Source organism: Aotus nancymaae, unplaced genomic scaffold (assembly GCF_030222135.1).
Source record: "Aotus nancymaae isolate 86718 unplaced genomic scaffold, 86718_ANA_hifiasm-v0.15.2.pri h1tg000016l, whole genome shotgun sequence".
Lineage (NCBI taxonomy): Eukaryota > Metazoa > Chordata > Mammalia > Primates > Aotidae > Aotus > Aotus nancymaae.
The window spans coordinates 83,323,285-83,395,373 of record NW_026988428.1 but is presented as its reverse complement, the minus strand read 5'-3'; positions in this window follow the sequence as shown (position 1 = coordinate 83,395,373).

The window sequence follows — 72,089 nt, the reverse complement described above, 5'->3', positions numbered from 1 at the left end:
AGTCTCAGGATATAAAATCAATGTGCAAAAATCACAAGCATTCCTATGCACCAATAAGAGACAAACAGAGAGCTTAATCATGAATGAACTCCCATTCACAATTGCTACAAAGAGAATAAAATACCTAGGAATACAACTTACAAGGGATGTGAACAACCTCTTCAATAAGAATTACAAACCACTGCTCAAGAAAATATGAGAGGACACAAAAAATTGAAAAACATTCCATGCTCATGGATAGGAAGAATCAATATAGTGAAAATGGCCAAACTGCTGAAAGTAATTTATAGATTCAATGCTATCCCCATCAAGCTACCATTTACTTTCCTCACAGAATCGGAAAAACCACTTTAAATTTCATATAGAACCAAAAAAAGCCTCTATAGCCAAGACAATCTTAAGCCAAAGGAACAAAGCTGGAGGCATCATGCTACCTCACTTCAAACTATACTACAAGGCTACAGTAACAAAAACAGCATGGTACTGGTACCAAAACAGATATATAGACCAATGGAACAGAACAGAGGCCTCAGAAATAACACCACACATCTACAAACATCTGATCTTTGACAAACCTGACAAAAACAAGTAATGGGGAAAGGATTCCCTATTCAATGATTTGGGAAAACTGGTTAGCCATATGCAGAAAACTGAAACTGAACCCCTTCCTTACACCTTATACAAAAATTAATTTGAGATAGATTAAATACTTAAATGTAAGACCTAAAACCATAACAACCCTAAAAGAAAACCTAGGCAGTACCATTCAGGACATAGGCATAGGCAAAGACTTCATGACTAAAACAACAATAGCAATGGCAACAAAAGCCAAAACAGACAAATGGGATCTAATTAAACTAAAGAGTTTCTGCACAACAATAGAAACTATCATCAGGGTAAACAGACAATCTACAGAATGGGAAAAAAAATTTGTAATCTATCCATCTGACAAAGGGCTAATATCCAGAATATACAGAGAACTTAAACAAATTTACAAGAAAAAAACAACCCCATCAAAAAGTGGGTGAAGGATATGAACAGACACTTCTCAAAAGAAGACATTTATGCAGTCAACAAACCTACGAACAAAAGCTCATCATCATTGGTCATTAGAGAAATGCAAATCAAAACCACATTGAGATACCATCTCACACCAGTTAGAATGGTGATCATTAAATATGATGACCTTGATAGTTTTAATGAAATACTCAATTCCTGCAGCTGTGTTTCGGAAAGTGATTAAGCAATATTTCTCAAACCTGATGATTCTTGGATATTTAGCTATTGTCCTCCAAAGAGTCATCGTTTCATGTTTTCAAAGATGTGCTTTGTGCTGAAGATAATTGTCAGATATCCTGTGCTTCCAGAGTATTTTTATCTTCAATTTTATTTAATTTTGTTTCATTTTGTTTTCATAAGACAATGTTTCAGATATGTAATGGGGCAAACCACTATAGATTTCTGTTGGATAGAAAAATGAAATGTTACTAATAAGTTTAAATTGACCCTTCATTGACTATCAGTACTGTTGATATACTTAATAGAATGTATGTCTCAGAAGATGGTTTCTGTTTAAATTTATGGTCAATTTACAACAACTGAATTCTAATATGGATTAATAACTCCACGTAAATATTTTTTTAAAAAAAGTCAGGAAACAACAGATGCTGGAGAGGATGTGGAGAAATAGGAATGCTCTTACACTGTTGATGAGAGTGTAAATTAGTTCAACCATTGTGGAAGACAGTGTGGCAATTCCTCAAGGATCTAGAGCTAGAAATACCATTTACCCAGCAATCCCATTACTGGGTGTATAGTCAAAGGATTATAAATCATTCTACTATAAAGACACATGAACACGCATGTTTATTGTGGCACTGTTTACAATAACAAAGATTGGAACCAACCCAAATGCCCCAGTGATAGATTGGATAAAGAAAATGTGGAACATATACACCATGGAATACTATGCAGCCATAAAAAAGGATGAGTTCATGTCCTTTGGAGGGACATGGATGAAGCTGGAAACCATCATTCTCAGAAAACTAACACCAGAACAGAAAACTAACACCCAAACACTGCATGTTCTCACTCATAAGTGGGAGTCGAACAATGAGAACACGTGGACACAGGGATGGGGAATATCAGGCACCAGGACCTGTTGGAGGTGGGGGGCTTGGGGAGGGACAGCATTAGGAGAAATATCTAATGTAGATGACAGGTTGATGGGTGCAGTAAACCACCAGGGCACGTGTATACCTATGTAACAAACCTGCATTCTGCACATGTACCCCAGAACTTAAAGTATAATTTTTAAAAAATCTGAATATTACCAAAGTAAATCTAACTTGAAGGAGACTTTTGTTTAAACTTGCTTCTTTAACTTTTACCAAGAGGCCTTTTGTTTCTGTATGAACTAATGTTATTTTTAAAGTTTTGATCCTTTAAAAGGGCCAGCCTTTCATCCTACCTAGTCTATGTTTATTGAAAGGGTTTAGAACATATCCAGAGGTGTGAGGATCTAACATTATGTGTGACATGTACATGAAACTAACATGAAAAAGAAGAGACAGGAATATGTTGAAAGGTTATCGGAACAGAAACTATTCTAAAAATAAAGACCGTACCTCTTTTCAAAGCACCATACTGAATTTTGCAAATAGACAATTAGTAATGAAGTGGCTAGACACATCTGGCATTAATTACTGTGAGGCTGCTGCTAGTGTGTAACCCATAGCTGTTGAGTTTCACACACACCATCACATTTGAAAATAATTGCATTTAAAGCTGGATATCACTGGTTATATAGTTTGAGGCTAATTTATTTATTTTTAAATTGCTTCATAAAGTATAACTGATAAAAGAAAATAGACACATAATGCAATATACTCACATTTGAGTCATATCTAAATACTTGTATGTCATCAAATTAAATAAAATCTAACCATTGTTAATAAAATTTCCATTTGGACTTTTATAAATTTGTGGTCATATGAACCACTGTAGAATATCACTTGATTACTCCACAATGTATATATACTTCAAAACATCATGCTGTACATGATAAATGTATACAATTTTATCCACAATTTTAAAAATACAAAATTTAAAAAAACTTAAGAGGATTGAAAAATTATATATCAGGTCAAATGTAGTGGCTCACAACTATAATCCCAGCACTTGGAGGCACTGAGGCAGGAGAATTTCTTGAGCCCAGGAGTTTGAGAACAGTTTGGGCAAGACAGTTGGAGCCAGTCTCTTAAAAAAAAAAATCGAAAATTCCGAGGCGGGTGGATCACGAGGTCAAGAGATCGAGACCATCCTGGTCAACATGGTGAAACCCCGCCTCTACTAAAAATACAAAAAATTAGCTGGGCATGGTGGCGCGTGCCTGTAATCACAGCTACTCAGGAGGCTGAGGCAGGAGAATTGCCTGAACCCAGGAGGTGGAGGTTGCAGTGAGCCGAGATCGCGCCATTGCACTCCAGCCTGGGTAACAAGAGCGAAACTCCGTCGCAAAAAAAAAAAAAAAAAAAAAAAAAATTGAAAATTAGACAGGTCTGGTGGTGGTTGTGCAGGCCTGTGATCCCAACTACTCAAGCAGTTCAGGTGGGAGGATCTCTTGAGCCCAGGATTTCAAGGATTCAGTGACTTGTGATGATGCCACTGCACTCCAGTCTGGGCAGATAGCAACACTCAGTCTCCTAAAATTTTTTTTAAAAGATATGTCACACTAAATAATCAAAAATAAATAAAACGTTAAGTTTAAATGAGGGGAAAAGTATAATTCAAAATTATTAAAAGAGAAAAGACAAAATTTTATCTCTTTAGCCTTTAAAAAAAATTCCAAAGAAACTGCAGCCAATCCTTTCACAATATGAATGTAGAACTTTCCCTTGTCCTACTCTATCTTCAAAGAAATGACCACATACATTTGATGTATGTTCTGATTCAACATAGGGCTACAGCTATCAGTGCTTTAAATAATTTATTATTGGTTAACGATAAACTAACTGGTACAACAAATCCTTACTTATCAACAGATATTTGTCAGCAGGCCAGACTTCCAGTTATAATGATGAGTGTTTGTTTGTTCTATACTGCTAAGCTTGCAAACTCATTTTTCACATGCAGTATTTCATTTGAATCCCACAGCTCCCTGATAAAGTATTATCACCAGTCTCCTTTGCCAGAGAAATAAAGAGACAAAAGTCATCAGGTTAGTACAGAAAAGAATTTCAAATAGAACTCCGCTGCTATATCTCCAGTTACTCAGAATCTTTCCATAGGAAAAAGCTCAAAAGACAACTTAAAATGCAGAAACAAAAATAACCACAAAGGCTTTGAGAGTTTTAATTATTCACATGAAGTGAATATTCTAGTATTCAAGCACTTTTAAGTGACAGGTCATAGTTGACATTTTGAGACCTACCAAGAGATACGAGACAAAAATAAATAAATAAGAATAATAAATGCGTAACATTCTGTTGGCAAACTTTGTTCTCCCATAGAGCAACATGGGATTATCATTTATCAGTACTTTCTAGGGTTGTCATAACAAAGTACCACAGATTAGGTGATTGATTTAAACCACAGAAATTTTGTTCTCCTGGTTCTGGAGGCTAGAAGATGGAGATCAAAGAGCAATAATCACCTTTTCCCTGAGTCCTCAGATCATCTTTCTTTTGTAAATATCTGTGTCCAAATTTCCTCTTTTATGAGGGCACCAGTCATACTGGATTAGAGCCCACCCTAATGACCATTTTTTATCTTTGTCTCATTAAAGACCCCATTTCCAAATACAGGCACATTTTGTGGTACTGGGGGTTAAGATTTCAAAATATGAATTTTGGGAGGCACAATTTAGCCCATAACATATAACTCACAAACAGTTACCACCCACTAACTATATGGAGAGCCCCATGCGGAACTCAGAGAGTACTGATCCCTGCCCTCAATGGAATATCCACCTAAATATGTAGATATAACACAAAACTGCAGGTTAAGTAAAACTCCAAGAGTCCTATTACAACAAAACAGACCATTGCCACTTCATAATCTTTGTGGCCCATATAACAACATTTAAATTTTCTCAGTATATCCTTTGCAGTAGGAACTATGTACTAGATTTGAGAAAGAATATTCCTCAAATGGTTAAAACATTTATAACTTGCTGCTCTGACAACTGCCTGAATAATCAATTTGTATGACATATTCCAGTAAATGATAACAAAGATATCACTATCATGTTATCAGAAAAAATAGTTTTTAAATGACTAAGTTAGTACATAAAGTATACTGAAAAAACGAACAATATGAATTTGTAAGTTTGCAACTGAATTAAGGGAAAAATGTAAATAATGTAACCATCATCAATGAAAGGAATACATAGCTTTAAATACAGTGGCTGGCTTCTAGTTCTTTAAAAAATACATAGTTTCTAAAATATTCTCCTTTCCTACAGCAAACTTGATTTGCCTATTAACCTTAGAATCACTGTCTTACATGCCATAAACATTTATACTCATCTTCTTTCCTTAACAAAAGTTTCTGAAAATGTTCAGTTTAATAACATATATTCAAATTAAAAATATTATCTTGCCAATTATCCAGCAAGATTAACAGTAAAAAATAAGTAAATATATTCTTTAAAATTTTAGCAATGTCATACAATACTCAAGTTAGAAGTGACCATAAGAATTTTCTGTATAGTATCCTCATTACAAGTGTGTGTGTGCATGTTTTTAGTTTTATTCTAAATCCTGGTTGTACCTGGTATTATGCTGGCATTTTTGGCTGCAGTCAAACATGGATCAACGTCTTCAAAAACAGATTAACAATTTTTTTTTAAATTTGAAATAGTAGCTCAGAATTTATTATCCTCTAAGACCCAGTGTAGAGTATTTCTCTCTTTTCTCTCTCTTTTTTTTGAGATGGAGTCTCCCTCTGTTGCCCAGGCTGGAGTGCAGTAGTACAATCTTTGCTCACTGCAACCCCCACCTCCCAGATTCAAGCAATTCTCCTGCCTCAGCCTTCAGAGTAGTTGGGATTACAGGCCCCCAACATCACAATTGGCTAATTTTTGTATTTTTAGTAGGGTTTCACTATGTTGGTCAGGCTGATCTCGAACTCCTGACCTCAGGTGATCCTCCCACCTCAACCTCCCAAAGTGCTGGGATTACAGGCATGAGCCACTGTGCAGGCCCCAGTGTGGACTATTTCTCTCCACTTATCTAACTTTACACTGGTCATATCAGTAACTCAGGTAACGAGCAATGATGGCAATAAAACAACTTTTATTTGAGATGCATTGCTTAACTCATGCCTCCTATTATAAACAGACGTCATCTAAAGAACAATCACTCCTTTTGATGTTTATTTACAATCCTCAGCCTTCACATGACAAAATGGTTAACATTAATTAGCTTATTTAGTTATAAATTTTTTTCAACTACAAGTAACACCATCACAATGAAAGAATGGCATTACCTAAAAGGGGGGTGAAAAGCGGAAGCATGACCTGTTCAACTACTTTTATTGGGTTTGAGTTGATACAGTATCAAAGAAAACTGTCATTGGTTTTATGATACCTGTCAATTTTTAACCAGCAAAATATATTTATTTTCACTCTGTCATGACTTTGTGCTTGATTACTTGCTTGCTTTCTCTCTTTTTGCTTTCCTTTTTTCTTTCATTTTTTCTCTTTTTAAAAATCAGAGTATATTCTCTTCCTCTTATCAATACCCCCAACTTTTAACATCTAAATGTTTAATTATTTTAATTTGATATATTCTCTACTCCTAGTGATTATCAGGAGGAATATGCCTCTACAGTATTTAAGAATACTTGTGAAGCTAGGAAAACTAAAATAAAATCGACCTTTTATTATATCTTGTAGTAAATTACAATCAGCATTCTATGTTTACGGAGAGTAAAAGGATTGCTCAACTGTAGGGCGAGGTCAACTGCAGGGTGGCTTTATGGTGATGATGGGTCAGAACAGCACTCCTGGAGAACCAGAAGCAGAAATAAAGAATAACCTTAATTATCAAACTACTAAATGACCTTGAACAAATCAACAAGTTTTCTTTTTCTTTCTCCTTGACAAGTATTTGTTCTGCCTGTTGACTTAGACTACTGACCTGATGCAATGCCTCAATAATTTACCTCCACTAATTGAAACTTTATATGGTGTGAATGTATGCTTAACTGTACTCCATATAATGTTTGATTATACAAATTACAGTTTTGAACTAGACTGCAGAAATTTAGGGTGTTTCTTAAACTACTTAAATAGAGAAATTGAGATCAAATACTTTAAGAAGCATTGTTTGCATACAAGTATGATTCTCGCTATGGTTGATCATTTCTTTGTCTTTACTGCAGGGTTGTCAGGACTCCTAGTTATTAGGGGCCCTGCTATAGGAATGAATTATTCTGCATTTGGAAGACATAATATTGCCTTTTGTTAATAATTCCTCTATAATTTCAATATTTTACCCCAGCATAGTTAAGTTAGTAATAGTATGCAATGTGAATTAACAAGACTGGGATACTGAAATATTTTTAGAGAATCCAATGATATTATGTGGTTATGGCTATAAAGCATTAATTTTTGTTTATAAAATCAAATTACATTCTCATTGTTGTATTCATGAAGTATGCAGAATTCCTCTCCACTTAATTATTCCATGCTTGTTTCTGTCGTCAACAATTTCTTGCGTTATGACATCGTTAAATCAGTTTTTACTTCCTCAAAACATTCTATGTATTTATTCATAATAGTCTTTGTAATGGAAAAATTTCACTTTTTCCCCAAATTTCATTATGTTCTCTCTCTTTCCACGAAGGCAAAGAAATCAAAAGTATTAAAATATAATTTACAAAATTTGATTGTTGTCCTGAAAGTCCTACTAAAAATAATATCCCATTACCATGAGGCTTGCTAGAAAGAAACTGGCAAACAACTTCGACACGATGAGGCTGTTTTGTGGAGATAAAGGCACAGCGTATTATAACCCAAACCGCAAGAACAGACGAGTTGGCTATTTCAGTTGGATAATCCAAGTCCTGCTTTCTGCCTCAGTAAGTTTGGGGGCAAATGTCAAACAGCTGTTCTCTTTTACCCAGAATTAGCTGCATTTAGTGATAGGTTAAATGACCACCACATGCACAATTCATAATTCGTTTTACAGGGGAAAAATGAGTATCAACAGACACAGGATGAGCAAATGATCCCCCATTATATGGCCTTTATAGAGTATAGTTTTGATCAGAGATACTACATAATGAAAGCACTGTCTTACACTATTTATCATGGCAGCTAGTGTTTTTTTCTGTGAATTCCAAGAAGTGCCAAGATCTATTTTATCTGCAGGCTTCGGCCTTCTTCCAATGTCTACAATTTTATTATTAAAAGAGTCCTCCTGATTATTCCCAAAATCAAATTTTTAACCTTAAGAAATTTCCCACAGGGATAGAAGGTAGGTTCCATATGGTATTATACTACCAGATTTGACCAATTGCTTCATTAGTTAATAAAGGAAGAAAACAATAATAATCCCACAAGATATAATGTAATCCAGAAGAGAATTAACAAATCTAAAATTTCAGCTCTTATGGATGTAAAAGACATTCATTGTACTAATTTTTCTACTCAGCAAAATTATGAAGTTTGTCATGTGCCTTAGAAAGACTGCCACACAAGACCTATTCTAGGTACCTCTGGGAAAACAGCACCATTACCCTATTTTCTAGTTTCTTATCCAGTGGAAACCACATGCATCTAAAATGGCTAGAAATTATTCCTAACAGTCTTCCAAATTTCACATCGGGAAGAACCAGATGCCACTGGAAAGACATTCACTGAGTTTTCATCTCCTAGACAATGTAATCAGTTACATTCCTATTTATATTCAAGAAAGAGGAAAGAAAATGGTGCCTGCCTCCAGGATCTTCTTCCAACTGATCTAGAAAAATTGTGTGTGTGTGTGTGTGTGTGTGTGTGTGTGTGTGTGTGTGTGTGTGTGTGTGTGTGTCTGTCTCACTGGAAGGACAGTAGCTCAACAAAAGGCTTTTGTTGTTGTTCATGAAATAACCATATTAAATCTTCCCTGAAACAAGACAAATATCTTAAGTGTTTTTCAGTTGAAAGTAAGAGAAATCTACCATTCAAGTTCAAGTGGAAGGGGGAAGTTAGAAGAGAGATACAAGGTTATCTTAGAGTTATCAAATGCAGAAAGTATATTTAGGCCCTAAAAAAAAGAAAAACTCTTAAAGCAGTTTTGTCCTTCTCTTGGGCAACTGCTCTACTTTTCCAGACCATCTTCTGCAAAGCAGTTATTTTTGTTTCTCCAAAATGAGGGACTATGTTCACTTTTCCTCCCAGGTCCACAAGGGGCGCGTTTTCAAAGGCAAGAACTTCCCAGCACCATGCCTCCATTCACCTCCCCATCTGGGAACCTAGAGTTCTTTGTCTAATTTTCCCGTGCGCAGGCTAGGTAAAATTCCAAGTGAGCTTCCTTTGTTCAGAAAGCCTGCCAAAAGCCCTAGAAGGAGGGGCTCTATTGTGAGCCCAAACAACCAATCTGGGATCAGAGTCAAAGATCAATCACTCCAGAGGAAGTTTGAAAGAACTCCCCTCATTGGACAAGAACATAAATGGGGCAAGAATAACTTAAAAGTTAAAACTCCACTGCACCTTACCAGGGCAGAATTTCCCTCTCTGGGATCCCCTCCCACAATAGCATGGGACCACGCTCTACTTCTCTCTCTCTCTCTGCCTAAGAAATCCCTCTCTGCAAAACTCTTTGGGTCCATATTTATATGAAAGGTAAGCCCACCGAAACTCTAGGGCCTCTTTCCCCATTCCTGGGGCAAGGAAGGCCAAGAACCTGGAACACCCAGTTACATCCATGGCGAGTCAGCCAGTAGAAACGTCGTGAGAGACTGTTATTTCTGAGCCCTGAGTGCCTTGAACCCCTTGGGCTTGCTGGAGTCTGTCCTATTCGCTTCTCTTGAATCTGCTTGGAGGAGAGCACCAGACATGGCAGCCGCTGGGCCTGCGTGGGACCACACGCAGTCCCAGAGGTGGGACTGGGCAGACGTCATCTGCAGAAAGTGGGCAGCCCACACTGGGCCTGCACACAGCCAAGCCTGGCTGGGCTCACTTGCTAGCTGGCTGCACCTGATCACAGCTGGGCCAGGTTGGGATGGTCCCTGATTAAGACGGTCCCAATTAGGCTCTGCCCACCTCTAAATAGCTTGACCAGTGAAATTTTAAAGGCACAGTCCCAGCCTTCTACAAACCAGCTTCCTTTTCTGGATGTACTTTGTTTCTCTGGGCTCTATTGCCTGCAGTGTGGGAGGGTGCAGATAGGCCTCGCCAGGCCAGGCCTGGGGACTCCGCATGTCACAGTGCTCCCCACCACCTGAGCGGAGTGGGAGCACGCTCCCTCCAGCCGTCTAATTAGGGAACTCATCGCAGTCCTGGCCATAAACTAAGCCCGCGTGCTCTGAGGCCCACTCTTAAATAGTGCGGCTACTGGGATTTAAAAGGTACAGGTGCTGCGGCCGCTCCCTCGAGGAGCGGAGTGGACAAGCTAACTCAAGCTGGCCGAATCGAGGGGCCCACAAGGAGAGGCCTACGGGGAATGGGCCCCAGGGAGTGACCCACAGGGAGGAAGCCGCAGGGAGGGGCCCGAGGCAGCCATGTGACCATGGCAGACAGCAGCACAGTGGGGGTGCAGCTTTGGCACCCTGGCCCCAGCAGGCAGTGGCAGTCCAGGGACTCATGCCTGCAGTGCCCTCAAGCTTATGCCTATAAAGCCTCCTGCAGTATAAATGCACAGAGCCAGTTCCCTTAGTCTGCAGTGCTAGGTTAAGTCCTAACAGAGTTAGAGAGTCTTATCAGTGGATACTAAGGGGCTATAGAGCATTGTGTTTTTTTGTCACCCACAAATTTCCCAATCCAACTGAATGGTGCCAGAATCTAATGATGTACAGTTTGTCTTGCCTAGGAACAGCTCTTCATATGGCAGAACTTCTCCATCTAGAATACCATAGTCAAACCTGGTCCAAGGCTCAAATACTTAATTACAGGCCCCACAACCCTAGGGCATATTCCTATGATGGAGAGTGGGGTAGGGGAGGAGGCTCAGGTCCTGAGATCATTGTTTTGGCCTCAGCCATGTGGCTATCCTAAAGCCTTCTTTAGGATTGTAGTGCTTAGAGGTCCTTCCCTAGATTATAAAACTGCCCCATATATAGGTCCCTCCCTAGATTATAATAACTGCCCCCCCCCCCCATGTGGGGCAGTTTTATAATCAAGCCTATGTTAATTGAACTCTTGCTGGGGAATATTGGTACCCATCGCCCAAGCCGATGGTTTCACTGGCCTAGGTTTCAGGGATGTGCCGGTAGGGACCACTAATCCCAGCAGTCCCCATGTCCTTATGGTGGTCATTAGGGATATGTAGACAGTGAGCGTGTGCCTATGACACTAGTAAGCATGATTAAAACCAGCACGTGGAGGGCCCTGGAAGATAATTACGCATCTTGGGCCAAGGAAATTACAAGGTGCTATAACTGGGGGACTCTCCAGGCCTCGCACTATAACTGGGGGATGCCCCAGGCCTAGTGGTCGCAAGGAATAACCAGGGATGTGGCCATTCCTGTGTTTGATTTCAGATGGGTGCTACTCTTCCCAAGGCAAAATCTCCTTTAAAGTGTATCCTGGATAACTGGGACCAATTTCACACACGATCCTTGAAGAAGCAGCAGTTCAGTTTTCTCTGCCAAACAGCATGGCCGCGATACCCTCTGCTGAGTGGAGAAACCTGGCCTCCTAAGGGAAGTATAAATTACAACACTATTGTACAATTAGACCTGTTCTGTAAGAGTGAAGGTAAATGGTTTAAGGTCCCCTATGTGCAGGTTTTCTTCTAAGGAATAATCCTCAGCTATGTAAGGCCTGTACCCCATAACCTACTGCCCCTCTTCAGGACTACCCCACATTTCAGATTCCCTGTAGCTCCTCCATCCACCCAAGCTAACCAGGTCTCCTCAGCTCCTACCACCCAAGAGGAATCAGGGAAGGCCAAAGCGGCCCAGGCACCTCAAGCTACTGGGGTGCCCCAACTCTGCCCCCTACAGACGGTAGGAGGAAAATTTGGTCTTACTGAGATGCATACTCCCTTTTCACTCTCTGACTTAAAGCAAATCAAGGTGAACTTAGGAAAATTTTCAGATGACCTGAACAAGTATATAGATGTTCCACTGGGCCTGAGTCAGTCCTTCGAATTAGATTAGAAAGATACATCATGTTATTGCTTAGTCGAACCATGACCACAAATGAGAAAGAGGCTGCTCTAGCAGTGGCTCAAGAGTTTGGGGACACCTGGTACCTTAGTCAAGTACATGCCCAAATGACACCAGAGGAGAAGGATACATTTCCTACAGGTAGACAAGCAGTCCCTAGCACGGACCTTCACTGGGATCCTGACTCAGAACAGGGGGACTGGAGTCGTAGGCACCTATTAACCTGCATACTTGTGGGATTAAGGCAAACTAGGAAGAAGCCCATAAACTATGCAATGTTATCCACCATAACTCAGGGAAAGGAAGAAAACCCAACAGCCTTCCTTGAGCAGTTATGGAAGGCCTTAAGAAAGTATACTCCCCTGTCACCAGACTCCACTGAGGGTCAGTTAATATTAAAAGACAAATTTATTATGCAATTAGCAGCAGACATTAGGCGGAAACTCCAGAAGCTGGCCCTGGGGCCGGAACAGAACCTAGAATCATTACTAAATCTAGCAACCTTGGTGTTTATAACAGAGACCAAGAGGAACAGGCTGAAAGGAACAGGAGAGACCAGAGAAAAGCCACAGCCCTAGTCATGGCCTTCAGGCAAGCAGACCCAAGGCGCTCAGAGGAGACAAAGCCATGGGTTAGCCACCAGTCTGATGGAGCTTGTTACCAGTGTGGTCTAATGGGACATTTTATGAGAAATTGTCCCCAGAGAAATGAACCACCGCCTCGTCCTTGCCCGCTGTGCCAAGGGGAATCACTGGAAGGCACACTGTCCTGGCGACAAAGGTTCCCAGGACCTGAGGTGGCTAACCAGATGACCCTACAGGAGGACTGAGGGTGCCGGGGGCAAGTGCCAGCACAAGCCATCACCCTCACCAGCCTCTGGCAAAGCTAGCCATAGAGGGCCAGGAGGTTGATCTCCTGGACACTGCGTGACCGTCTCTGTTTTTATTTCCTATCCTGGACAGTTGTCCTCCAAGTCTGTAACTGTTCAAGGAGTCCTAGGATGAGCAGTCTCCTGATATTTCTCCCACCCCTAAGCTGTAACTGGGAACATATACTCTTCTCCCATGCCTTCCTCAATACGCTACAAAGTCCTACTCTCTTATTAGGGTGGGACCTGTTAGCCAGAGCAGGAGCCATTATATACATGATCATCATCAGGGAGGAAATCCCTCTCTGCTGCCCATTATTTCAAGAAGGGATTAATCCTGAAGTCTGGGCAACAGATGGACAATTTGGACGGGCAAAGAATGCACGCCCAATTTGAATAAGGCTAAAGAATCCCACCTCTTTTCCTTACCAAAGACAGTACCCCTAAGACCAGAAGCCAAAACAGGGCTACAGGATACTGTAAAGAACTTAAAAGCCCAGGGTCTAGTAAAGTCCTGTAGCAGCCCTTGTAACACTCCAATTTTAGGAGTACAAAAATCTAATGGACAATGGAGGCTGCTGCAGGATCTCAGGCTTATTAATGAAGCTGTGATCCCTTTATACCCAGCTGTACCCAACCCATACACCTTGCTCTCTCAAATACCAGGAGAGGCACAATAGTTTATAGTCCTGAACCTTAAGGATGCCTTTTTCTATATTCCATTACATGCTGACTCCCAGTTTCTGTTTGCCTTTGCAGACCCTTTAGACCAGAGTTCTCAGCTCACATGGACCGTGTTACCCCAGGGCTTTCGATATAGCCCCCACTTGTTTAGCCAGGCTGTACCTCAGGATCTAAGTCATTTTTCACATCCAGGTACACTGGTTCTTCAATATATGGATGACTTACTTTTAACTGCTAACTCAGAAACCCAGTGTCAGCAGGCCACCCAGGACCTCCTAAATTTTCTAGCCACCTGTGGATATAAAGTTTCCAAAACAAAAGCCCAACTTTGTAGGCAAGAGGTAAAATACCTAGGGCTTGTCTTGTCTAAGGGCACTCAGGCCCTTGATAAAGAATGTCTCCAACCCATATTGGCCTTCCCCGTCCAAAGACCTTAAAACCGTTGCAGCGATTCTTAGAAATAACTGGTTTCTGCTGTTGTGAATTCTCAAATATAGTGAAAAAGCAAAACCCCTATAGGCTCTGATTAAGGAAACCCAAAAAGCTAACACCCATCTAATACAATGGGACCCTATAGCTGAGGCGGCCTTTCAGACCCTAAAGCAGGCACTACTGCAGGCTCCAGCTCTAAGCCTTCCTACAGGGAATGACTTCTCCCTATATGTTACGGAAAAGTCAGGAGTGGCACCAGGGATTCTCACCCAGACTCGGGGGACCATGCCACAACTGGTGCATTCCTAAGTAAGGAAATTGATGCAGAAGCAGAAGGATGGCCACACTGCTTGCAGGTCATAGCCTCAGCAGCTATACTGGTCTCAGAAGCTGTTAAAATAGTGCAAGAGAAAGATCTAACTGCATGGACTTCACATGATATAGCTGGAATTCTGGCCTCTAAAGGAGGCTTATGACTGTCCGACAACCGCTTACTCAAATATCAGGCCTTAATGATCGAAGGGCCAGTACTTCAGCTGCGCACATGTGCAGCCCTCAATCCAGCTACTTTTCTTCATGAGGAAGGGGCAGACAGAGAACATGACTGTCAGCAGGTTATAGCCCAGAACTATGCGGTTTGAGAGGATCTTTTAGAAACTCTTCTAGCCAATCCTGACCTTAATCTATACACTAACAGAAGTTCATTTCTAGAGAATGGAGTTTGAAAGGCAGGATACGCAGTAGTCAGTAGTCAAACAGTGCTTGAAAGTCATTCTCTTCCTCCTGGAACTACTGCCCAGCTGGCAGAACTAGTAGCCCTCACTCGAGCTCTAATATTAGGAAACAGAAAGAGAATAAACATATACACAGACTCCAAATATGCTGACCTGGTTCTGAATGCCCATGCTGCCATAGGGAAAGAAAGAGAGTTCCTAACCTTGGCAGGAACTCCCATTAAATATACTAAGGAAATTTTAAACTTATTACAAGCTGTCCAAGAACACAAAGAGCTATCTTATACTGCCAAGGTCACCAGAAAGGAGATGAGAAGGAAGCAGAGGGCAATCACTGAGCTGACCCAGATGCAAAAAGGGCAGCTAGACAAGAATTTGTAGAAGGACCTTTAATAAGGAAAAACCTTCTCCAGGAACTAGACCTCAACACTCATCAGAGAAGGTAGAGTGGGCAATCTCCCAGGGACACAATCTTTTTCCTTCAGGATGGCTAGCTACTGATGGGGGGAAAGTACTCCTTGGTGGGAAAGTACTTAAAACTCTGCATCAAACCTTCCATATGGATATAAAGAATATGCATCGGATGGCCAAATCTATATTTACAGAAAAGAGTCTCTTCAAGGCTATTCAACAAATAGTCAAAGGATATGAAATATGCAAAAAAAAAAAAAAAAGAAAAAAGAAACAAAAATCCTTTGGCATATCACAAAGCTCCTGCTAGGGAACAGTGAGCTGGTCATTACCCAGGTGAGGACTGGCAAATGGACTTTACCCATATGCCTAAGTCTCAGGGATATCAGTATCTGTTAGTATGTGTAGATATCTACACAAACTAGGTTGAGGCTTTCCCCTGCAGAACAAAAAAAGCCCAAGACATAATAAAAGTCCTGACTAATAAAATAATCCCTAGATTCAGACTCCCTCACTGTCTTCAAAGCGATAATGGCCTGGCCTTCAAAGCTACAGTAACCCAAGGAATTTCCAGGGCTTTAGGAATACAATATCATCTCACTGTGCTTGGAGGCTTCAGCCCTCAGGGAAAGTGGAAAAGATGAAAGAAATTCTTAAAAGACAACTAAAAAAATTGCACAGGAAACCCACCTCCCATGGCCTTCTCTATTACCAATAGCACTCTTAAGGGCTTGAAACTCTCCTCAGACAATAGGACTCAGCCCCTATGAGATGCTTTATGGACAACCCTTTCTTACTAATGATCTTGTATTAGACAAGGAAACAGCAGATCTAATAAAAGATATAACCTCCTTGGCTAAGTACCAACAGGCTCTTAGGACCTTACCTGAAGGACACCCTAGGGAAAAACGGAAAGAGTTGTCCTGCCCTGGAGACTTGGTGCTTGTTAAGTCTCTCTCCTCAGACTCTCCCTCTCTAGGCCCATCTCGGGAAGGACCATTTTCAGTTCTTCTGCCTGCCCCAAAGGCAGTTAAGGTGGTGGATTCATCACACTCGGCTGAAGCCTTGGACACCTCCTGAAGAAAGTCATATACCCTCCGCTCCACAGCCTGAAGTGCCAGGAGACGACCCTTCTACAACTGCGAGCGGTTAGAGGATCTATGTTTGCTCTTCGGACAAGATCCCCAGGAAAGTAACTACTCATAAGTCTAATTTACATCCTGGCATTAACAGGACTATCACTCTTGACTTTGCTATCTGCAACCAGACTCTCAAACCCCAATTATTCCTTTCCTAGTTGTAGGGGGTGGTCTTTAAAAATAGGAGAACTTGGCACTGGCATTAGAAAAGTTACTACCCCTACTCAGTTACTATAAGCTATCTCAGGAGTTAAATAACAACATGGAAAAGGTTGCCAATTCCCTCTGCAAAGGCAGCCCACTCTGTGGAAACAGCTTAACTCTTTAGCTGCCAAAGCTCTTCAAAGTAGAAGGGCCCTAAATCTGCTAACTGCAGAGAGAGAAGGAACCTGTCTCTTTCTAGGAAAAGAATGCTGTTACTTTATAAACCAACCGAGTGTTGTCTTAAAGAACTGAGTGACTGAATCAAACACAGGGCTTAACATCTTCAAGAAACAGAATCATGGAGCTTGTTTAACAACTGGCTGTCCTAACTCTACCCTCTCCTAGACCTGTTTATAACCATTCTATTATTGCTGGCCTTTGGGCCTCTCATCTTTAACCTTCTTGTCAAGTTCATTTCTTCTAGAATTAAAGCCATAAGGCCACAAATAATCCTGCAAATGGAACCCCAAATGTCCTTGGTTCATGAGTTCTATAGTGGAGCTCTGGATCAACTTACACCCCTGGAAAACTCCCCTCTGGAGGAAACTTCAAGTGTAGGGCCCGTTCTATACCCCAATTCAGCAGGAAGTAGATAAAAAGCAATTGACATTCATGTCCCAATAGCAGTTGGACTTTCCTGTTCAGAGAGGGGACTGAGGGACTATGTTAACTTCTCTTTCCGGGGCCACGAGGGGTGTGGTTTCAAAGGCAAGAACTTCCCAGCACCATGCCTCCATCTATCTCCCCATCCGGGAACCTAGAGTTCTTTGTCTAATTTTCCCGTGCGCAGGCTAGGTAAAATTCCAAGTGAGCTTCCTTTGTTCAGAAAGCCTGCCAAAAGCCCTAGAAGGAGGGGCTCTATTGTGAGCCCAAACAACCAATCTGGGATCAGAGTCAAAGATCAATCACTCCAGAGGAAGTTTGAAAGAACTCCCCTCATTGGACAAGAACATAAATGGGGCAAGAATAACTTCAAAGTTAAAACTCCACTGCACCTTACCTGCGTGGATTTCCCTCTCTGGGATCCCCTCCCACAATAGCATGGGACCTCTCTCTATCCCCCCACACCCCACTCTCTCTCTCTCTCTCTCTCGCTCTGCCTAATGAATCACTCTCTGCAAAACTCTTTGCGTCCATGATATTTATATGAACTGTAAGCCCACTGCACCTCCAGGGCCTCTTCCCCCATTCCTGGGGCAGGGGAGGCCAAGAACCTGGGACACTCAGTTACTGTAACAGCAGCTTTCTAGTGAGTTGAGTTTCCTGTCTCCAACTCTCTCTAACTTATACCTAGAATGTCTGTTATTTTCTAATTCAGTCACTGGAGCTGTGAGTTTAAATTACGAACAGACTAAGTCTGATTGTCTCAGCTTGGGTCACATTCCATCCTGGACCCATCAAATGTGACCAGGGATTGGGGAGTTGCCTGATATGCAGATGTCACCAGGGCTGACCGGGGCTGGAATGTCTGAAGAAACTCTTTCCTTTTCTGCCAACCAAGTCATCTTTTATAGACAGTGTGTGTCGGTCATACAACTTGTTGCATTTAGAGAAAATTAATTTCTACAGATTTTATAAATGCCCTGCATGCTGAAGATGCTGAATAAATGGTAATCATAATATTGATTTGAAGGCATTCCTTCTAATAAAGTAAACATGACATTTAACTATTATTACATTATAACATTTTGAATTAGCTGGATAGTTTTAGAAAAACATTTGAAACTCAGGCATATATTTAATAATTACATTTTGAAATTCAGTTCTCACAATGGAAACAAAAATTTCATATTGCAAATATCTTTTATAAACTCCTATTAGTGTTTTTCATCAGATTTCCATCAGTAGTTGTATGCAAATAATAAACTCAAGTATATTTTTTAAAATTCTGTGTAAATTCAGAATAAAGAAAGAATATCAGCTTAAAATAAAACATCACAATGCTTTAAAAATATTTATAATAATCATCTACTTACAGCTGCTGTGATGGCTACATTCATATACTCACATAAACTCATATGCTACAACAATTCTTACATTTAGATATGTTTTAACCATTTTACAAACAAGGACTCTAAGATTCAGGAATATTATATTTTGTCCAAATTACACAAGACAAGTATGTATCAGTACTAGGATTGTCTAATAGTAATTGGGCAATCCTTCAACTTCCCAAAGGTATCTTTGCAAAAATTAGAGGAATCTAACAATTTCTCAAGACAATATACCTAGAAAATTGTTAGAAAATTGCCATTATAAATACAGAAACTGATAATGACTACAAATGTTAATGCCCAACTTCCCAAGAATTGTGCAATGCAAAACCTGCACAATAATATATGCCAGCCTGTTAATTAAAACAGTACAGATGTTACCAGTCAATTCTTCTTTTTACATGGAGTACTATTCATTAATGCCCTGGACCTCCCCTTCTCTCCACCCAGTTACCCTCACCCTGTTACCTAGGTAAATGAAGAAATTCTGAAAATCTTTTAGCTCATTTGTTCCATTGATATCCCAGTGATCAAAGACTTTAAAAGCATTTTTCAACCACATTTCCATTAAATTCCTGCATATAACTCAATCAGTAAAACACTTTTGGATCCTAGAAATGCACATCATTTATGGCCCACTATGACCTTCTTTATTTAAAAAAAATCTTAGTTCTATGGATAAGAAGGGAAATTTCTTAACAACCCTCAACTGTTCCTCCATTCTGTTGATTCCTAGTTTGAAAAAGGAAAATGTGACATCATTCAGGAGACATGTTTAGAAGATATAACTATATGCATTAACTGTGTTTACCATTGTTGGCTTATTTCTTCTATGCTGGCATGGCTAAACGTTTTCCAGAATGAGAGCTTTGCCACCAAATATTCCACTAGACCAAAAATGCTTAAGGAAGATTGAGGAGAGAAAGAATCACCAATCACAGTCTCCAGGGAGGTATGTGTAGTTAGGGAAAATGCAATTAATATTATTAGACAAGGTTATACTTGGGGTTTTACAGTATAAGCTACAGAAAGTCAAACCTTATGAAACACCGGGTGATGGGGATTGAGGCTGAAGAGGGAAAAGGAGGAAGGGAAATATAGTATATATGTAAGACCTTGAAAAACACTTGCCCAGACATTTCATGCCGAATTCACAGGCACCATTTTACTAAACAGCATCTTATATGACCACATCCTTCACTCAAGAAATGGGAAGAGAGAACCAGCAGGATTACTTGACCTTGGCTTTAATCTAAGGAGTCCAAAGTTTTGGATTTGTGCAATACCAAATGTGTACAACAGAATAACAAGAGACATAGAATTGTGGCCTCAAAATATACCTTTCATTGACTTTTTTCCAAAAGCCATATTCATGCTATATTTTTAATAACCACGTTAAGTACCCATTTTAGATATTGTTTCTTTGTTAGTGAGGAATCTGGTAACCTAAATGATGGTACAATAAATTTATTTACGTTTACAAACTTCAGGAAGCAAGGTCTCTTGAAATAGCTTTACGTATGCATATATGCATTAGTCCATTTTCATATTGCTATGAAAAAACATCCAACACTGGGTAATTTATAAAGAAAAAGAGGTTTAATCAACTCATGGTTCCATATGGCTAGAGAGGCCTCACAATCATGGCAGAAGGTGAAGGAGGAGCAAAGGCCCATCTTATGTGGTGGCAGTCAAGACAGCATGTGCAGAGGAACTACCCTTCATAAAACCATCAGATTTCATGAGACTCAGCCACTATCTTGAAAACAGCATGGGAAAAACCTGCCTCATTATTCAATTACATCCCATTGGGTCCCTCCCACGACACGTGTGGATTATGGGAGCTACAATTCACGATGAGAGTTGGGTGGGAACACAGCCAAACCATATCAATATATATCTTCCTTTAAAAATTTTTAAATGGCCTGCTTATGTGCAATACTTGCATACAGTAATAGATTTGAGATGAGATCTGTAGCATAAGTGTTTACTAGATGAAGAAGGTGGAGAAGATTCGTAGAGGTACAAATCTTATTCTTGCACAGAAAACTGAGTCACAGTACCAATTCCATCTGACCATGCTGGCAGTGAACTAAAGAAGACTTGAAATAAGCCTCCCTCAGTCTTCAGCAGGAGGGTCTGTACAGAGGTGGACAATAGTGGTTGTCAGCTTAGCCAAAGCGTTGTATTTTCCTTCTGGTAAATCCCATCTGCCAGCCTCTACCTTATTTATGAATCTTAAAGATATTTGGGGTTTTAAAAAATAAAATTTGATGTAAATCCACCAGGAGAAAACCTCATGAATATTCTAAGTAGATCACAAGTATTTTTTTCTATAGCCTACTAATGTCTCATTAACACTGTTTAGTGGAAAGGGTAATTCGGGGAGTAAATCAAGAGTCATCACACAGCAAAGTAACTACTCTATGGATTAAGGAGTTCCACTATGCTTTGCTACTTCAACGATCCAAAAATAAATCCCAGTACATATGCTTCTGTCCTAATCACTTTTTGAAATATCAAATCATGTAATTGAAGATTTTTATGTTAAAGAATTAGCAAAATAATTCACTTCAAACAAATAAAGAAAATAAAAATAGCTCCTCAGAGAACACACTTCATAATAAAAGTCTCCTTCAACATCTAATAGCACTAGAAATATTTTAGAAAACAACTAAATGAATCATTATTTTTTTGGAAATATTTTACCTAATAAGTTTTTGTTTGTTAAAATCTTCTGTGGTGTCTTCTTTAGTTCTTTTTGCCAAACTTTGTACTAAGGCATGAATGTTTCTATTTGGCTATAAAAAACAAAGGTTATATCTTACAATAAAATTATATTTCCTTGAATGATAAAGTCCACAATTCTTCCCAATGTTCAAGTAGTCCTCACTGAATCTTATATAACCATTTCTCTTGTATTACTTTCTGGGTAGTCTTAAAAGGATTATTTTGCACTTTCGGAATCTCATTCATTCTATCTTCATAAAAGCATCTTGGCAAGCCTTCAAAATTCTGTTGGCAGCCTGTCTTGGTAGGTCAACGGGTTCTCTCCCTGTTGTCCACATTTGTGTTTGTTTAGATCTTGACCTAGTAGAGAAAGTTTGCTCACTAGAAATGATGAGATAAAGATGTCCGCCTCAAAAATTTCTCCATCACACATTTTCTTTAAAAAGATTCTCTTAATGTAAGAAACTCCCCCCTTGATTTTTTTTAATGCACAGAAAAAGCTGTTTAACAGTTTTTTATGAAGCTTAAGGGTTTAGATCGTAATCTCAAAAGACACAATACTGAATGCCATAATCCTGAATGTTGAAATCCTAAAAGATCAAGATCTCTAAAATGTAAATCCCTATCATCTAAAATTCTAAACACTTAAAATCTGGAAAAATCACCATCATAGGAAAGTCACATCATGCTAGGCAGAACTATTACCTTGTTATTGTCTTTATAAAGAAGAAAATGAATTTCAGTTTAATCCCCAAACTATAATGACAGATTTGGAATTAGTCACAATCAAGATTTCCAAAGAGTGAATTTCAAGGTATGACCAATAAAGTTTGTTTTTCCCATTCAGCTCAATGCATTTGGAGAAAAATTCAAATGCGTAGATTGCCTGCACAACATGGCAAGAATGAAAACTTCAGTTTAAAAATGCCTCATTGGCCTGTGTTGGCATTCCTTCCAGCTGATGACATTCCAGGGCTTTTAACAAATTAAAGCTGTATTTGCCTGAAGAAGCCAGCTAAGTTACTGAATAGTTTGGAAATAATTATGTGCATAGTAGGATAAGAAGACACTTATGCAACGGTGTTGTTCTTTGATCACCAGTACTGCTTTTGCCAAATTTGTGTTCTGTATTGCATGCAGAATGGATTTCCACAAAGCCAAAACAACATAGAAGCATGGCACAAAAAATGGAAAACTGAATAGGGAATGTTCATATCAATGTATAGCAAATCAGAAGAGTGGCAAAAAGAGCAGCACCAAATAGAAAATGAATGTGAACATATTATCCAAGGAGAACCACGTCCTAAAAGAAAAAAGCAGATATTCATTGTGATAGAAGACTTCAAAATATAGTTAACTGTTAACTACATGAAAGTTGGCCAGCTCCTGTGGACTGTCTCTATGCAATCTGTCCCTGTAATACACTTTTAAATATGTAAATTTCTTAATAGTTTTGTTTTTTCCCACTATTTCAAATTGTCATATTTTTTTACAATTTACTATGCTATGTATTTCATCTTTGCATCATTTCCAATACTAGAGGTATAAATTATGTAGACTTTTCTAGAGTGCTGATTTATGTATTTTTTTGGAAATTTGCCTCCATAAAAGTGCATTATCACAATGTTGACTGTGTATAAGCATTGTGCATATGCATAAAACATTAAAATTTCCGTAATAAATGAAGAGATGTCCTTTGTGTACATCTGCATTTGTGAGAGAGAAAATTTCTCAATATCTTGGCTCTTTAAGCAACTGGTTTGGTGATGATGTAGTTGTAACCCACAGTGGTTTATGATCAATCTTGTCAAAAGTCTCAGGTGTCCATCGCAATATTTCAGATGACTTGCAGTTACAAAGCTGAGTGCACACAGTTACCAGCCATTGTGATATGCACTTATACATTTCAGTTTTTGACCTATGTATTTATAAATATGGTTTGTCTGCTCATAATTGTTATACGTGTGACTATCATTAGTACACCTGTTGATGCTTACAAAAATATGTATATTAGTGCCTATTTTAGTGTGTCGATTCACCTATTGAAGTGTTCTATTGTGTTTTTAATGTTTCTCATATAAATGTCCTTGTAAAAATGTAAGTAAACAGTTAGCCAATGTAGTGGCACACACCTGTAGTCCCAGCTAGTCAGGAGGCTGAGGAGGGGGACTCGAGTGAGCCCAGGAGTGTGAGGCTGCAGTGAGCTATGATCACACCAATGTACTCCAGCTTAGGCAACAGAACAAGACCCTGTCTTTAAGGGAAAAAAAAACTTAAGTAAATATCTTTTAAGAAATTTTTAAATTTTTTTTTACAGCATTATATTTTCAGCATCTTGATCCTCAGGATTTGAAAATTTGGAATTATAGCATTCAGTATTGTGTCTGTTAGTCAGCTCCCAAAAATAAATATTACTGATTTACAATTTTTCCAAGGCTCCTGAGTTTGACAAGCATCATCATTAAATTTAAAATCTTCTCACAAGCCATCTTTGACACAAATAAGGGTTGAAAATATGTTTCATTTGATCCCAATGAAACATAGTGAAATAGAATCTTCTATTGATGAAAGTTAATAGTTTTGCATTCAATCTGTAGGTAGTAACCAAAGCCCACATTTCCTTTTCTCTTGTTCCAGATCAAGGTACTTTTTCTTCTTTAGATTTGCCAAGGATTACAGATTTTATTATGATAATCTCATTAGGCATAGTTTCTTTAATTTTAAAATTCCTTCATATTTATTCTTAAATCAATGTTTTATAGATCATTCTGTATACAATTATTTTACAAAGAAAAATGCCTAATCTTGATTGCTTATAAATTCTTCTTCTCTTGCCATTTATTTTCTAATATAATAGTCCTGAAAAGGTAATTAAAATAAAATAAAGTAAGTCCATCGGATTAGTCTTGATTTTCCTGATTGCTACAAGAGATGATTTCCTTCATCTCATTTCTATGACTATTGTATGTACTGTACTGGACTGTATAGTACCTTTAAAGAAATATTTTTAAAAATTTTTTTCCAAATTAATACTAATATTTTGGTAGCAATAAAAACAAACTTATTTTACAACAATGTACATAGTTCTCTGCTAAGCAAAGAATACAAATTTCAGAAAAACATCGTTTTAATCAACCACTGAATGACAAAATATTTTCATTTGCATTCATTATTATTCAAAATAATCACAGGAGAGTGATTATTTTCACTCTCCCACCTCACATGTGATTTTTCTTGTAGTTGTTAAGCAGATCTTGGAAATTTTTTCCTAGTTTAAAAAAAAAAATTTTTAATTCATTTTATAGCCTCAGCATCTCTCTCCTCACCCCAATTGCATTAATTTTGTAAAACTAAATTGGAGTTGTGTGATCTAGCCTTTTCTGAAATGCAGTCTTTACAACAGTGAGACATGATAGAAACCATGCAACATAAAACCACAGGATTTTTTATAAGCCGCTCCGAGATGACTTATATGTTTCAAAAACCAGCTTAAAGTTGAGTTATGAAAATATTTTAATAAGTTCCTTTAGAAAGTCTCATGTTTGTCATTTATTTATTCCTTCATGCACTTATTCCTTTTTCTTTATCCCTTCTTACTTGTTCAGCAAGCATGTAAAGCAAGGGTTTAGGTTTGGTTTTGGTTTCTGCATAACGTTGCAAATAATGCTATTGGAGAAAAATCAAAGAAATAAAAAAATTAGTGACAAGGTCCATAGAAGACCAAGTTTCCAGGGCTGCAGGTGGAAGGAACAGATTGAGCTGAGGCATAACAGTGGTCTCCTGACACAGTTGTCTAGCACTTGACCAGACTTGAGCCGTAGGACACAGATGATGTTCACGAAGAGAGGTTTGTAAAATGCTTTCTACAATTTGCATCAGACCCTTTGCTAGGCATGAGAACACAAAGTTGAGTAAGATGCAGCCCTTGCACTAAGGAACTCTCAAATTTTTACTGAAGCCCCAAAGCATTTGTTGTTTCCACACAACTGATTCCTTTTTTCCTCTGAATTATTTCACAGCAATTTGATACCAATCATCTACTTTAAAAACACATGAGTAATTTTTCTTTAACAGAAGTATTACATTTTTCTTTTTGTTCTCAAACTAGTTCTTGATACTTCTGGTCAACTTCAACAAATTTTATTCTATTTAATATGTTTTAAGCTTAAAATTATTTTACTTATAACCCTATCATATGTGCATATGAAATTTAACAGTTTGTATCCTCTGGCCATGAGGCTGTAAGGGTAAAAGTATTTTTTCTGAATTGAGTTACTGCAGTTATTAACAGCATACAATCAAAATAACATATATTATAAATTAGACTGTTTTTATACCTATAAATAAAATTGTATTAATAAGCTTATCTTACTCAAATAGGTGGTCATTTAAAAAAAGATTAGCTCACATTTCTGAATCAAAATTTCTTACAGCTAGAATACAACAATGTTCAGAATCACTTTTATTCCTATTTTCCACATGTAAGGACTGAAAAACTTATTCACATAGAAGTTAGGAATAGAAGGCCTTTTGTGACAGCTATGTCAAGTCTTTCAGAGTTAGGTGACAAGACTTACACAGATCAATCAGTTAACACTTTAGTAGGATTTCCTTTTATTTATTTATTTACTTTTTGAAAGCAAAGAATTGGAAATTGCCACATCTTACAAAAGGATGTGTCTGTTACTGAGTCACCAGAGTCATCTACATTCTCAACATCAATCCCAGTAAGTGTAATATTCCTTTGTCCCTGAGTTGGATTTTACACCTGAGACAACACACCAATTCAGGATGCATGCCTTTGTAAGGAAGGGAAAAGGAGATTGTGAATGGCAAGGAGGTAAGGTGAGAAAGCTTGTTCTCTATTACAGAAGAGTCATAAACATTTTTATTAATTATCGCAAAGACTGCACTTGGAAGCTGAGAATCAACATACTGAGTGCCCTAAATTCTGTGTTAGTTTAGTCCTTGGAAAGTCTCTTCAAGCTTTCAGAACAGATATTTGGGTGGGAATTCCACTTCTACAGACGTTGTGGTACTTTGCAGAAGCTCATATAGTTAAAAGATGGGTACTTCCAAGACAATTATAAGTTTTGTGATTTGGGGAAATTACATTTCAGAGATAACAATTCACTCTTAAAAATATATGCTATATGTGTTTCTGTTTCTATCACAAGAAAGTTTGGCATTGACCAGGCTTTTTAAAAGAATTTTTATACTCATGTCTTTCTTAAGAAGAGGTAATCATGCTGTGCAAAGAGTAAATTCATATCTCCAATTTTCAGAATTTACTAGATATTTCCAAAATTATAAAAGTCTAACGTTTCAATAATAGTGAAATGAATTCTTAACACTAATATTTTAGGAGATGAGGAGCAAGATGAGAAGACAAAACACACTAACCAAGAACATGTATTTGGCGTGTTTTTTAAAAGCCTGATAGTCTAAAAAGTTTGCTTCTCCCTGATTAAAAAACAAGCTTTTTTGGGTTTTGTTGGTTTGCTTGCCTTTTTTTTTTTTTTTTTTTTTTGCATGTATATAAATATATGTATTTGGCCGAAATGTCTTTCATATTTTTAATATGGACATCCAAGTCTTTGGAAAATATTTTTGTCCTTTCAGTGAAGCTTTCCACTTTAATACTGAGTTTAGAGAGTTCAGTAATATTCAAGAAATATTTATTAATACCTACTCTGTATAAAGTACTACATCCAGTGACATAGGAGATACAAGGGGGAATCATTCAAGGAGTACAGAATCTGTGTGGCAGAGAAACAAATACTCAAAAAACTACCAAAAGCTGCAAGAGGAAATAAGAATATGCCTAAGGGTATGCCGAGGCTTTCTAGGAATAGGATAACACTATTAGCTCTAGAAGAATCAATGTCAAGAAAATGCATAAAATATTGGAACACTACCCATGTGGGAGTTATTTATATCCCACTGCTCAAGTGCATCGCCAAGATCTGATTTTCCACTCATGCAAAAATTCAAAAAATTGCAACCTCCAGCATAAATGGGTGAATAAGACCTTTAATTGCTATTTTATTATCTTTCATTACTACCAATTTACTTAGCAGAGATTCCTTGAGAGCCCACTATGTACCTAGTATAATACTACCACTACAAGAATAATGTGTGATGAGCTTGAATGAGGATGGCACGGCTACTGCCCTCAAACTGCTTATAGGCTTGTGGAAAATAGACATTTATATGATTAATTACAGTACAATATTGTAAGCATTATAAATATAATAAATATATTTATGTTTAAAGCTAAAAAGACTATTTCTGTGTCTATTTTATAAAAGTTTTTCATTTTTTTAAAAAAACATAACACTTAGGACAAACCAAGGTAGCAAAAAGAACGGTCAGGTTTGAGATATATTTTGAAGAAAGAGTTGAGAGTACTTGCTAATAAGTCAGATGTTGGATATGAAGAAAGGAGAATAGGTAAGGTAACTCTGAAGTCTGGGATATGAAGAACTGGAAAAATTAAGGTACCATTTAGTGAAATTATGTATCAGTTACCATGTTTGCTGAATAACAAATTACCCCAGAACTTAGTGGCTTAAAAGTGATTCATTTATTCACAATTTTGTGGGTTGATAACTTCACTGAGGTTCAGCTAGACATCTCTTCTGTTGCTCTCACTTAGATTCTCTTACTGGCTATAGTCAGTTGACAGCTTGGACAGGACTGGATGGTATAAGATGGCCTTATTGACATATCTGGTGGTTGGCAGAGTGTTGGCTGGAGCACTTTGGTCCTCCTAACATTATGTGGTCTTTCTAGCGGGGTAGCTCAGGCTTATTCACAGGGCAGCAGTTTTCTAAGACAGCAAGAGTGGAAGCTGCAGGGCCTCCTGGGGTCCATCTTCAGAAGTTGCACAAAGCCACTTCTACCACATTTTATTAATCAAAACAAGCCAAAAAGCCAGTCTATATTCAAGGAGTAAGAAAATAGACTCCATCTTTTTTTTTTTTTTTTTTTTTTTCCAGAAGGAGTCTTGCACTGTTGCCTGGTTGGAGTACAGTGGCACAATCTTGGCTCACCGCAACCTCCACCTCCTGAATTCAAGCAATTCTCCTGCCTCAGCCTCCCAAATAGCTGGGATTACAGATGTCTGCCACCACACCCAGCTAATTTTTTTTATTTTTAGTAGAGACAGGGTTTCACTATGTCGACAAGGCTGGTCTCAAACTCCTGACCTCGTGATCCAACTGCCTCAGCCTCCCAAAGTGCTGGGATTACAGGGGTGAGCCAGCGCTCCTGGCCAATGGACTCCATCTCTTGATGTAAGCAGCTGCAAATAACTCGTGACCCTTTTTATCCTTCCATAGATGGGAACAACAGAAAGTGTAGCCTACTTGTTCTAAGAGTTTAGTTTGTAGAGAAAAAATTGTGCTTTGCTCAAAAATGGTGCATTGCTTAGAGACACTCTTCCAGGTTCTCTAATTCTGATTCTATGGGGACTATTTTACAACTTCATCTCTTATATATAACTGATGGCAATGCAAAAAATTGTTCTTGACTGTGGATATGGAAACAAATTCTGTCCCTTAGAGGACCTATTAGCTTTCTTCTTCCACTGCAGAAGAAGCCATTTTTGCCTCTATTTGCACATTTATTAAACGTCTGTTAAAAGAAAACATACAAATGGCCAATCGGTATATGAAAAAATAATGTTCAACGTTACTAATCATCAGGGAAATCCAAACTAAACCACAATGAGATATCACCTCACCCCAGAATGACTATTATCAAAAAAACTAAAGATAACAACCGTTGGCAAGGATGTAGGTCAAAGAAAACCCTTGTACACTGCTGGATGGAATATAAATGAGTACAGCTATTATAAAAAACAGTATGGATATTTCTCAGAAATTAAAAATTAGAACTATTATATGATGTATAAATCCCACTACTGGGTATTTATGCAAAGGAAATGATATCGGTATGTCAAAAAGGCGCCGGCACCCCCACGTGTATTGCGGCACTATTCATAAGAGCCAGGATACAGAATCAACCTACCTGTCCATCAGCAAATGAAGACATAAAGAAAACGTGGTACATATACACGATGAAGTACTATTTAGTCATAAGAAAGAATGAAATCCTGGCATTTGCAACAATATGGATGGTAAGCATCCTTAACACAGACAGACAAATAGCTCGCTATCTCACTCATATATGGAATCTGAAAAAGTTGAACTCATAGAAGCAGAGAGTTGAACAGTAGCTAACAGGTGCTGCATGGCTATGGGGAGAAAGGGGAGTAAGGAGATGTTGATCAAAGGATACAGAATTACAGTTAGATAAGAGAAATAAATTTTAAGAGCTCTATTGCATAGCCAGGTGACTATAGTAAAGGATAATATGTTATATTCTTGAAAATGTAAAGAGAGCAGTTTTTACACGCTCTCACCACAAAAATGGTAGGCTGGATGGATGTGAGGTAACGCAATTGTTAACTGTGTAAGGTAATGCAGTTGTTAATTAGCTAGATTTAACCATCCCACAATATATGTATGCTTCAAAACATCATGTTGTACTTGTTTAAAAAATATAATTCATCTGTCAATTTTTTAAAAAATTAATTTTAAAATTTAAAAAAATTCCTAATCTCCCTCTATATATGTCTTTTTTCATATTATTTTCCCCCTTAACATCTTTTTTCCTTAACTTCTTTTTCTTTCCTCTTTTCTTTTTCTTTTCTTTTTAAATTTATTTTTGATTGTGGTAAAATATACATAAAATTTACCATCTTAATCATTTTTAAGTACATATATAGCTCAGTAGTGTCAAGTACATTCACACTATTATGCAACCATTCACCACCATCCCTTTCTAGAACTCTTTTCATCTTGCAAAACTGAAACCCTGTACTCATTAAACAGTGACCCCATTCCCCTCCCCTATAGCTCCTGGTAACCACCATTCTACTATCTCTATGAAGTTCTTTACCCTAAGTACCTCATAGAAATGAAATCATAAAGTATTTGGCTTTTCATGAATGGCTTATTTCACTGAGCAAAATGGCCTCAAGTTTCATCCATAGTGTAGCATATGTCAGAACTGCCTTCTTTTCAAGGCTGAATAATATTCCATTGTATGTATATACCATATTTTGTTTATGCATTCATTCATCAGTGGAAACTTCTACCTTTTGGCTATTACGAATAATGCTGCTATGAACATAGGTATACAAATATCTTTTAAAGACCCTGCTTTTAATTCTTTTGGGTATATGCCCTGAAGAAGAATTGCTGAATGATATAATAATTCTACTTTAATTTTTTGAGGAATCACCATACTGTTTTTCTTAACAGCTGCACCATTTGACATCCCCACCAACAGCACACAAGGATTCCAATTTATCCACATCCTCACCAGCACTTCTTATTTTCTGGTTGGTTTGTTTTGATAGTAGCCAAACTAATGAGTGTGATGAGGTTGGATTCTTCTATGACTTAATAGCTTCTTGATTCTCCCATCATAATATGTTAAATACAGTCTTTAACATTTGCTCTTTTATAGCTGTAGAAGAGCCATACCTTTGTCTTTTTTGAAAATTATCTTTTAACAAGCTATAAAGTATAACAAGTGGTGTAGAGTGGGTTTTCTAAACATAAAATATATTATGGCATGTTTACTAATAGATAGGATGCAAAAAGAAGAAATATTTACCATAGAAGGGGCAATAGCAGGAACCAAGTTCTTGAAAAAAAAAGGATTAGATCAAGATAGACTTAGAATTATATATGATTCATTCATTAGACAGCATTATATATAATTCATTCATTAGACAGCATTATATATAATTCATTCATTAGACAGCATTATATATAATTCATTCATTAGACAGCATTATATATAATTCATTCATTGTAACTGGAAGAAAATCAGAATATTCATGTAAAAATGCAGACAGATCCCTTGACTTGGTCACCAAAGCATGTGGAAGGTATCTTCTGAATTTCTTTATTCATTTTTTAATCCTTATGACTTAGCCCAAAACGAGTTCATAGTAGCTACTTAATGTTTCTTGAGTAACTATAGCAAAAATAATCCTAGTTTACAAAAAAGAGCATAGTAATAAAGACCCACCATATCTAACATATAAATACACTTACTATTCACCTAGTTCAACTGATAACCTTCATTAACAGACTCTTAATATGCTTTCAAACTACCTATGTACATAATTTTAAAAGCACACTCTGCTGAATTACCCTATTTTACCCCTCTTAGCAATCAAAGGTAAAAAGAACCTTGTAGCAATGTGGATCTATCTGCAACATGACACCTCTTTGACTGACAGAAAACAGACCAACTAATGAGAGGAAGCTAAATAGGGATACTGTTTACTGGGCTCCGATAACTTATTGTTGGCAAGCAAGTGAACTCTATCTAAGAGATAGGGAATAAAGAAAACACTGTGGGGAAATATGATTTAAAACAAAAAACCAATGTAACTGCCTCATAGTTCAATCTCATGAGTCCTTATAGAGGAGCTTAGGATATCTCTTTAGACTTTAAATACATTAAAAAACAGCTTTTGGATAAGCAGTATTTGACAGCTGAATGACAATCTTACCATAGAGGAGAAGATAGCTGTGTGTTCATTAGCATAAACAACACATTCCAGGCTTCCAAACTACGTAACTTCCCACGAGGAGCATCTGACCCAGTTGACCCTAACACTGAGTGAGCCAGTAGGCATCTGAGAATGAAATTAAAACCTATACAGATGCCAAAAAGGTAAAATGGCAAAGCTCAGAAATTTGTCCTTCAATTTAGTTCAATTCAACAAACAATATTTGAATACCTTCCTGCAACAGAAACCAGGTACAGAGAACAAGAAAATGGATACTTTACTGTCTCCCTATTTTTCATGTGATTATTCACTCATCTTTAAACTAAAATTTGAATAAAAGACTTTAATACTTAAGTATACATTATGGATTTTTTAAAAAAAGCAGTATGTGAATTTACTAGACATTTAATTTAAGCACTACAACTATTTCCAAGTGCCTTCTAGTGAACATGACCTAACCTATTACCACTGACCCATCCTTCCATAGCAGGCTGAGGATCAGTTTTCAATCCTAAATGGTTAAATGTGAATCTCGGTATCTTTCTAGCCCTCTCCATTTCCAGCAGTGCTGCTGCACTATTTTATTTTTAAGGTTATATTGCCAATTTGTGTGTCTTGCATTCCTGAGTCCTTTTCCTTCTGGACTTGTTAGCCTCTCTTCTGTGGGGGTGTGGGTGTGTGGGGGTGTGTGGGTGTGTGTGTCTATGTCTCCCTCCCGCCCTCTCTCTCTCTTTCTCTCTCCTTTCTCCTCTCTTCTATGCAATCTTCTCAGAGTTGCAGATAGTTATGAAGCATGGTAGGCTGGCACTGTGAGTTGTACTACACTGTGGATTTTCTCTTGCTTTTTCCTATCTACTCCAGAGTGTTTTTACACCACCCACCTTACTCTTACTACACTTGTTTCTCTGCTCCTCTACTTTAGGAAATCCCATGGTTTAGCCTGGAAAAGACTGACTTCCTGGGAAGGTGCCTCTCCCCAGTACACAGGCCACCCTCTGATTTATTTCTTCTCCTACTTCCAACGACCATACACCCTGTAAAATATCTCCTTTATGGCCAGAACTGGAAGCAGAATTTATCAGAAGAGTGAGAGCTTTTACATTTTCCTACAAAGCCCTTGTGGTGACTTACAGTGTAAGGCTGATGTATGAGACTGTCGGACTGATTTTAATTTTGATCTCTCATGTTTTATCCCCACCCTGTCATGTCACACTAATGACTGTTAAATGCTCCAAAAGACTGGCTAATGGGAAAACAAAGACAAGAGCCAGAGGATTCCAAGTTTCCAAATGAGCAAATATTATACATATTTGAGAAAAATTACATTGGGTTAGTTTATAAATGTTTGAGCATTATGATAATCTCCGGCAGGTCAGGGGAAGGAGAAGGAGAGATAACCTTTGACCATAAGAATGAGATACTCTGATCGTGATATCACCTGCCACTTATTTCAATTTTTAATGATTAACACATTTCTCACCAGGTTAATTTTACTTAGGACTGACAACAAATGTAGTAATTTGTGAATAAAACAGAGGTTTTAAACATTATATAACACAAGTTTAAAATCTAAACAGGTAAAACATTATCAAACTTCTTTTTAAAGAAGTCAGAGAGCAATTCTATTCTATGTGTGCTTGTTTTGAAAGCCGTCTTTGCCAACAAGACTGTATTTGTTGACTTACATGTATTTGGCATGAAAAAAATCTAACTACTATAAAAAATTGATAACATAGTTAACTGTCAATTACTGAAAACTTACCTATCTCCACTGCATCCGGTGAAGTTGTTCACATGGGTTCTAATAACTGGATAGCCTGGGTCAGGTGTCAACAGTCAGCTGCCTTCCTCCTACTAGGCGTTTTCCTCCTTAGTATCACAAAATAGCCATCATTCATTGATACCCACTGTGTGCTGGGTGCTTTTAAAAATCGGTCTCATTTATTTCTCATAACTTCATCAAGTGGGTATTATGGTCGCCTTTCCAAGGCAAATGGAGACTTAAAACAAGATCAAGAAATTTGCTCAGTCTTACATCTAATGAGTGGTAGAGCCAGGATTTGAAACAAGGCATGTCTGCTCGCAAATTTGAGACCCCTGTAGTGCTTCCAGATGGAATATAATGGCAAAACTCCTTAAACGGTTCAAATTTAACAGCACACAGGAAGTTGTTTTAAGTATGCAGGATGAAAAACTGTGACTTTTATCAAGAATGTGAAATTATTGTGTAAGTTCATCTTGATCATCAGTGAAGCACGAATAATATGCTTCTCTTAATTTGAAATTATGATACTAAAGCATTTTACAGTGTGCAAAGAACTTTTCCATGTGAGTCTAACTTAAGACAGCAGATCAAGCATTTGTCATTCAGATTTTACAGAAAAGGAAGTTGAATCTCTGATTGGAAGAGATATATAGCAATTCTCCTGCCTCAGCCTCCTGAGTAGCTGGGATTACAAGTGCCTGCCACCACGCCTGGTTAATTTTTGTATTTTCAGTAGAGAAGGGGTTTTGCCATGTTGGCCAGGCTGGCCTCTCAATCTCTTGACCTTAGTGGTATAGCCAATGCCACACAATTAGGAATAAGTGGAATAAATACATTCTGGGTCTGGGTCTTTTCTGTTCCAGTTATATGCACTACACGTTAAGCAAGCCATGTTTATGAGCAATTAGAGGAAGCTCCATGGACTTCGTTCCATGTTTGCTTAAAAGAAAAATCACTATAAATCAACTCAAAATAGCCACTGAGAGCCTTGTTCATTAATTAAGTCTAGCACAATGATACTAACAAGCATTGTAATAAAATCATTCCATTCCATGCTATGTGACTGCAAGAAGTATGAAACAAGAAAGAGGACAAAGAATTCGTAAGTCATTAAAAGACAAAAACCGGCCGGGCGCGGTGGCTCAAGCCTGTAATCCCAGCACTTTGGGAGGCCGAGGCAGGTGGATCACGAGGTCAAGAGATCGAGACCATCCTGGTCAACATGGTGAAACCCCGTCTCTACTAATACAAAAAATTAGCTGGGCATGGTGGCGCGCGCCTGTAATCCCAGCTACTCAGGAGGCTGAGGCAGGAGAATTGCCTGAACCCAGGAGGTGGAGGTTGTGGTGAGCCGAGATCGCGCCATTGCACTCCAGCCTGGGTAACGAGCGAAACTCCGTCTCAAAAAAAAAAAAAAAAAAAAAAAGACAAAAACCATTTATAACCAAAGGGTTTAACAAGGTTTGAACCTCATGCCTAAGCATTCTCAAAAGTCCCATTTCATATGCCAAGCTGTTTGCTACAAATTATCTTCCAGAATAATGTCGATATATCTCCCCATTTTTTTCTATTACATGTCATAAATCAAATTTGTTAAAACTATAATGTGTATTGTTAAAGTTTTAAAAATTCTGATTCTTTTTTTTTTTTTTTTTGAGATGGAGTCTCGCTCTTGTCATGCAGGCTGGAGTGCAGTGGTGCAATCTTGGCTCACTGCAACCTCTCCCTCCCAGGTTCAAGCAATTCTCCTGCCTCAGCCTCCTGAGTAGCTGGGATTACAAGCACCTGCCACCATACCTGGCTAATTTTTGTATTTTCAGTAGTGAAGGGGTTTTGCCATGTTGGCCCGACTGGTCACAGTCACTTGACCTCAGGTGATCCACCCGCCTCGGCCTCTCAAAATGCTGGGATTACAGACATGAGCCTCTGTACCTAGCCCCAATTCATTTTTTAAATTGGTAAAGTGAATTATATAATTTAGGGCATGATTTACATAATGCAAAATTTAATAGAAAATGAGGAAATAACTGAAATTCACACATGAAGAGACTATAACTAGTTTCACAAAAATGATTCCCACCCAAAATTATTGGCGTTTGTTTTGTTTTGTCTGAGTATTTATTTAAAACTTCCTAGTTAATTCTAGTCATTCATAGGCCAAGACAAGTATATGGCCAAGGAGCTCATGCTTATATATTCAGTCATACTCTTCATACTGGACTATTGGTTAAAACCAGGAAGTACAAGAAACATACAGAATAGAAAGCATAATTAAACATATTAAAATAATAAAGTTCTTCAAGAGGAGAGTAATAAATTAATTTGTCCTTGATACATAGGAAGCACTCTTGGGGTAGATGGGCATGAGAGACAATTTCTGATTGTTGAAATAAAAGAGAAAAATATTTTGGAAAAATTATGTTTGATAAGCATGCTTGAGTGACATCCTATCTGCTATATGATATAAACACTTTAAGTGACTCACAATATTTTCATTAAAACTAAAAATATCACAACAGGCTTAAGGTGATTCAATCTTTTGTGGATGCTTCACAGGAAGTACACCCAAAGCTGAAGCAAAATCAGCCCTGAAAGGCAAAGAAACAGCATCCATGAAGATCATGTTAAAAACATCTTAGCATCATGGTGAAATTCTGGGAGTCAGCGCTCTGCAATGTGAGAATCACTTCTCTATGTAGCACCTTCATGCAGAAACAAAAACATAAAATCAAGAGTAAAATATTCAAGCTGTAGCCCTGAATTAGTCAGACTGTGCCTTTAAGTACTTTTCACAGGTATCACCCAGGCCCTGTAGCCTCACCAACATTTTTCTGGAATGTTCTAGAAGTTGTATAGGCACCCTATTCAGATACAATCTGCACCAGTGTCAGTTGGAGACCAGCAATGAAAGTTGTTCATTGATAGCATTTGTTTTGCATTTGGGGAGGTGAAAAGGGTGGCAGAGCACTTACCAGAAAGAAGAAGGGAAGGCAGAAGAAAATTTATTTCAGACGTGAACTGAATGCTTAAATAGTTGTAACTGGTTTGACTATGTCTAGAGTTTCTTAAACGACTCATTTATATTTCTACTGCCATTTAATAAAACATTTATTGTTCATCTCAACTTTATATTTAAAAATTGTTCTATTAAAGAAGGAACCAAGAAAATGATTTAAAAAAAAAAAAACAATTCTTCAACTGGTCAAGAAACAAAAAATTATGAGCTACTGCATACCAGGAATGTACCTCTGGTATTTTCACTTCATTGAAAGTTTTATTTTCTTTTTCTCCAACTTCTGCATAATGGTGTCTTTTTCTATATGTCTAAATTCTGGCACTTTCACTTCAGTATTGATTTGTGTCAAGAACAATTACAATATTCATACAATATTTAAATTTTTATGAAAATAAAGAAATACTGCTATTAGCCAAAGGTCTACCATTTGATTTCATCTGATCATTGATTTCAAGGATAAAAGAATCCTGATTGAGGGTGTGACTATTTTCCACCCTCATGGATTTGTGAGGAGAAATCATGCCACTCACCAATGAGAACCACACAGCCGCGATACCTGTGATCTACACCTGAAGCAGAGCCTTCCACATTGTTTGTAACGTAAGATGGATGTGGTGAAACTGTTTAAGTTATCAACTAGTAAAGGAAACCTTTTCTAACCTCCCTATGAAATTATTTTAGACTCTCTCCTTTATCCACAAGTAAATCTGAAGTATTGCATTGTAACTTTATTACCATCAAATAAAGTGAGTTACATATAGCTCCCTAAATGAACTAAGTTCATATCACTTCCAAAGTCTTTCAAAGATCAAAACATATGCTTCTCCTAGGTTTTACCTATTAGGATGCTGTAAGAAATTATTAAAAATATGGAAGCGAAAATTGCAATGTAATAGTTAATATACTATCTCCCTCTACTGGATAGAATTAAAAATTAAAAATTACTCTATACATCTAAATTGTGTTTACATAGTGGTTTCATGGAGACATAAATCAATTAACCTTATACCTTATTCTCATTTCTAATTCTACCATGAAGGAAACATGTCACAAATTGTCTTCTTTCACTGACTTTGCTATATAAATGCTCTCTCCTTGCCCATGATGAGTGTGGAATGTAAGTTAACAATAAATACTTGTATTTTTTTTTAGTATTTTAACTTCTGGGGTACATGTGCAGATCGTGCAGGATTGTTACATAGGTATACACATGCCACGGTGGTTTGCTGCCTCCATCCCTCCATCACCTACGTTAGGTATTTCTCCTAATGTTATCCCTCCCCAATCTCCCCACCCCCTGCTATCCCTCCCCTAGTCCCCAACCCCCCAACAGACCCAGTGTGTGATGTTCCCCTCCCTGTGCCCATATGTTCTCATTGTTCAAAAACCACTTATGAATGAGAACATGTGGTGTTTGGTTTTCTGTTCTTGTGTCAGTTTTCTGAGAATGATGGTTTCCACATTCATCCATGTCCCTGCAAAGGACATGAACTCATCCTTTTTTATGGCTGCATAGTATTCCATTGTGTATATGTGCCATATTTTCTTTATCCAGTCTATCTTTGATGGGCATTTGACTTGGTTCCAAGTCTTTGCTATTGTAAACAGTGCCACAATAAACATAAGTGTGCATGTATCTTTATAACAGATAGATTTCTAATCCTTTGGGTATGTACCCAGTAATGGGATTGCTGAGTCAAATGGTATTTCTATTTCTAGATCCTTAAGGAATCACCATACTGTCTTCCACAGTGGTTGCACTAATTTACACTCCCACCAACAGTGTAAAAGCTTTTCTACTTCTCCACATCCTCTCCAGCATCTGTTTTGCATTTCTTTAATGACGAGTGATGATGATCATTTTTTCATATGTTTGTTGGCCACATAAACGTCTTCTCAAAAAGTGGGCAAAAGAGGCCAGGCGCGGTGGCTCACACCTGTAATTCCAACACTTTGGGAGGCTGAGATGGATGGATCACAAGGTCAAGAGATCGAGACCATCCTGGCCAACATGGTGAAACCTCATCTCTACTTACAAAAATTATCTGGGTGTGGTGGTGTGTGCCTGTAGTCCCAGCTACTTCGGGAGGCTGAGGCAGGAGAATTGCTTGAACCCAGGAGGTGGAGGTTGCAGTGAGCCAAGATGGCACCACTGCACTCCAGCCTGGTGCCTGGTGATGGAGAGAGACTCTGTCTCAAAAAAAAAAAAAAGTGGGCAAAAGATATGAACAGACACTTTTCAAAAGATGATGTTTATGTTGCCAACAAATTGTATCTTACATAATATATGACTATAATTATTCAGTCCATAATTAAGGTAAAATTTCTTTAAAAAACACATAACTTGGGAGACCCACACCTATTCTAAACAAAGGCTAGGTATCAATGTTACTTCAAAGTCAAGATTTCCAAATTCTTTCTTCAGTCATATCTTTAGGTGAGAAATATTTAGGTCTAGGTGTTTAAATATAGGCCTTCATATCTTAAGACAGAGTTATTCTTTGGTTAATATAAACCTTTGCATTTGATAATTCACAAAATACACTGAAATGGAATCTTTTACATGGAATAATGTAGAACAAAGGTCTAGATTCAAATACAACATGGGACTTAGCAACTGTGTTACACTGGCAATTTATATAGTCTCTGGTAGGTTCAATCTCCTCCTCTCTAAAATAGAGCTAATCATTACATTTACTGCTTAGGGTTATTTTTAGTATTAAATAATATAAAGTATAAAAAGTGTTTATTGAAGAGCCTTGTACAAAGGAAATGCTTAATAAATGTTAGCCATTTTTAAATTATACTAAACATGAGTTTAATGAAGATACTAATGACAAATTTAAAGTTTATGAATGAGTCTTAGGACTATGTGTTTAAATGCATGATTTTGAGTCAGTTCTTTCTGTATTTTTAACTAAAACACAGAGATAGTAATGCAATTGCGCTTTATCTTCTCCTTGATAGCCAAAACTGACATTAAAACCTAAAAACGAAAGGCAGCAGCAAAGACTGAATACCTGTGAAGAAAACTTTTTAGATTCTATTTCATACAATCCCCATGATTTTCACTTATAAAACCAGCACCTTGAGAGGTAAAATAGCCTCTAATGGCAATAGGACTACATTCACATAACAGAGCATGGTGCAAAAGCCAAGTCCCAAACCCTAATTCAGTATACCTCAAAACCTCAAACTTTCTCCTGACAACAAACGCTTTTCCTGTCACAGTTACTTGTTCTACATATATAGGAAATGCAAATATACAATGCACGATGCAAATAATTACAATATGACCAAAATGCATAAATAAAACTAGTATATTAGTCCCTAGGAAACAGATACCCTAAGGATAAATTTCAACAGTTTAAATTATATAGAGGAGGTTACATTATTTCTCTTCAAACTATATTTATGTTATCCAGTTTTCTTCTTAAAGTCAACCCTATAAAGTAGGAAGGATACATTTTATTAATTGCATTTTAAAGAAGAGGAAACTGAGACCCAGAGAATTACAATTTCATAGCTAGTGATGGGAGAAACACACATCAGGTCTTTGGACTTTCGGTCAAACTTTTTTTTTCATTGTTTCTTGCATTGTTTCTTGGTAGGTTTTAGGCTATGAAACTGATATCCTCTGTCTATTATTCATAAATGTTAAATGTATAAAAACAGAATCATCCAAATCAACATACCTTTTGATGTATGTAAGATCAAATATGCATTTTAGGACATAAGTTATCAAGAGTTTCATCTCAGAAAAAGTCACATTGTTAGTTTTAAATTAATTTAAAATATAAATTGACAGAATTTGTACTTCCTACAATAAATCCTTTGAAATAAATTTAAGATTACAATAAACTAGGAATAGAAAGATTTAAAATGTGTCATTAAAGTACCTAATATTAATCAGCTTTCTTAAGACTCAAAAAAAAAAAAGCCTTTCATATTTGAATGAAACCTAAAGAAGATCGCTTACAGGTGAATCATAGACTCGGAGTTGAATTTTTAAAATAACTTTTATTCTGAAGTGTCCCTTTAAAGATATCCCGAAATGATGCTAAGTGGAGTGAAACAAATTCTATGGATTGTACTTTAACACTATGATAGGGTCTGTTGATGTAAAAGCATTATCACTACCCACCCTGGTTAGATAATACCTTTCCCAAGGCAGTAAGGCAATAAAGATCTGTTAAGTCACGCTGTCAGGGTCATAAATTTTCTCTGAGAAGAGCAGTTTACCCCTTTGCCATGGGTACTGCCAGGATTAGGAGCATTAGGAAGGGAGTCCTAGGAGGAAGGGACCTCAGGGTGCGGTGTTGATAGTCATTGCTTTGAGCCCCTGGCAGTGGCAAAGTGACTCTCTCCACCTCTCCCAGGGAGCTGACCAGAGCTGTACCTGGAATTTGTTAAAAGGCAGATGACATGATTATGACAGGGAATGGGAAGAGCGGCAAGGTAATGAGATCAGTTAGATTAATGAGACTCCAGTTTAAGGTTCTAGGAGGCAACTGGCATGGTAAAAAGAGCATGGCATTTCAAAATTGAACACATCTGAGTTTGAATTCCTGTTTCTCAACATATTCACCCCCAGCATGACTATAAGTAAGTTAACTTCTCCATTTAAGCCGGTGAAACTTTGTATGCCTCAATTTCCTCATCTGTAAAATGAGATAATGCCTATTAGGGTGCTGTGGATTAAATGAGCTAGTAAAGCCCTTAGAACAGTGCCTGGTAATATGGTCAACTCTATTTAAGTGTTGGTTATTTTTGTGTATTATTGTCTCTCTGAGCTTCAACTTTCTCATCTAGGGAAATGAAGATAACAGAACATGGCTTGTGGAGTTCTTTTGAGGATTATGTGAAAATTGAATACTTGATAAATGGTGGATGTTGTTGCTGTTGTTTTATCTGTCACTTTTGTTGTTCTTCTCCATGCACATTAGTTATTTGTGTTGGACTGTGGTACCATACGCTATTTTGCTAACTGAAAAACAAAATAAAATGAACTGGATCTTTCACTAGTTATAGGATGATAGCCTACGAGACAAGCCTGGAATATAACCTCGGGGTTGCCTAACAGAAGATACTATGCCCAGACAAAGTAAGTAAATAATTGATATTGGATTCAGTTTAAAAGGTCCTCCCTGCAGGTGATAAAATGAGAGTATAAAATTCAATGTCAGAAATACACTAGAACGATTCAGTCTTAAGATCTCTAAGCTTAAAATGTATTCCACAAAACAATTCCTTCTTATCTGCTCTTTTTCACATTGCTGCTAATGTTCATTCATGATAAATAGTTTGCCAGAGTCAAAGCAAACCCTTCTTTGTAGTCTCAGTTAAGACTTGAACAATTCTTCAAGTTGAACGAGGAGCAGTGACAAGCGATATGATCTACAAATTTGTTGATCATGTTTCTACATGAAGCTGCACTAACATTACCGGTGCTGCCAGCCATGAAGTATCGTGGGGCAAAACCGAGCCCGCATTGCAAGACCAAAACTAGGGGGAGGCTCTCAGCTTGGCTGTAGAAAACTCATTAAGATAAATAATATTGTAGGGCAATGTTCTAAAAAAGTCAAAACAAATGCAAAATCCATGATGAGCACAGTATCAAAAATTTTAAATAAAGTTAGTGAATTCATTTTCTATGGTTGCCCTAACAAATTACCTTAAATTTATTTGTGCAAAACAACGCAGACTTATAATTTTACTGTTCTGCATATCAGATGGCTGACATGAATCTTACTAGACTAACAAGACATGGGCAGAGCTGCATTTCTCCTGGAGGCATGAGGGGAGGATCTGTCTTCCCGCCCTTTTCCAGCATCCAGAGGCTGCCTGCATTTCTTTTCTCATGGCCCTCTTCCTCTATCTTGAGAAAGAGGAGTTGCGTTGAGTCTTTCGCACATGAAATTACTCTGACTTCCTGCCTCCCTCTCCCTTTTAAGGATCCTTGTGATTATATTGGACCACACAGATAATCCGATATAATCTTCCCATCTAAAGGTCCATTATCCCATCTGCGGGTTCATTTCGCCAAGTAAGGTAATATGCTCACAGGCTCCAGGGACAGGATCTTAGACATCCTCGGAGGCCATCGTTTGGCCTGCTACAGACAGAGTCCGACACTGCATGTGCATGATGCTGCCTCACTCACCTCACCCTAATCCTGGCCCTGCTGCGTAGTGTGATTTAACAAATTGAGGTCTATTAGTCCTGAGTTTTCCAGAATGATAGCACTCTATTCAAGATACCATTACAAAATCTAGAGGAGTCACCAAGCAAATCTGTTCTAAAGGTGGCCCAGAAGTATACAAGTAATCAGAAAATAGCAAAATAAGCACAATCGATAATTTGTTCACATTGCAAAGCTAGAGGCATTTTGGTATTTGGAAAAGGTTGCAAAGCTAAAACTCATCTCTAAAGCATTACTGGCATATTCTATTATTCTAAAATACTTGTAACTTTTATTTTACTATTGACTTATTTTAAGCACTGCTAATGTTTCACTGGACAGTTCGGAATGTTTTTGCTCTTTATATGAGGGAGATTTTCAGCTGGGTTAAAGTGTTCTACCTTTCTTCAAAAAGGCCCTGGGTGTTCCAGAATTGCTTTCTGCTCATATCAGTAAGGTTTGGTTTATACTTCCCGGAAACTGAGCAAAGAGGTGCCTTCTCTAAACCTTATGTTGGATTCTTCCATCTTGATCTTCCCACATGTTTGTAAGTTCCTGAGTGCAACCATCATTTTTTTTTTTTTTTTTTGAGACAGAATCTGGGTCTGTCACCTAGGCTAGAGCCCAGTGGCCTGATCTTGGTTCACTGCAACCTCCCAGGTTCAAGCAATTCTCATGCCTCAGCCTCCCAAATAGCTGGGATTACAGGCACCCACCACCACCCCTGGCTAATTTTTGTATTTTTAGTAGAGACAGGGTTTCACCATGTTGGCCAGACTGGTCTCAAACCCCTGACCTCAAGTGATCCACCCACCTTAGTCTCCCAAAGTGCTGGGATTATAGGCATGAGCCACTGCTCCTGGCCAGGAACCATCTTATTTATCATTTGACACAAAGTGGATATTCAGACATTTTTTGCAAATGGTATAGAGTTAAATTTTCAAGATAACCCAAGGAGTTAAGTACTGTCTTCTCTATACCATAGAAGTGGAGTGCCTTGCCCAAGGTCACCTGAGGTATAAGCCCAACTCCATCATGATCTAAGGTCCCAGCCCTTTCAACCTACCCCATCCCAGTTCTTCTCTTACAAATGCACGTCCGGAACGTCACTACTGAGGGCATCACTGAGGCATACAGATATCCAAATACAAGCTTAAATCAGGAGATTATCGCCACAGCTTCCAAACCATTTACCTTTCCTCAGTAGTATTTAAACAGAATGAGAACTACACTGTTCAGGGCTCAACATATTGTGAGAAATCCCTTCTTCATGGAAAAAGTCTGCTAACAAAAAACTCATTAAAACGATATCAGAAAATTGAGCAGCAGCCCAGTTCCTGAAGATGTATTAACTACTTTATTTCTGATCAAAGAAAAGGAATTTTACTTGCTATAAATGCATTCAGGGAGACTAAGAGAACAACATCTGCTTCATTAATAGTATCCTTGCCAGCAGGGCCAATTAAATCAAGGAGGTATCCTTTCCCTGGCAGATTTTGTTGCAAGCACATTACACAAGTTATACTCAGAAAATTTACTGCAAGGAGATCATTTATATTCATTAATCCTAGGGCTTTCTTTTGTAATCTTTTTCTATAAAGTCCCACTGTTGTCCTAAATTAATGGACATATTTATTTGTACATAAAAGAGCAATTTCCTCCTATTGATGCCTTTAGTTAAGGCAGGGAGGGCCAGCAGCAGGATCCACAGGTGCGGCTTCCAGCACCCGCTCAGTGCTGACTGCAGGATCAAGAGAAAAGCCTGTGGTCTTCACCTTGAGAATAGCACTCCATGGGCTCTGCCTACAAAGCACTCGCCAGCAGTCTAACACTGCCAAGCAGAGGTCAGTGAGAAACCTAGGGCCATGCGCCTTTTCTGCCAAATCACAGTTCACTCAAGGCTGCACATTGCTCCAAAGGGCGCAGGTGATTCCAGAAACACAGTCCTCAGACATTTCACCCTATAGTTCACTCTCTTTTCTCCCAAGCCCCAACATTCCTTCTCTAATTGTTGCCTTCCCAGCTCAGACTCTGAAAACAAACTGGTCAAACACCATCATGGCAAAACACCATCTCATAAACCCCAGGAAGAGCGAACTAAAACAAAACAAAGAACATTTGTTTCAGGAAACTTCACAGTGAAGATGTTAACAAACTATAACATCCTGTTTACCTGTATATAACTTTCTAAAATACATTCTCTTCAATAAATAAACACATTAAGGATCTAGTCTCTCTCATAAATACTTCAAACAGTAATCAGGATATATAAATAATTTTTAATCAACTGAGCTAGTGTTTTTTCAATTTTATTAATCATCAAAATCATTTCAAACACTTCTAAAAGTATAGATTCCTGGGCCTCCACTTAAATCTAATGAGTCAGAATCACTCAGGGAAGTGCTGAGAATCTCACTTGTTACCAGGATAATGATAACTGGAGAAATTCAGGCAATACTGAATTACGCATTTTTGTATTCTCTCATATTTATAGCTTTGCACTGGATCCTGTACCTCATATAAAAATGAGAAGATGAGAAGATACATGGCTCATATTCTGGAAGGATTTGAAATTTAGTAGGAAAAATTAGACAAGAAAATAACTGCACAGTAAGTTAGAATATAAGAAATTTTGTAAGAGTGGTTCCACCAAAGTAGATCTAAAAGTTTGAAAGAGAGAGAAATCACATCAGGTCACAGAGGGAAGTAAGGAAATACTTTAAAAAATATTTTTTATTTAAGATGGACTTTACAAAAGCGTAATCGTTGCCTGTAATTGTAACACTTTGGGAGGCCGAGGCAGTCGGGTCACATGAGGTCAGGAATTCAAAACCAGCCTATCCAACACGGTGAAACCTTGTCTCTGTTAAAAATTAAAAAATTAGCTGGGGGTGGTAGCAGGCACCTGTAATCCCAGCTACTCAGGAGGCTGAGACACGAGAATCATTTGAACCTGGGAGGGGGAAGTTGCAGTGAGCAAAGATCGTGCCATTGCACTCTAGCCTGAGTGACAGAGCAAGACTGTCTAAAAATAAAAATGTAATCTTGATGGGAATCAGAAAAGACAAAGTCACAGAGAAATAAAAACCTACAACATGAATGAGAAACAGTGACCATGTTTAGCTACAGTGCAAGGAGTAACTACACCAGAGGCTGGAAATTTAAACCAGTGCTCAGTTGAGAGACCGCTGAATGTTTGGCAGTGGAGTGTGTATTTAATTTCATAAGAAATGGGATCAGTTAACTATGATATGGTGTTGGCTGATGATGATAAGCTCAGAAATGCATTTTAGAAACATTAATTACTTGGCAGTATTGTTTACAACTGACTGTAAAAAAGAAGGCAGTCAGAGGTGTTTGCAGTGCTCCATACAAAGAATAATGAACTCATTGTGCTTCATGGTGGAAAAGAAAGGGACCTTATAGATGAAACAGACATTATGGAGGTAACCTCCAGAAAACTTGTTCTCTGATTTCAAGCGACACACGTGAGACACTCAAGTGAAGCCAAAGGCAGAAGATGGGTTCTTTCATGACAGGATAAGGGAACTTCTAGATTCATCAGGTATCGTGCTTTAAATGGGGGAAGAGGCCGGGCACTGTAGCCCATGTCTGTAATCCCAACACTCTGGGAGGACAAGGTGGGCAGATCACTTGAGCCCAGGAATTCGAGACCAGCCTGGGCAACATGGCGAAACCCGATCTCTACAAAAATACATAAATTAGCCAGGCGTGGTACACGCCTGTAGTCCCAAGCTACTCAGGAAGCTGAGGTGGGACAACCACTTGAACCCGGGAAGGGGAAGTTGCAGTGAGCCAAGATCACACCACTGCACTCCAGCCTGGGTGACAGAGTGAGATTCTGTCTCAAAAATAAGAGAGCTGGATGCAGTGGTTCACACCTGAAATCCCACCACTTTGGGAGGCCGAGGCAGGTGGATCACTTGAGGTCAGGAGCTCGAGACTAGCCTGACCAACATGGAGAAACCTTGTCTCTAATAAAAAAAAAAAAAAATACAAAATTAGCGGGGTATGGTGGCACATGTCTATAATCCCAGCTACTCAGGAGGCTGAAGCACAAGAATTGCTCGAACCCGGGAGGCGGAGGCTGTGTTGAGCTGAGATCATGCCATTGCACTCCAGGATGGGCAATAAGAGTGAAACTCCTTCTCTAAATAAATAAATAAATAAATATAGGCCGTTTTTTCAAGCCCTGCATTATTTCGTGCAGAAAACATTGGGCAACATGGAGCTGTGAAGTCACGTCTTTTGATTGTAGAGCTTTTATTAACTTCTACTTGGTTCAAATTAAGGTAATATATTAATAGGTATATATAAGGAACACATTTTGCCTTTACCTGACTCCAGTACGGCTCCACACAGCACTGTAGCCAGAACCTTCTCAGAAAAACAGAAAGAGGGCTTAGACACTTAGCAAATCTCGTTCTGAGGTCTAAATCCCCGAAAAATATCAAATATCCTCTTAAAATCAAACCTAATCCCTTATTGTATTTATGTCTTAACTTTGGTACTGCTAATGTGTCATTTCTGCCTGAACAATGGGTCTGTATGCAATTTTTGGTCATCCAGAAAGCTCAAAATACCCAATCAATTATCTGGCAATTTGGTGTTATTGACAACAAACTCAGTCTAAATTAGGGCCTATTACAGGAATGCAGTATGCACCAACAGATGCACCTAAATCCACAGAAGTCAAACAAATAGATTTTTGCCATCTTTCTGCGAATAGTTAACATGCTCACATAGAACAAAATGACCTTTACCAGGCATATCTGCAGCACAGAAAAATGACTGATCTTTTTTCATGATATATTTATGTAAATACTAATCAACAGCTTTTGATAAGGAAGAATACAGCACATACTTAAACACACACATATGTTTTTCAAAAATATTTTAAATACAAGCAGCTTTGTGGAAACTTTCAAAAATTATTCCAAATGTTAGCAATTACATTCTCAAAGGGAACGTTGGTTTCTATAGATGAAATAAATGCAGAAGTGGTTTTTTGTTGTTTTGTTTTGTTTTGCTGTTTTCTTCTAGAACTTGTGATTGTGCAACATGAATGTCAAGATATGTTTATACTAAGAGTTGGGAAAATAAGCACAATGCTGGTGACCCAAGGTCCACTAGAAATCAAGAAAGGGCTGAACAACAGCAACAAAACAGGAGGAAAAAAAACTGTGCATTATTTTTTCTCCTCTTTTCTATTCCCTTTCAATGTGAGTTTATTGAAGCACTGCTTTCACGAGTACTTAATGCTTGGACAGCTCTCTACTGAAAAGTTGGGGAGGAATAGAGAATAACAATAATTACCATTTGTTAAGCATCTATTTTGTGCTAGAACATCTGTTAGATTCTTCACATTTACTTTTTTGCAATGTATGCAATTTTTATTATCCACAGAGAGATTAAAGAAATAATTCAAGGTTATAGAACCAGTAATAATAGTACCTACTCCACTGGGCTATTGTGAAGATTAAAATAGATTAAAACATGGAAAGTACTTAAAACAGCATCTGTCACATAGTAAGTAAATATGGGTCATTGTTACGATATCATAAGGAGAACAACAGGTATCACATTTTCTTTAAAATACAACTTAATATGGTAAAATGTATTCCATTTCTATATTTATTTCCCATGTCTAGGGCTATTAATTTACTGAAGCACTGTTTCTTTTTTCTTCTTCTTGAGGCAGGGTCTCACCCTAACACCCAGGCTGGAGTGCAGTGGTGCAATCTCAGCTCATTGAAACCTCCACCTCCTGGGCTCAAGTGATCCTCCCACCTCAGCCTCCTTAGCTGCTAGGGCTACAGGCATGCACCACTAGGCCCAGCTAATTTTTTTTTTTTTTTTTTTTGGTTGTATTTTTTGTAGAGACAGGGTTTAGCCATGTTGCCCAGGCTGGTCTTGAACTTCTGAACTCAAGCAATCCACCCACCTCAGCCTCTCAAAGTGCTGGGATTATAGCCCCGAGGCCGCTTTTTCTTATATTATTATTCCTTAGTAATTTAATCTTGATAATCCGCACTATAATCTAAAATTCAGTTAAATGTTTTAAAGAAAAGTATGTGTAAGAAAAGCTTCCTTGTGCTTTATTAACAGAGTAAATAAATCATGTAAGACCACTGACAAACTCAACCTGCTTTATTTGCATAGGCATGTAGTATGTGCCAATCACACAGATAAACCTGTGATACCTCTATCTTTGTATGTTTCAATGTGTCACAGGCCAAGGGAAGAACTCACCATCTCCTCCTGTATAAAGAGAGAGAACAGATTTCAAAAACCCTTAGCCAGATTTTCTCATTAAATTTTTTTGTTTCAGAAAATATGGTATTTAAAAAATATCGATTTTTTAAGAAACAGAAAATATAGTATTTTTTCAAAAAACTGTATTAACATGTAATTCATTTATTAGTGTTAATTTTAAATAAATCTAAATGCATATACAAACATTTTTAAAATTTTAATTTCTAATGTTTAATATCAGTAGCTATAACCCACAGAAGGAAGTGCTCTTTGGGGAAGCCCAGTAATTTTTCAAACTGTACAGAAAAGGCAAAAAGTTTGAAAACTGCAGCTGTAGGCAATACTTTGTACTTCTTGTGGATAAACTGAGGCTTGTCTTTACCCAGCGAGAGTGGAACCACAGCTAACTGAGCTGGGGTATGAGCAAGTATTCGTGCGTACTTTGCTTGTCCTATGCATGCCTGCGTGTGCACAAGTCTGAAGCAAATGTGAGAATTAATGAAAGTGTGCTAATGCACAGTGCTTCATATATTTTATTTTACATGTCCTCTGTTCGTCTTATGAGGTAAGTGCTCTTATTATTTGTATTTGGCAGATGAAAAGAGTAAGATGTAAAGAGAAAAGTATGAACAATGGGGTACAAGTAACAGACAGTCTATCTATAAGAGGAATCTTTCTGTCTGGGATGGAAAATGAAAAAAAGTGAAAGGTTGAAATAGAGTAAGTCTCAGAGTAAACAAGCAATTAGACAATCACAGCCACTCCCCTTGTTTGCTGTTGAGAAATCATTTATTACCCTCTGTACCCAGAGATATTAGTGCTTGATCTACCTCTCCCCATTTCTCTAAGGATCAAAACAAATGCAACAAATACAAGCTGTAAACACCTGAAATAACAAAAAGGTCATGCCGTATATATTAGAAAGCAATGTAACTGTGCACTTTTCATTGTCCTTAAGATTACTCAAAGTAGAAAATCTTTCTACTCAACAGTTTGATAATTTCCTAACATCAAGTGCATGACTTTTGAGCATCTTCGTTTTTTCTACCTTGAATTCTTAGTCCAGTGTCTTAGTCTGTTTGGGCTGCTGTAACAAAATACCTTATCTGCAGTAGCTTACAAACAACAGAGATTTATTGCTCACAATTCTGGAGAATGAGAGTCCAAGATGCCAACATATTCAGTGCCTGTGAGAGTTTTCTATTAGGTAGGTGCAAAAGTAATGGCAGTTTTTGCCATTATTACTGTCAATGGCAAAAACCGCCATTACTTTTGCATCAACTTAATACTTTATAAATGGCAACTTCAATGTGTCTGCAGGTGGTATAAGCAGCAAATAGGCTTCCTTTCATCTTTTTATAAGGGCACAAATCCCCTTCATAATAGGGGATCCCCAAAATCACCCCCTAAAGCCCCAAATAGTTAATACTATCATATTGGGTACTAAGTGTCACCATCTGTATTTTTGGGGGGACACCAACATTCAGATCATAGCATTTAATTAGTTTAAAATTATTGTGTGTGTCAGGGAGGTTTCTGCCAACATAGCCAAATACAAACAGCTCCAGTCCGCAGTTGCCAACGAGAGCAATCCAGAAGGTGAGTAATCTCCATATTTCCAACTGAGGTATCAGATTCATATCACTGGGACTGGTTAGATAGTGGGAGTAGCCCAAGGAGGACAAAGTGAAGTAGGGTAGGGCACTGCCTCACCCGGGAAGACAAGGGGCCAGAGAACTCCCTCTCCTAGCCAAGGGAAGCCATCATTGACTTTTCTGGACATTCCGGCACTCTGGCTCAGCGCTTTTCCCATGGTCTTCACAACCCACACACCAGGAGATTCCCTCTGGTGCCTACACCAGCACACCGGGTTTCCACTGGGTGGCCGTTGTAGCCACAGCAGCTTTTTTTTTTTTCTCATACCCCAGTGGCACCTGAGATGCCAACAAGACAGAGCCACTCATTCCCCTGAAAAAGAAAAAGCGGGCTGAAGCCAGGGAGCCAAGGGATCTGGCTCAGCGGGTCCCACTCCCACAAAAACCAGCAAGCTAAGATCCACTGGCTAGAAATTCTCACAACCAGCACAGCAGTCTGAGCTCAACCTGGGGCACTGGCGCTCAGTGGTGGGGAGGGGCATCCAAGATTACTGAGGCTTGGGTAGTCAGTTTTAACCTTGCCTATGTAAACAAAGTCACTAGGAAGTTTACACAGCAACTGGGAGGAGCCCACAGCAGCTCAGCAAAGCCTCTACAGGCAGACTGTGACAAGACTTCCCTCTTGCTGGGCAGGGCATCTCCGAAAAAAGGCAGCAGTCCATCAGAGACATAAATAAAGCCCCCACCTTCCTGGGACAGAGCACCTAGGAAAAGGGGGAGTTGTGGATTCCACTTCAGCAGACTTAAATGTCCCTGCCCAGCAGCTCTGAAGGGACCAACAGATCTCCCAGCATAGCACTTGAGCTCTGATAAGGGATAGACTGCCTACTCAAGTGGCTCCCTGACTCCTGTTTATCCTAAGAGACACCTCATACAGGAGAGCTCTGGCTGGCATCTGGCAGGTACCCTTCTGGGATGAACCAGAGGAAGGAACAGGCACAATCTTTGCTGTTCTACAACCCCTGAGGGTGATTCCCAGGCAAGCAGGGTCTGGAGTGGACCTCCAGCAGACCTGCAGCAGAGGGGCCTGTCAGAAGGAAAACTACGAAACACAAAGAAACAGCTTCAACATCAACAGAAAGGACGTCCACTCAGAGACCCCATCCAAAAGTCACCAACTTCAAAAATCAAAAGTAGAAATCCACAAAAACAGGAAGAAACCAGCGCAAAAAGGCTAAAATAGCCAAAAACCAAAATTTCTTCTCCTCCAAGGGATCACAACTCCTCACCAGCAAGGGAACAAAACTGGATGGAAACTGAGTTTGATGAACTGACAGAAGCAGGCTACAGAAGGTGGATAATAACAAACTTCTCTGAGCTAAAGGACCATGTTCTAACCCAATACAAGGAAACTAATAACTTTGAAAAAAGGTTGCACAAAATAACCAGTGTAGAGAAGAACATAAACAATTTGATGGAACTGAAAAACACAGCACGAGAATTTCATGAAGCATACACAAGTATCAATAGCTGAATCAATCAAGCAGAAGAAAGGATATCAGAGATTAAAGATCAACTCAGTGAAATAAAGCAAGAAGGCAAGATTACAGAAAAAAAGTAAAAAAAAAAGAACAAAGCCACCAATAAATACAGGATTATGTGAAAAGACCAAAGCTATGTTTGATTGGTGTGTACCTGGATGTGATGGGGAGAATGAAACCAAGCTGGAAAACACTCTTCATGATATTATCCAGGAGAACTTCCCTGGCCTAGCAAAGCAGGCAACATTCAAATTCAGGAAATACAGAGAACACCACAAAGATATTCCTCAAGAAGAGCAACCCCCAGACATATAATTGTCAAATTCACCAGGGCTGAAATAAAGGAAAAAATGCTAAAGGCAGCCAGAGAAAAAGGTCAGGTCACCCACAAAGGGAAGCCCATCAGATTCACAGTGGATCTCTTGGCAGAAACCCTACAAGCCAGAAGAGAGTGGAGCATAATATTCAACATTCTTAAAGAAAAGAATTTTCAACCCAGAATTTCATATCCAGCCATACTAAGCTTCCTAAGTGAAGGAGAAATAAAATCCTTTACAGACAAGCAAATGCTGAGAGATTTTGTCACCACCAGGCCTGCCTCACAAGAGCTCCTGAAGGAAGCACTAAACATGGAAAGGAACAACCAGTATCAGCCACTACAAAAGCATACCAAATTGTAAACCATTGACTATGAAGAAACTGCATCAACTAATGGGCAAAACAACAAGCTAGCATCAAAATGACAGGATCAAATTCACACATAACAATATTAACCTTAAATGTAAATGTGCTAAATGCCCCAATTAAAAGACACAGACTGGCAAATTTGATAGAGTCAAGACCCATTGGAAAGCTGTACTCAGAAAACCCATCTCACATGCAAAGAAACACATAGACTCAAAATTAAGGGATGGAGGAAGATTTACCAAGTAAATGGAGACTAAAAAAAAGCAGGGGTTGCAATCCCAGTCTCTGATAAAACAGACTTTAAACTAATATAGATCAGAAGAGACAAACAAGGGCATTATGTAATAGTAAAGGGATCAATGCAACAAGAACTAACTGTCCTAAATATATATGGACCCAATACAGTAGCACCCAGATTCGTAAAGCAAGTTCTTAATGACCTACAAAGAGACTTAGACTCCCACACAATAATAGTGGAAAACTTTAACACTCCATTGACAATATTACCCAGATCAATGATACAGAAAATTAACAAGGAAATCCAGGACTTGAACTCAGATCTGGACCAAATGGATCTAACAGATATCTACAGAACACTCCACCCTAAATCTACAGAATATACATTCTTCCCAGCACCACATTGCACTTACCCTAAAATTGACCACATGATTGGAAGCAAATCACTCCTCAGCAAATGCAAAAGCACAGAAATCATAACAAACAGTCTCTCAGACCACAATGCAATAAAATTAGAACTCAGGATTAAGAAACTCACTTAAGACTACACAATCACATGGAAAGTGAACAACCTGCTCCTTAAGGACTACTGGATAAATAATGAAATGAAGGCAGAAATAAAGATGTTCTTCAAAACCAATGAGAATGGAGACACAGCATACCAAAATCTCTGAGAAACATTTAAAGCAGTGTCTAGATGGAAATTTATAGTGCTAAATACCCACATGAGAAGTGAGGAAAGATCTAAAATCAACACCTTAACTTCACAATTAAAAGAACTAGAGGAGCAAGATCAAACAAACTCAAAAGCTAGCAGAAGACATGAAATAACTAAGATCAGAACAGAACTGAAAAAGATACACAAAAAACCCTTCAAAAAATCAATAAACCCAGGAGCTGGTTTTTTGAAAAGATCAAAAAAATAGACTGCTTGCCAGACTAATAAAAAAGAAGAGAGAAATAATTGAATAGATACAATAAAAAATGATAAAGGGGATATCACCACCAATTCCACAGAAATACAAACTACCATGAGAGATTACTACAAACACCTCTATGCACATAAACCAGTAAGTCAAAAAGAAATGGATAAATTCCTGGACACTTCCAACCTCCCAAGACTAAACCAGGAAAAAGCTGAATCCCTGAATAGACCACTAACAAGGTCTGAAGTTGAGGCAGCAATTAATAGCCTAACAACCAAAAAAAGTCCAGGACCAGATGAGTTCATAGCCAAATTCTACCAGAGGTACAAAGAGGAGCTGATACCATTCCTTCTGAAACTATTCTAAACAATATCAAAAGGGGGAATCCTCTCTAACTTATTTTATGAGGCTAACATCATCCTGATGCCAAAACCTGGCAGAGACACAACTAAATAAGAAAATTTCAGGCCAATATTCATATTGAACATCTATGCAAAAATCATGAATAAAATACTGGTAAACCAAATCCAACAGCACATCAAAAAGCTTATCTGTCATGATCAAGGCAGGTTCATCCCTGGGATGCAAGGCTGGTTCAACACATGCAAATCTATAAATGTAATCCATCACATAAACACAACCAAAGACAAAAACCACATGATTCTCTCAATAGATGCAGAGAAGGCCTTCAACAAAATTCAACAGCCCTTTATGCTAAAAACTCTCAATAAACTAGGTATTGATGAAATGTATCTCAAAATAGTAAGAGCTATTTATGACAAACCCACAGCCAATATCATGCTGAATGGGCAATAACTGGAAGCATTCCCTTTGAAAACTGGCACAAGACAAGGATGCCCTCTCTCACCACTCCTATACAACACAGTATTGGAAGTTCTGGCCAAAGCAATCAGGCAAGAGAAAGAAATAAATGGTATTCAATTAGGAAAAGAGGAAGTCAAATTTTTTCTATTTGCAGGTGACATGATTGTATATTTACAAGACCCCATTGTCTCAGTCCAAAATATCCTTAAGCTGATAAGCAACTTCAGCAAAGTCTCAGGATACAAAATCAATGTGCAAAAATCACATATTCCTATACACCAATAATAGATAAACAGAGAGCCAAATCATGAGTGAACTCCCATTCACAATTGCTGCAAAGAGAATTAAATACCTAGGAATACAACTAACAAGGGATGTGAAGGACCTCGTTAAGGAGAACTACAAACCACTGCTCAAGAAAATCAAAGAGGTCACAAACAGATGGAAAAACATTCCATGTTCATGGTTAGGAAGAATCAATATCATGAAATGGCCATACTTCTGAAAGTAATATATAGATTCAATGCTATCTCCATCAAGCTACATCAGTTTCTTCACAGAATTGGAAACAAGCCACCTTAAACTTCATATGGAACCAAAAGAAAGTCCATATAGCCAAGACTATGCTAAGCAAAAAAAAAAAAAAAAAGCTGGAGCCATCATGCTACCTGACTTCAAAATATACTACAAGGCTACAGTAATCAAAACAGCATGGTACTGATACCAAAACAGAGATATAAACCAATGGAACTTAACAGAGGCCTCAGAAGTAATGCCACACATCTATGATCACTTGATCTTTGACAAACCCAACAAAAACAAGCAATGGAGAAAGGATTCCCTATTTAATAAGTGATGTCGGGAAAACTAACTAGCCATATGCAGAAAGCTGAAACTGGATTCCTTCCTTACACCTTATACAAAAATTAATTCCAGATGGATTAAAGATTTAAATATAAGACCTAACACCATAAAAACCATAGAAGAAAACCTTGGCAATACCATTCAGGACATAGGCATAGGCAAGGACTTCCTGACTAAAACACCAAAAGCAATGGCAACAAAAGCCAAAATAGACAAATGGGATCTAATTAAACTGAAGAGCTTCTGCACAGCAAAAGAAACAGTTACATTAGAGTGAACCAGCAACCAACAGAATGGGAAGAATTTTTTGCAGTCTACCCATCTGACAAAGGGCTAATATCCAGAATCTACAAAGAAATTAAACAAATTTACAAGAAAAAACCAAACAACCCCATCAAAAAGTGGGTGAAAGATATGAACAGACAATTCTCAAAAGAAGACATTTATGCAGCCAAGAAACATATGAACAAAAGCTCAACATCACTGGTCATTAGAGAAATGCAAATCAAAACCACATTGAGATAGCATCTCATGCCAGTTAGAATGGTGATCATTAAAAAATCAGGAGATAACAGTTGCTGGAGAGGATGTGGAGAAATAGGAACACTTTTACACTGTTGGTGAGAGTGTGAATTAGTTCAACCATTGTGGAAGACAGTGTGGTGATTCCTCAAGGAACTAAAACTATAAATACCATTTGACCCGGCAATCCCATTGCTAGGTATATACCCAAAGGATTATAAAACATTCAATTATAGGCCGGGCGCGGTGGCTCACACCTGTAATCCCAGCACTTTGGGAGGCTGAGGCAGGTGGATCACAAGGTCAAGAGATCGAGACCATCCTGGTCAACATGGTGAAACCCTGTCTCTACTAAAAATACAAAAAATTAACTGGGCACGGTGGCGCGTGCCTGTAATCCCAGCTACTCAGGAGGCTGAGGCAGGAGAATTGCCTGAACCCAGGAGGCAGAGGTTGCGGTGAGCCGAGATCGCGCCATTGCACTCCAGCCTGGGTAACAAGAGCGAAATTCCGTCTCAAAAACAACAACAACAACAACAAAAAAAAACATTCAATTATAAAGACATATGCACACATATGCTTGTTGCAGCACTGTTTACAATATCAAAGATTTGGAACCAACCCAAATGCCCATCAGTGATAGACTGGATTAAAAAAATGTGGTATATATACACCATGGAATTCTATGCAGCCCTTAAAAAAATGATGAGTTCATGTCCTTTGCAGGGACATGAAGCTGGAAACCATCATTTTCAGCAAACTGACACAAGATCAGAAAACCAAACACCACATGTTCTCACTCATAAGTGGGTGTTGAACAATGAGAACACATGGACACAGGAAGGGGAACAACACACCAGGGCCTGTCAGGAGTTGGGGGGCTAGGGGAGGGATAGCAGGGGAGGCGGAATTGGGGAGGATAACATTAGATTTGAAATACTTAATGTAGATGATAGGGGATGGATGCAGCAAACCACCATGGCACATGTATACCTATGTAACAAACCTGCACAACCTGCACATGTACCCCAGAACTTAAAGTATAATAAAAAATAAAAATAAAAATAAAAAATTACTATGTGTGTCAAGCTAATTGTTGGCAACACATTTGAATAGCATTGCTAATTGCTGCCACTTTCATGAATTGAGAAAAGTTCAAATTTCTGTCCCAATATCTGGGAAATAGCAAAGATTTTTAGACATACGCTAAAACATATGGTTTGTAAAAATCCTCAATCATAGAACTTTTCAAAAAGCCGCTGATTAAGGTAAAACACTCTTCTGGGGTATCGCAAAAAGATAGCCAAAAATATTGCTTTCCAAATTTTCCTGGTAGTTTGTTGACTTGAGGATTATGTTATGAAATAGAATTGGCCATAGCTTACTTTTCTTCGTAAGAGAGTGTATGTGTGTATTTATCAAGCCAAGCACCAGCAATCTGTTTGCAAACGGAATGTCACCAAGATCCCCTCAAGCTTTGACCAGGAGCATTCATTTTACCATGTTTGACAGTAACCACAGTGGGGGTGTCTATGTTTACCAATCTTGGCAATGAGCTGGCATCAGAGTTAGTCTGAGACCTGCTCAAGGGAACTCACACAACTCTCAAGGTTGATGTTAGTTTGGTTTTGCTTAGAAAGTCAAGAAAATTGACCCATCTTGCATTTCTACCACTAGCTGAATAATGAAAAGCAAATACCTCCAATCTATGTATCTCTGTAAAATATAAATCATAAAGCTTAATTTCAAAATCAACCTTTATTTTTGGAAAAAAAGAAACATTTTGAAATACTGAACGTGATCACTACAAAAATGTTATTCGTTAAAACTGTTATGTAACTTCTCTCTCATTCCCATGAATGGATATTTTTCAGAAAAGAGGCTTACTATGAAACCAGCCTTGTTCGTCTTTGACATTTCATAGCATCAAAAAGTCGAGATATGAAACAATTGGAAAACAATGTAAAGCAATCCATATAAAGGTTTAAATTAACGATATAGGCCACGAAGTTTGGAGGAGGAAAACAAATTCAGACTACTGCGACGTGAATTAAAGAAACAAAAAGGAAAGCTCTGAAACCTGGTAAAGCCCTATTACTGTAACATAAAACATTTTATCTAATTATGTCTTTCCAGACTTCATATGCTCCAAGTCAAGTATGAAAAAGGGGAGAGGTTTGTCGTTTACTGCATGTTCTCTTCTGAAGTCAAGTTTATGCTCAGGGCCAGACAGAGAAGTATCATCCAACCCACAGATACTTGAACACTGAATATAACACGTCACAACAAAACTTTACTCTTATGAAAATATCTCACAGTCCATGTGACCCATAGACATCCAGTGTCACTAGAAACTGGAGAATTCGAATACAGGACACTTTCTTAGGTAAAGAGTTATCTTCCCCTGCAACTAGTCTTTGCTGTTTTCATCCTCTGAAGGTTTTCACAAACACAGGCTCCTTTTGTAAAACCTGGAACTTTGAACTCATTATTATCATTGTCTCGTCTGAATTTATGCAGAAGAGATACTTCCCTAAATGAAAACACAGAAACAACTCCTTGAACTAAACTAACACAAACAATGACATGCAGAGATAAGTATTTTAAAAGAAATTTTTTAAATAAACCTTAAAATGAAAGAAAAATAAGGAAACTAAATGAGGAAAGCAAAAAATTTCAAAGTAATAACTGACATGGAAGACTTCATTAATTCTGAATATAGTTCCTTAAAACCCTATATCAAAAAAATTACATAAAAACAAAAAATAAAAATATATAAAAACGTACATAACTACCTAATGAAAAACTAATAAACATTTAACTTTCTTGAAATAAAGAAGTGAATTGTGCAGTTTCTATCCAACCACTGCTACTTCACTTCAGAATCTCTAGAAGAAAGTGTTTATGCAGTTCTTGAGCCTAGTGATATGTGGCATCACGGATTTCTGCAGACGTTAGTGACATAGGCTTTGGATGGCTTTCTCCACGTTTTGCATGACCGTTGTAGGTTCTAAATATTGTATCTAACATCTTTAAACATGTACTTTAGAACATATTAATGAATCACTCTTGTAAGTATTACTTGCTGTTTACAAAAGATGTTGTTTATGCTAAGTATATAGAGCAATAGTTATGCTAAGTATATCATAACTACATAGAAACTAACACATTTATGAAGAGTATTATGCAGATTTACTCTGATCTTATCATAGAATAGTGTGAGGTTTTTAATGGAAGCAGAGATCTTTAACGCAACAATGTGCACTGCTAATTAGTTCATTCATTCATGCATCCAAGCAACATTTATCAAGGGCTTACCTAATGCCGTGTACTGTATTAATCATGTGGAAAAAGACATGGGTAAATAAAACATGACCCCTTTTGAAACTCAAAGTATGATGGGGATGACAGACAGACAACTTCAAAAGAGTAAGAGAAAGCAATAGATCCATGACCAAAGCACTATATGGTAGCAAGAGTAGCCGTAGCCAACTGGACCCCAGTGTTGTGGGCAATGACAATGCAGAGCCCTGCAAAAAAAAAAAAAAAAAACATAGTATTCATTTCACAAGACTCATGAGGGGCAAACAACGTAAGCAAATGAAGTAGCACATGCAAATACATGGAGTCATTAAAGAGTACTTGGAATTTTCAGTAGTACGTGTGGTTCAGAAGGCCTGGCACATACAGCATGTGCCAGCAAGAAACAAAGGGCTCAGAAGGGAAACAGAGTCAGAGCGTGTGTGTTACAGGCTGCTTCCTGAAGAAACTGGGAGTGACTCTGATCTGTGATTTAAAAAGAAAACTTGTGGAAGCATGAAGAATGATTTGGTTGGGCTAAGAGTTATGTGTGCCATATTCCTGATGGAAAAAGAAGCAAGAATATTCTGAAGCTGACTTAAGTGTGGCAGATAATACTAGTTACCTATCCCATACCTATTTGCTGTTCCATCACTACCTACAGAATTATGATTTTGCTCGTGGTGGGAATGTGCCAAGTTAAAAATGTTCATCTCCCACAGAGATTCATTTGAAGCCAAATCCATGTGAGCATAGTTCTGCCCAATATGATGTAAAGGGAAGTCTACTGGGAAGAGTTTCTGTAAGATCGTTTTCTTGATAAAAAGGATAGATACAGAGTTAACATGCTCCTTTCTAGTCAAACTTACCATTTTCCTTCTGCCTGAAATATGAGCATGATGCCTAGAGATGAAACAATCATTTCACTAACTTCAGGACAACGCTGATGTGTGAAAAATAAATTCCATGTGGTAACTGCAGTCAGACTTCTGTTACAAATGGCCAAAGGTAATACTAGCAGACTCAGCACCAAAGGAAATTTTGTAAATAAGGAAAAAACTAAAAAAAAAAAAAAAAACTACAACTAAGCAGTGAACAAGCAGATAAAAGAATCTGGTTTCAGACAGACTGAAATGGAAAAACTTTTTATATCTTCAAAAGCCTCAACTTTTTTCCTTATCAAGCTCATCACATACTGACCTTTTAAAAGTTTAAACCCATAACCTAATTCCTCCATTTTCCTATTCTACCTCATCATCTTTTTTTTCATTTCCTTGGATCTATGCAGGATTAAGAGTATGTCAGGGGCCGGGCATGGTGGCTCACGCCTGTAATCCCAGCACTTTGGGAGGCTGAGGTGGATGGATCACCAGAGGTCGGGAGTTTGAGAACAGTCTGACCAACATGGAGAAACCCCATCTCTAATAAAAATAAGAAAAAATTAGCTGGTTGTGGTGGTACATGCCTGTAATCCCAGCTACTTGGGAGGCTGAGGCCCCAGAATCTCTTGAACCCGGGAGGTGGAGGTTGCAGTGAGCCAAGATTGTGCCATTGCACTCCAGCTTAGGCAACAAGAGTGAAATTTCATCCAGTAGAGCTCATCCGTAACTCCCAATCCTGAGTATGTCAGGACTGAGTATGTCAGGACTGGGAGTTAAGGATGAGCTCCACTGCAACTGGAAAACAATAGCAAATAAATATCCAGGTGTTTACAGGGTTCCCATGACATCCTAAACAAGTGTTTTCTTCTTCAACTCCTTCCCAAATGAATACCTATCAAAGCAAGTATCATTAAAATATTTTACTACGGTAAATTAGTTTTGATAAAAGGGTGATTTAGATCCATATCTGAGAGTTTGTTTCAGTGAAAGCAAGAACTGTTTAAATGTCAGCATCATACTAGTATTAAAGAAAAACTTTCAATACTCAAATTTTACTTTAAAGGGTGCCAGACCTACCAAGTGAGGCTTGGGAACTCAAATACAGTAGATGGGACACATCTTCTCTTCCAGTCAACATGTGCAGTTCCCATTGGTATTTCTGGGATCCTCGCCATAAAGGGGGATTAACATGTGGTTCTCAGTCATTCGGTTTCCCTGCACATAACAGGAACTGTTCTGATTATATGTGGGCTAATGCTGACACATTGTGTTGTTCCAACTAAGTAATTCTAAACATTCACATCTGAAGCTGACCTACATTACCACTCTGGCTGCCAGATGTCTTTGTGAGGAACTGTCTCCTCTGTAGCATCACGAGCCTTGATTAAAGTAGACGAAGGGCATTATATTTACTCCATCACCCTTATGCAGAACAGTGTCTGGCTATTGATTACAACTAGCCTCCAGTTGGAAAGAACAACCATTACTATAGGAAAAGTTCTAAAAGCTCAATTGAGCAATTATGTAATACAACTTAACTGACTGATTTTAAGTAATGGTCAGTTAACCTGACATAAATGGCAAATCCTTTATGACATTACCTGCTTTTATTATGGTCCAAGAGTCAGTGATATCACATCTGAGATGTTGACTTTCTCTTAGATCAGGATGACAAATATGAAAGAGTCATTTCTACATAATATTGCAAAAGATGAGGCTTTATGCATAACGTATTTTACCTCTATCCAGCTGCATGCTGCTTTGATTGATCCCAGATGCTAGAGAAAGGAAAGGCAAAAAGCAAAACCACATAGTATGCTTAAACATGTTTTTATTTATACCTGCACGATCAACTCAACGGTCAGAATACACACTTAAAAATAAGACTACGAATACTGTTAGTCAAGACCTATCACAGCTCAACATCTGGAATGTGTGAATCTGAAAAGCTTTATGGTGAATTAGGATGATAGAGTTTTCACAGATGGTATTACAGGAAAAGAATGGGAAAAGATTTTTTAAAAGAATAATAATTTTTACACCCAAAGCTGTGCAATCTAGGACTTTCTAAAGCTGGAGTTTTCAGACATCAGAAAGTTGACATTAATGTGGTCTTAACTATATAGGAAAAATAAGATATTCCTGTGGTAGAAACGGGGTTTTTAGTATATTCATTCTAGATCTAGTGGGGAAGAAACGGGAAACTTGTGGGACAGAATCAGCTCCTTGCTCCAAATTCTCATGGTGGGCATGTGAAAAACCCTCAGTTCAAGAATCAGCTGTGACTGATTGGTTATCTAGAACACGAATTGAAAAAACGTTGGCAGGAGAGTCCAAAGTCAGAAGGAAATAATGCCCTCACTGATTAGTAGTGTCTTCCAAGGATAGGAGTGGGTGGAATGTGTGTGAAATACACCATCTTACGTATAGTGTGAGTTTCTGCAATCTATTGTAATTTAAAATCATAGTTTTTTTCCTTTTACCTAAAGCCAGACAAATAAAATTTTAAGAGATTTTAAAAGAATTCTAGATTTTATATCTTATCATCTGCTCTACCGTGGGTGCTGGGGCTCCTCTCCACAGCTCTACTTTCCAGACCAGCAGATTTCTCCCACTTTGACCATTATCCACAGTGTCTTTCCTCAATCCATTGCTCTACTTGAGGTAAGAAAGAGAGGTGCATTCATCAATTAGGACAAAAATGTCTAAAATTTATGAAAACAAAGTACAGAATGGGTACTAAAGGTATATTTCAGTTGGATAATCAGTCAATCGACTTAAGTTATGTTAACATTACCTGAGTTCTCATAGTGAGATAGATGAAAATCAGCAATACTCTAGAGCACATAATAGATATATATATTTCAGTAAATACGTATTGGGTATCTATTCTGTGTTAAGCACTACTCTAAATATTATACAAAGGTAAGACATGGCTTAGAAAAAGTCAATCATTCAACAGATTGATTATACAAGACAGTTTAACAGGTATAAAGAAATAATGTATATAATTTGTGGCTATGGCAGAAATTACTAAATTTCAGAAAACTATTGCTTTTTAAGTTAAGAACTTAGCAGAAACACCCCAGATCCTTCACTGAAATAAACAAAATCAGTGAATCAAAAATGGGATTACCCTAAACCTAAGCCTGGTATCTCCTTAAGAGTCATTTATTTCTCATTGGAGGAGACACAAAAGGACTCTGATCTGAACATACCTCTCATAAGAAAAAAATGAATGGAACTCGGAATTCAAAGGATGCATTCACTCATCCATTCTACCATGATCATCTCTGCAGCAGCTCCAGGCAGCTGAACAGCAAGTCGTCTCATCAACTCAGCATTTAAAAGCAGTCATTGGCAAGATCTTGCAAATGACTATCACTTTGGACATTTGACTATCACTTTGGAACCAAGAGTATAAAGCCAGAGGAAAGACCAATTCATTAATTCATTAATAATTTACAGAGGCCTACTACATGCAAATGGGTTTATAAAGGACAGTGAATATAAAATTGATATAATGCTAATTTCTGTCCTCAACATCAAGAATCTCAAGTTTGGAGAGGGAAAAAAACAACTTGGAGGGAATGATTAAAATGAATTTGAGACTTTTCCTTGCCACTTTTCCTTCTTCTCTCTTTCCTTCCTTTCCCCACCACAGAGGAGAGTATTGCATGTTAGTACTGAGGGTATTGCATGTTAGTACTGCGGGTAGAGGGAGCACAGAAAGATTTGTGGCAGGGTCTCCACAGGCTTCTGAGGAAGTGAGAAATGGGAGAAGAGATAGATCCAAGCAGATGATGGATCCATCTGCCTCAATCAGAGGTGTTGTGCCTGCTGATATCTCAGAAGGTACAGCACATGGAGTGGACACACTGAGGTGGAAATGGTAGGAGTGGTTAGGAAATCAATTATACCTCAACAAGGTAAATTATTGAGCATAACAAGAGCCAGGTTTCTGGAAGTTGGATTTATCTGTTTATTCAAATAAACATACAAATTGTGTTTTTATACACACACACACACACACAATTTTCTTTTCCTAGCTTTATATGCTGAGAGGGCTCAGAAGCAATGGTGTCCCACTAACAATGAACACACTGAGTGCCCAGAGCTTGGAACCAGGACTTCTTCCTGATTCCAGGATCAGGGCAGGGAAACTACATGTTAAGGCGAAATATCTTTAGAGGATAGAAAGTAAGAAAGTGCTCAAAGAATAATGAGGAGATGTGAGAAAGACACAGGAGTCACTTGAATGGATCTTCTGTTGGTTATAGCTGGACATATTCAATATCAAAATTGATCCTAATAGTAACAGATTAAAAACCAAGAATAAAATAGAAATCCATGACGCCATGCTGATTACATTTAAAAGAAGAAAATGGGAAGAGAAATTTCTTCATACGCTAGAATTCCAAGAAGTGAATATAGCAGGTAAGAAAAAAATGCCTATTTATTAACCACGAGAATGATGGTTAATGCAGGTGGCAGTTGTCAACAGAGGCCTAAAGGTGGTCTGTGAATGTTTGGTAACAACAGGATATGGGCATAATCTTTGGATATCTCCCACAGACAGTATTATGATTAGAATTCATATACAAGATGAACCAGTGACTTTACAGTGAAGGAAACGGGTAGGCACCAACAGTGACAAGGTGAAAGGTTAACATCACCCAGGTGTGCCCGGAATGAGACGCAGTAAGAGAAACACAGTATCGTTTCTGTGGTATTCCTACCAAGACAGGCTGCCCTGGGACTAGTCATCAGGAAACACTGGACAGGCCCAGTCTAAGTGTCATCCTATATACAGAACATAGATCCTAGGTTATTTAAAACTATGAATGGCATGAAAGACGTGGGAGGAAGAAACACCTGTATTCTAAATTGGAGGCAACTGGAGAGACACAACTGAATCCAACATGGATTCCCAGATGATATTCTGGGCTCGACAGCAAATATACTTTGTTGGAAATGCTGGAGAGATGTGAATGAGATGATAGTATCGTACCAATAATATCCTGATTTTGAAGGTTTCCTGGGGTCAGATAAAAGAGAGTCCTTGTTTAGGGAAATCACACACCATAGTATTCAGCAGCAATAGGGCATCACGTCTACAACTTGCTTTCAAGTAGTTCAGGAAAAGACTAACAATCATGGAGAAATATTTACAAAAGGGTGTGATCGAGCAAATGTATGGAACTGTTAGCAGGAATTTCAGTGAGGGAGTACATAGCAGGCCTCTATAATGTGCTTTGAACTTTTCTGTGTTTGAAATTCTTTCAAAATAAATACTTGAATTTCTTTAAAAAGCGAATGTGGTAAGGACTGTTGGAGAGGGGTACAGCAGGAGCAACCTCAAGCCACATACCCAGGTAATGTAAGTTGCTTCACTTTCTTCTTCTTTAACTAAATTTCTCATTCAAGCTTGAGAGTGTGCCGAGAGTCACAGAAACTTAATGTACATCCACCTAAGTGACTCCTCACACACCTATTTTTGGAGGTTTGCATCTAAGTTCTGAACTCTAATAACTTCCAAGATATTGGAGAGAAGAGTGAGAAAATACAGCACTCAGTTTCACCAGCCTTGCAGAGATTCACCCATGCACTCATGTTTCAACCTGCTCCACATCAGCATTCATGCAGTTCCTGAGGAAATTCACTGCTTATTCTCCTCCCGGGCAGCTCCTTCGGGTGTGCCGCCCTCTCTACCCCTGAGACCCCCTGGTATTACTTAGCTCTCCCCGACCGCACCAGGAAAAAAAAAACTGCCCATATATATCTCAGCATAAAGTATGAGGGGATTCCTGCACTGACTACCTGAGATGAACTTTCTCACACTTTAGCAGAATGGCAGCACACATTAAAAATTTAACTGAAATACAGATTTAAAAAAAAATAATAACTAATTTTCCTGCACATTTGAGTTTTTGATGTGACAATAGAAAGTAAAGGGTTTAGGGGGGAGGGTCCTGCCTGGCTTTTGGGTTTCAAAATCCTAGGTCCTTGGGAGAACAGAGAGGAAGTTCTTATAGTTTACAGTGAAACATTTTGGAGGTGGGCAGATTGCCTGAGCTCAGTAGTTCAAGACCAGCCTGGGCAACACGGTGAAAACACGTCTCTACTAAAGTACAAAAACTAAGCTGGGTGTGGTGGTGCACACCTGTAGTCCCAGCTACTCCGGAGGCTGAGACAGGAGAATTGCAAGAACCCAGGAGGCGGAGGTTGCAGTGAGCTGAGATCATGACACTCCACTTAACAGAGCAAAACTCCGTCTCAAAAACAAAAAAAAAAATTTTGGAGGAAAGCATCATGAACTGGAGTAATTCTCTTCTCACCCATACTCCCCACACTCTCCAAGTGAAGAAAAGATTCTGTAAGCTGAGGACAGGGAGAGTCAGAAGAAAAATGGTGGGACGTGGCTAGGACATACAGACAGGGATGTTGTGCCCTGTTCCCAGAGCTAATCCAGAGGGGTAAGAAGCACCCAGATACATAACACATGTGTGGGTTCTAAATCAGATAGAACTGACATTTCATTTCCCCCAGAAGAGTCTTTGAGAGGTGGTAAAATCCCCCAAAATAGTGGTTTCCTGTATGTCTAACACAGCGGTTCTCATTTCCGGTCAAACATTGAAACTACCTGGGAACTTCAGTAATACTCTGGCCCTTTCCCAGGATTGGGTCTCAAACTTCAGTGGATATCAGAATCACCAGTAGGACTTCTTTTTAAAAAAATGAAGATTTTGGCTAGGCATGGTAGCTCACGCCTGTAATCCCAGCATTTTGGGAGGCCAAGGCAGGCGGATCACAGGTTAAGAGATCAAGACCATCCTGGCCAACATGGTGAAACCCTGTCTCTACTAAAAAAAAATAAAAAATAAAAAAAATTAGCTGGGCATGGTGGCCTGTGCCTGTAGTCCCAGCTACTCAGGAGGCTGAGCAGGAGCAGTGAGCCAAGATGGCCCCATTGCACTCCAGCCTGGCAAAAGAGTGAAACTCCATCTCAAAAAAAAAAAAAAAAAAAAAAAAATGCACATTTCTGGACACCATCCACACAGTTTTTGATTCAGTAGGTGTAGGATGTGCCAAGAATTTGAGTTTCTCATTGGTCTTCAGGTGAGGCTGAATGATGCTGTTCTTGGATCACACTTTGAGAAGTCCTCCCCAAGTATTGGCAGCTGGAAAGCCTGTCAGATGATTCTTCCATCCAGCCATTGTGGAGAACCACAGGCCTAACAGATGGCGCCTCTGGTGATCTCCTAGACATCCCTGTTTTTTGCCTGGGAGAAACAAAAAGCACTCCCAAAGTGGACCCAACAGTTTCATATCAGTAGAGGAGGGGTCTCCCTGACTCAAAAGCCATACACACTGAAACAAACATCTCTAAGAAACCCATGTCAATGACTGATCAAGAACTAGATGGGGAAGAGAGGGCTCAGAATATGCCTCTGTGGCCAGAGGACATCAAAAGCAGAAAGCCCTCTATGCCTTTTTACGCAGCCCCCTGCCCCAACATAGTCACAACACGGGGAGAAAATAAAGGGGCAGTGGGAATCACTGGCTGAGAGAAGTAAGTTTTCGCCACCTTAGTATAATAGAAATTCAAAATAGAAATTGTCCTGAAGTATAGAAAAATTTGAATGCCAGAAGTTTGTGGGCTGAATTTTTTTTTTAACTTTTATTTCAAAGGTAGGAGGCAAGGTCCTTTTTCATTTTTCATGGCTGCAGAGTGAGGGGTGATTAGAAAGGGCATGAGAAGAGTGGTTAAAGTTTGGCATGCCAGCTGAAGTAATGCGCATGGGAACCGACCAGAGATTGCTAAAAGGATTATTGACCTGAGATGCAGGGCCAGCTGAGATTGGAAACCATAAATTTGCAATGGCATCAATCCACACAATTGTGTGACTTTTCTCCCACAGTGCTGGCAGCCACAGTGTAGAAGCAGAAGGGGTTGCTTATATTGATCTAAAGTTGGAGGTTTGTGGATAGGTATATCTAAAGGGCAAATCAATGAAATTAACAAAAGATCTTGAATGTTAGTTGGGAAGTTTAATGTAACTCTCACTGGAAAGACTAGCATCCAAATAGGTTTGAAGGAGGCGATGGAAAACCAATAGCACATAATAACACATTATGTGACAAAAATAAGACATATTCAAACTCAGTATAACAGGGCCTGGCTTCAGCTCACCCCCACTAGGGCATTCTCCTGCATTCCCACTGATCACAAAACCCACACAACCAGCTCACTGACGCCATCATGTTTAACCATGCCTTTTACTTAAAGAGTTCCAGGAACTCGCCTTAGGAAATAACCAAGTGGAAGGAATGCTGGACAATTGATTTATATCCTTGTTGCCAGTGGCCAGACCACCAGGTGGCCCATTACTCAAGATAACCATGGCAACCAAATATGCTGACCTGCACACCCCTCATGCGCTTTGCCCCGCCCAGCCTGCATACCCTACCCCTGATGTCAATTCCTGTACTTTGTCTAGTAAGAAAGCCCTACCAGCTTGTTTTGGGGCATCAGGCAGGGAGTCCTCTCTCGCTCTTTTGTGCTGCCTCCCATATGTCTGGGCATAAGCTCCAATGAAACCTACTCTGGAAAAACATTTTTGGCCACATGTTAATTTCTATCTCACTGAGACCCTTAGAACCTGTGGTAACATTGTAGCACCAAGTGTAGAAATTGGTGATGGATACAGAAAGGGAGAGTCAGATAAGCACAGTTGAGAACTGAATTAATCAGACAGACAAGTTACTTAACCACAAAAAACTTAAAAATAATAATTTGAGTGCAAACAAGGAACTAAGGTTCCATGAAAAAGGTATTCCTTTCTGAGAGAAACAAACAGCAGTTCTTTGATGCATTCCCACTGATCACAGAACCCGCGTCACTACTTCACTGATGCCATAATGTTTAGCAATGACACACAGCAATATATACAATATGCACTGTGCATAGCAATGACACATAATAGCAATACCATCATCTCTAAACATTATTGTTCCCAAACTTTTTTCTAAATGAACTAAAAGACTAATGATTCTTGTATAATGAAAAATAAAAATGTTTAAACTGAAAGAGATTTTTTTAAAAATCGTAACTTGTAAATTTGAATATTATCCAAATTATTTAACATCTTATGCTTAGTACCAAATAAGACAGTCCAAGGGTTATTATCTGGTGTACATTTTAGATGCTTTGCAATGACAAATAATTTCAGTGTGCAAAACTAAAGGGGCAATTGCTTGCATGCTTATCAGCAGGCTCTATTTTATAGTCCTTTTTTGCCATGAAACATCCACTAAACTGAAATTAAACTGAGAGTTATTTGTGGTGAATCTGAGAACACAACACACATGTTTGCCAAAAAAAGTTATAAGATAAGGCTAAATTAAATGGGGCATTTATCACATAAGTTTTAAAAGAAGGAGAAGAAATGGCATAATACTTTCTCCTTGCCTTGAGAAAATTCCTTTAAAATGATTTGCTGATCAGATTCCACAATTTCTTTGAAATTAGAATTGCAGAAATGAGTATCTGACCAAAATGTCTGGAAGCACTAAATGAAATTCCAGGGAGTGATTGAAAATGTTGAACCAGATGGTGGTCAGACAATGTTTGGGAACTCCACTGTCAGCGTAATTGTGAGTAATGACAGAACTCTGAGAAGTCTGCACATTTAAATCAGATAAGCATCCAGAACATTGGATCCTTTCAGACTTTGTTTGAATGTGCTTTAGGTCATTATTTATCTTTTTTCACTTGTTTTAATTTTGAATATTTCTATTTAAAAGACCTGTTTCTATTTAATGGCTCTTTAAGCTACCTTTAACTCTATAATAGATTCCATGAGTAAACTTTGTAAACTGAGTGTACTGGGCACAGTACCCAATTATTTATTCACTAAATATTTTGTATAAGTTCTTCCTCTCTGCCTTCTTTCTGCCACAACTTCCTTCTTCCTTTCCTTCTCCTTCTCTTTTTTTCTGCGTGCCTACTATCAAGGCTGCATGAGGCTCTCAAAGGTCTTATAGTTTAGTGAAAAGGAAAAAACACATGTAAATATAATTATTATAAAATTATAGTTATAGCTCTAAAAGCATATTAGGTGTACCATGAACAGCAGATGGACAATGGAGATGCGAAGGCAGGAATTTGCCTTGGAAATTACGGTCAAGGAAGACTTAATGGAGAAGGAGACTTCAAAGAGAGCTGACTTCAGGATTGACAGTCCAGGCAAAGGAACTGATGTATAATATACACATGCAGCCCTAAGTAGGAGAGAGCATGGGGTGAAAAAAATCACCAGCTTTTATAGAGAAGGGATGGGAGGAAGACACAAGTGAAAAGCATGGAGAACGGTTAGGAATCAAGTATCACAGTCTAAACAAGAGAGAGGGTGACCTGAACTAGGGTGGTGGCAATGGAGACATCCTTCTCCCTTTCAACCCTTTGTTCATATATCAAATTCTATTTCTGTGTTAGCAAAATGGCCTGTGTTTTGTCCCTTTTTTGCTCATGGTTCTTTATCAGTATATAAAGACAAAAGCATCTAATATGATAATTGAACACTGTTTTCATTTGTTTCCAAATGAATTGTTTAATCTTCCCTAAATTGTCATCAAGGGTTGTCTATGAAAGATTTAAAAGAATGATAAAAAGATAGCCAAAGTCTATATTCCCAGAATTGAAAATAGTCAAATTGGTTTTTTTCTAGAAAATAATTTCCATTTTAGCTTATAAGAAAACATCTGTATATTTATACACTCTCTCGTCTTGGTATCTAGATATTTTATACAAGCAGGCAAAATGGCTCCAAGTCAACAGTGTAAATCTAATCCAAAATTAAAAGCTAAATTGAGACCTAAAGGTGTTTTCCAAACAAATCTACTAAGCTCTTTTCCTTCTCTCCGTTGACGAACTTATCAGTGTTTATATGCCCAAGTGGTTTTAGCATTATGATAATGTTCACCTATATTTCTCAGCCAATTAAAGAGGAAAACTCAGCACACTTAGGCATTTATAATTTTTCATAAATTGATCATTCATTGGTGACACTAATTATAAGTGAAATTAATACACAGTGTGACACAGACAAACTTTTCAGAGCAAAGTCCCTTGTTAATTTATTTATTTGTTGGTTTATGAAGGGCTTAGACTCATGGTTAGAAAATTTTCCTTATTAAAAAATAAGCATACTAAATTCTTAAATGATCTCTTTAGTGAGGCCCAAAGCATTCAATATTTTTTTAGTACCCACAGATGAGCATATGCTGCTGTCTGCTCTGATTCTAAACTTCAAGAAGACCTTTCTGGATAGATAGCAATTTACAATATGAATGAGTG